The sequence below is a fragment of the Hyla sarda genome, chromosome 4, assembly GCF_029499605.1.
Source record: "Hyla sarda isolate aHylSar1 chromosome 4, aHylSar1.hap1, whole genome shotgun sequence".
NCBI lineage: Eukaryota > Metazoa > Chordata > Amphibia > Anura > Hylidae > Hyla > Hyla sarda.
This window is the reverse complement of record NC_079192.1, coordinates 84926757-84998845: the sequence shown is the minus strand read 5'-3', so window position 1 is coordinate 84998845 and position 72089 is coordinate 84926757.

Genomic DNA, 72089 nt, shown 5'->3' with positions numbered 1-72089 from the left:
CATCTTTACCAAACTGGACTTAAGAGCTGCTTATAATCTCATCCGCATCAGGGAGGGGGATGAATGGAAAACGGCATTTAACACTAGAGATGGACACTTTGAGTATCTGGTCATGCCCTTTGGCCTGTGCAACGCCCCTGCCGTCTTCCAAGACTTTGTTAATGAAATTTTTCGTGATCTCTTATATTCCTGTGTTGTTGTGTATCTGGACGATATTCTGATTTTTTCTGCCAACCTAGAAGAACACCGCCAACATGTCCGCATGGTTCTTCAGAGACTTCGTGATAATCAACTTTATGCCAAAATGGAGAAATGTCTGTTTGAATGTCAATCTCTTCCTTTCCTAGGATACTTGGTCTCTGGCCGGGGACTACAAATGGATCCAGACAAACTCTCTGCCGTCTTAGATTGGCCACGCCCCTCCGGACTCCGTGCTATCCAACGTTTTTTGGGGTTCGCCAATTATTACAGACAATTTATTCCTCATTTTTCCACCATTGTGGCCCCTATCGTGGCTTAAACCAAAAAGAATGCCAATCCTAAGTCATGGCCTCCTCAAGCGGAAGACGCCTTTAAACGGCTCAAGGCTGCCTTTTCTTCTGCTCCCGTGCTCTCCAGACCTGACCCATCTAAACCCTTCCTATTGGAGGTTGATGCCTCCTCAGTAGGAGCTGGAGCGGTTCTTCTACAAAAAAAATTCTTCCGGGCATGCTGTTACTTGTGGTTTTTTTTCTAGGACCTTTTCTCCGGCGGAGGGGAACTACTCCATTGGGGATCGAGAGCTACTGGCCATTAAATTAGCACTTGAGGAATGGAGGCATCTGCTGGAGGGATCAAAATTTCCAGTTATTATTTACACCGATCACAAGAATCTCTCCTATCTCCAGTCTGCCCAACGGCTGAATCCTCGCCAGGCCAGGTGGTCTCTGTTCTTTGCCCGGTTTAATTTTGAAATTCACTTTCGCCCTGCCGATAAGAACATTAGGGCCGATGCTCTCTCTCGTTCCTCGGACGCCTCGGAAGTAGAGCTCTCTCCGCAACACATCATTCCTCCTGACTGCCTGATCTCCACTTCTCCAGCCTCCATCAGGCAAACTCCTCCAGGGAAGACCTTCGTCTCTCCACGCCAACGCCTTGGAATCCTCAAATGGGGTCACTCCTCCCATCTCGCAGGCCATGCGGGCATCAAGAAATCCGTGCAACTCATCTCTCGTTTCTATTGGTGGCCGACTCTGGAGACGGATGTTGTTGATTTTGTGCGGGCCTGCACTGTCTGTGCCCGGGATAAGACTCCTCGCCAGAAGCCCGCTGGTCTTCTTCATCCTCTGCCTGTCCCCGAACAGCCTTGGTCTCTGATTGGTATGGACTTTATTACAGACTTACCCCCATCCCGTGGCAACACTGTTGTTTGGGTGGTCGTTGATCGATTTTCCAAGATGGCACATTTTATTCCTCTTCCTGGTCTTCCTTCAGCGCCTCAGTTGGCAAAACAATTTTTTGTACACATTTTTCGTCTTCACGGGTTGCCCACGCAGATCGTCTCGGATAGAGGCGTCCAATTCGTGTCAAAATTCTGGAGGGCTCTCTGTAAACAACTCAAGATTAAATTAAACTTTTCTTCTGCTTATCATCCTCAGTCCAATGGGCAAGTAGAAAGAGTTAACCAGGTCCTGGGTGATTATTTACGGCATTTTGTTTCCTCCCGCCAGGATAACTGGGCAGATCTTCTACCATGGGCCGAATTCTCGTATAACTTCAGAGTCTCTGAGTCTTCTTCCAAATCCCCATTCTTCGTGGTGTACGGCCGTCACCCTCTTCCCCCCCTCCCTACTCCCTTGCCCTCTGGTTTGCCCGCTGTGGATGAAATAACTCGTGATCTTTCCACCATATGGAAAGAGACCCAAAATTCTCTCTTACAGGCTTCATCACGCATGAAGAAGTTTGCTGATAAGAAAAGAAGAGCTCCCCCCATTTTTTCTCCCGGAGACAAGGTATGGCTCTCCGCTAAATATGTCCGCTTCCGTGTTCCCAGCTACAAATTGGGACCACGCTATCTTGGTCCTTTCAAAATTTTGTGCCAGATTAATCCTGTCTCTTACAAACTTCTTCTTCCTCCTTCTCTTCGTATTCCTAATGCCTTTCACGTTTCTCTTCTTAAACCACTCATCATCAACCGTTTCTCTCCCAAACTTGTTTCTCCCACTCCTGTTTCCGGCTCCTCGGACATCTTCTCCGTAAAGGAGATACTGGCCTCCAAGAAGGTCAGAGGGAAAACCTTTTTTTTGGTCGATTGGGAGGGCTGTGGTCCTGAAGAGAGATCCTGGGAACCTGAGGACAATATCCTAGACAAAAGTCTGGTCCTCAAGTTCTCAGGCTCCAAGAAGAGGGGGAGACCCAAGGGGGGGGGGTACTGTTACGCCGAGCGCTCCGGGTCCCCGCTCCTCCCCGGAGCACTCGCTACACTCTCGCTATTGCAGCGCTCCGGTCAGATCCACTGACCCGGTGCGCTGCGATCCTGCCTCCAGCCGGGATGCGATTCGCGATGCGGATGGCGCCCGATCGCGATGCGCACCCCGGCTCCCGTACCTGACTCGCTCTCCGTCGGTCCTTTCCCGGCGCGCGCGGCCCCGCTCCTTAGGGCGCGCGCGCGCCGGGTCTCTGCAATTTAAAGGGCCACTGCACCGCTGATTGGCGCAGTGGTTCTAATCAGTGTGTTCACCTGTGCACTCCCTATGTATACCTCACTTCCCCTGCACTCCCTCACCGGATCTTGTTGCCATTGTGCCAGTGAAAGCGTTTCCTTGTGTGTTCCTAGCCTGTGTTCCAGACCTCCTGCCGTTGCCCCTGACTACGATCCTTGCTGCCTGCCCCGACCTTCTGCTACGTCCGACCTTGCTTCTGTCTACTCCCTTGTACCGCGCCTATCTTCAGCAGTCAGAGAGGTTGAGCCGTTGCTAGTGGATACGACCTGGTCACTACCGCCGCAGCAAGACCATCCCGCTTTGCGGCGGGCTCTGGTGAACACCAGTAGTTACTTAGAACCGGTCCACTAGCACGGTCCACGCCAATCCCTCTCTGGCACAGAGGATCCACCTTCTGCCAGCCGGCATCGTGACAGCGGCGTTCAACTTCGAACGCTGCGTCCAAAGGGTTCATAGCGCGCGGCACCGCGATCAATGGCACGCGCTATTAGCCACGGGTCCCGGCCATTGTTAGAGGCCGGGCCCGACCCGCTATGACGCGGGGCCATGCCGTGGACGCGCGTTATAGATCGGGAGCGGACTCATGACGTACCGGTACGTCGGTACGTCATGGGTCCTTAAGAGGTTAAGGTCTGGGAGCTGTCCTGTCCCAAGACCAGGAAGGACAAGAGAGGGGGATTGCCTACGCCAGTCATAACCTGAGAGGAGCAGAGAAGAATGATGCCAATTTCAGCTCATTCAAATTGAAGCTTTTAGCCCTGGTATAGGCCATGACAGAAAAATTCAAAGATTATTTGGCTGTCACACCATTTTATGTCTACACGGATAATAACCTGTTCGCTCACTTGAACACTGCCAAGTTGGGTGCCATTGAACAGTGATGGGCTTCAAGATTAGCTAATTACAGCATTACCATCAAGTACAGAAGCTGCAAATCAAGCGTCAATGCCAATGTACTGTCTCGGATGACCCCTGCCAAAGAACCACCTGTCAAGGATGTATTGGAGGTCGTGGAGATGCCCCCATTTTATTAACGATTTGTGAACCAGTATGTTGTGACCGCCCTCATGGATGGTGAACCCAGGTCCAAAAAGGTTAAAGAAGACCTGTATATCTGGAACACTCTTCAAGATGAAAGTCGAGTTATGAGGGATCTGTTGGACTACCTTCTTGTGAAAAAAGTACCAATCCGTCTATGCCGGGCCCAGTGTGACTACGAGTTGAAACGCCTGTGGCGATAGAGGAAACGACTGTTTGTGCACAATGGACTGTTGTACCAAATTCTTTGGATCCGGTCTCTGTTGAGTGATTCTGGTTCCCTTAAGAGATGTGGCGATGGTCCTCAACGCATATCATGACCAGTCGGGACACTTTGGAGTCCACAAGACCAAAGTCACTGTCAGACGAAGATTCTATTGAATGGGAATGCAGAGCGACCTTGAAAAATGGTTCAGTGAATGTGCTGTCTTTAACGTCACCAAGAATGTGCGCAAGGAAGCAAGAGCACCCCTCCATTCCATCCAGAGTGACAGACCCAACAGTTGGTCGCACTGGACCATGTGAAATTGTCTCCTACCCGGTCCAGGTATACCTGTGCTCTCACCATGGTGGATCATTACTCCATTGTCGTGGTACCTGTCAAAGATCTCACAGCCAAGACAGCGGCCCAGATGTTCTACTCCAGATGTGTGCAAACCCTTGGGTGTCCGGAGTCTGTCTTAACTGACCGTGGAACAGCCTTAGAGGCAAAACTCTTCCTAGAACTATGTCATTTCCACTACTCCAAGAAGCTCGGGACCACTGCCTATCACCCTCAGGGGAATGGGCTCTGTGAACGTATCAACCAAATCTTCATCCATATGCTGTGAGCAGCTTCTGTGTCAAGGCAAGAAGGAAGGCTCCGATTACTACCTGAGTTGTTGGAAATTTACAATACTACAGTGCACTGCTCTACCGAATACACCCCCTTCTTCTTGATGGTGGGACGACATGGGCCACTGCTGAAAGACCGGACATTTGGGTTGCAGGCGCCGATCAACATTTCTCCACAAGCGTCCCTGGAGTGGGTTTCTGATAATCAAAGAAGGATTCAAGACGCCAAGGAGATTGTCAGTAAGAAAATGGACGAGGCCCAACAATGACAACAAGAAGACTACAACCGCCATGCCTCCGCCAAACCACTTCAGGTGGGTGATAAAGTTTGTCTACGGAAGTTTTTGAGGACTAACAAATTAGATTCCATCTGGGAGACAGAACCCTTACAGTGACGGCTATACCCTATCCTGAGTCTGATGTGTACAAAGTTCAGAAGTCTGGGTATGAGCTACAAGTCGTCCACCGAAATCACATTTAGATCTGTCTTCAAGAAGATTTACCAGTGCTTCCAGCACCGCCTCCTCCAGATGCCAGACCGGCGAGTGAGTATGTTCCTGACGAAGGGATCCACCCGTCAATGGATTTCCCTATGTTCTCCCCAAGTCAGCCACCATTCTTCTGACTGCCTCCAACCCAGGGACAAAACCAACCAACGTTACTCAATACGCCAGTCCCTGCTCTATCTCCATTGGCTCCAGTGTATGAGCCTGTCTCCAGAGTGCCAACAATGTCTCTGTTATCTTTAATGTCTCCAGTTTAAATGCAATTGATACGGAGTCCAACGAGTTTTGAACCAATTCCAGCTCCGGAGTTGGTTGAAGAAGAGCCGGCAGAAGCTCAAAGGGTTTCTGATTCTCCAGAGGTGGTGCTGCGCAGATGCCAAAGGTCAACACAGGGACAGTTACCAGTCAGGTACAGAAAGGGATAGTGCCTTAGTATAATAGTCAGTATAGCATAAATAATGCTTATGTCAGTTCATGCATAGCTAAGTCAGTGTTGTACATAGCATTGTGTGTATCTAAACTAGTCAAATGTCATGTCTAGTCAGGACTGTAGCTAACCAATTTATATTACCCAGTCCATAATAGTCAGTAATGTCTTATGTCTAACCATTTTCCTGTCCATCGTGTACGTGGTGCTCTACTCGCCAGAGAGTACTCCTGAAAGTCTTGATAAACACGTACAGTGACAGAGCTACCATGTATGTAGATAGTACCGTCATATATTATTGTATATTATCAGAGAGTGAATATCTGTTCATGTATTGGTTTGGGGAGAAGTAGCTATAGCCGAAGGATCCAAGCAGCTAAGGTATTTGGGTAGAAAGCCTTCGGCAGCCCGATCCAAATTAAATATATGTTTAAGTATGCAGTTGCAAGATTTAAAAATTTCCACATGTGTCATAATCCCAGTTTTCAAATACCCTTATCAAAAATTGAGCATGTAAGGGTATTACCATCAATGCCACATGGACTCTTTCCCAGTTATTTGTGTGTCAGCCCTGAGAAAGAACATTCGTAAATGCCCCAGGTACTGTTGTTTCTCCAGGCCCCAGTGACCACTTTCTTTTGTCCGCCCCCCAGGACTGAGCACCAAAGACGGCTGTTGTTAAGAGGGGGAGTTTGTGGTGGCCCAGTACAGGAGTTGCCCCCCTGTACCCTAGCTGCCCTGTCCGGCAGACTCCATCCAGTGACCCCTAGGCCCCCTGCACCTGTACCTTGTGTATTTACTTATATGCCTGTTATATAGTGTATTGTACATAAAATGTGTTAAGCCTTTGAAGGGGTGTTCCGCTCCTAGACATTTTATCCACTATCCAAAGGATAGGGGATAAGATGTCAGATCGCCTCGGTCCCGCTGCTGGGGACCCCCGGGATCCCCACTGCGGCACCGCGAGTTCACTCTGTGCGTAATGACGGGCGATACAGGGGACGGAGCCGTGTGACATCCTGGCGCCGCCCCTTGTGACATCACGGCCCGTCCCCTTAATGCAAGTCTATGGGAGGGGGCGTGATGACCGCCACGCCCCCTCCCATAGACTTGTATTGAAAGGGGCGGGCCGTGACATTACAAGGGGCGGAGCCGTGACGTAACGATGCTCCGGCCCCTGTACCACCCATCATTACATGCAGAGCAAACTCGCTCTGTGCTGTAATGATAGTGCGGTGCCGCAGCGGGGATCCCAGGGGTCCCCAGCAGTGGGACCTTGGCGATCTGACATCTTATCCCCTATCCTTTGGATAGGGGATAAAATGTCTAGGGGCGGAATACCCCTTTGAGTAATGTTGTCATGTTATTATGACCAGGGAAGGTACCAGTGATCATGTGACCTACAGGGTGACCTATGTGACCCCTCCTAGTCTCCCCCATATAAGCCCTGGGAGGGACTAGTTTGCTCGCCCTCTTGGAGCTCTGCTCTAGTTCCTGCTAAGCTGAGTGCAACAAGGTCAAGTCCTAGGTGTGTGTCTGGAGTCCAGAGGAGGCCAAAGTCTACTACGCATTCATTGGTTCTCAAGTCCATTGCCCCACAGGTCAAGTCAAAGCCCGGTAAGTTACAGAAAGGGGTGAGGTCAGTCATAGTCTGTCATAGTTGAGTCAGTCCAAGTCAATTATACCAAGTCAGCGTGGCTCTGCATCAAATTGCCCAAGTCCACCATAAGTCCCAGCAAGCCCTGTGGTCTCTGAAGTCACTGATCACCTCCATGGACCTAGCAAAGCCGTATAGACTGTTACATCTGTCTGACTCAGTAAAGCTGCCATTCCTCCGTAACTTGATGTCGGAGTCATTATTTGCCCCCGTGCCTAGCCCAGGATCCAGCGGCCTACCTTCGGGTGGTGAAGCGATTAAACCACACCCTGGCATCATGAACAAAAGGGGTTAATGCCATCTGCTCCTAGCTTAACTCCATCTGCCCTACATTACACTCTCACCACACATACAAACAGCATAAAGTATTTTGACCTAATAGAGATGACCTGTCTAAACTAACACTTACTGATAAAAGTACTGTAGTAGTCATTGGTAATGTACATGTCTATGCTGGTGGTCAAGCTCAGAGAGGGACAAATTGAGACAAATGATGGGCAGAATTTGTAGGGCAATTGCAGAAACAAGTGCCTGTCTTGTTGACTGGCACTTGTGTAATGACCCTGCAGTCTGGGCCACATAATTATTAGCTTGATCCTTTTTGTGTGCTGTTAATTTCTTCATTGACGGGCGCACATCACCCATTTCCAAAGGGCAATGTACAGTCGATAACAATGGTGTTAATGAATAAAATATTTTATTAACCAACTAACTAACATTTTTGTAGTATCTGACCTCTGGCCCTTTTGAAGGAGCAAATTTTTGGGCATGCACTTTTCAATGAGCATTCATTGGGCTGAGGAAGTGGCCTTAAGGATCTGGGACATACAGTGACATGTTAAGTTTGCACTTCGGTTGGTTAAGTTTTATCCCCACCTAATGATGGGCCATCAATATTTCATTATTGGCAAAACTTTGTAGGAGGTGGTAGATTTGCTGCACATTTGTTGCAGATTTTCCCAATTACATTCAATAGGAAAGTAAAAATCTGCAAGAAATCTGCCACATGTGAATATACCATACCCAACGGAGGTTTGCCAGGACTTAAATATTGATGGTCCATCTTTGGGTGGGAATAAAACTCCTCAATCTCCTCATTTTTTTTTTTTTTTTACCCGACACAGCGCCGTATATTTTGCAGTAGCTCTGCCTGGCATAGTGGCTCAGTCCTATTTACTTGAATAAGACTGAGCTGGGCCTGGTAAACAATGAAGAGGATCCAATGCTCATTGAAATGCCACTAGCTGAATGCCGAGGTTTTCAGGATTTGAACCCCCACCGATCTTATGCTAATGGAATAAGGATAGGCCATGAATTTTATGGTAATAGAAAGGCCTATCAATTGAATGAAAATATATTCTTTTTTTTTTTTTTTACCAGAACTTTATCTATAAAATAAGTTGTATCTGTTATAACAGAACTTGCCCAAGGTATCATACCGATGACTGTGGAAATATGAGAAGTTGTGTGCGGAGTTAATGAGGTTGTTTGTAGCAAACGTCTCATTTCATCCAGCTGATGCTGTAAATGATAATTCAAATGAATCATTGTTTGACACCTAGTTCAATCAAAATGATTCAGAAAAGAGAGAATTTTCCAACTAGGTTACAATTTGATCAAACTAACACAGTCCTTAGACACGTTATAACCCTTTCTTAATATTGCAAAATCATGTTTTACTGTGTATGCAAACATACAGTGTTATAGAATTAAGTGTCAAGAGTTTTGATTCTTTGAAGCTTTTAGAACTTAGGAGAATGTCTTCTACTTGTGAGTTAAGTACAAAATATGAAAATTTGATGGAGAAGAAATCATTTCTTAAGATAATTTTTTGTCCTATGAGGTTTGGCAGGTGTGAAATTGTGCTGTGAGTTGGAAAAGCTGAGATGGTGCCCTGTGACTAACAGTTATTCATGTGCCCAACTGGGCCCTGCTCAATCACTCAGTCTCCTACTCCTTCGCATCATTGTCATAGGCATTCTGTCTTGATTGCTGCATTTCACCCTAAATGTACCATATCTCATCTTCCTAGGAGGTGACTTTTGAGAACCGCGAGGTTGCATATTCACCGACCAAGACATATAATTAAACAGTTTGCAAATGTGGCAGGTCGGATGTTACAGCAGCGCAAGACTTTGCAATTAACTGAAAATTACAACGACAGTAATTACTCTAATTAAGAGTTAGTACCAGCTTTTATTCTCCGGCTGGTTTCCAGCAAAGTTGGTCTCTGTTTACCACGGCCGTTAATGTTTTTCAGGAAATGGAAAAAGTCAATGGTTGGGAAAAGCCAAAAACAGTATGTCCTCCTATCCTGCGTTGAGAGGTTTAACCCTTCATGTGTTACAGATTTACTGCAAAATAAACAATAATTCTAAAAACAACACTTGTCCTGTAAGTACTTAATGAAATTACTTTTTGGTGGTTAAATAAACAACATTCTTTGTATTAGGGTATATTGTATGTATACTTTAAAGAAAAATTTGTCCTCTGTAAATCCTCTTGTGTCCATATGAACTGTTGATGTTTCTTCATCATATCTCTATTAAAAAAATGCATTTTTACACTGGCCATTAAGCCTCACATGACATTTCCAGTCAAGGAAACTTCAATCATTATTTTGTAAAAAAGCGGTCATTCCAAAAAAGACTAGACTCCCAAACTTTAAATTGTCAACAGTTACACCTGTTGTGTTGAACAAGCGCTTTTATCTGACAGCATCATGTTAAAAAGCAAAAGAAGCTGAGCAGATTAACATATAGGGATGTAGAAAAAGAATCAGTTGAACTGAGTACCCAGCATTACCTACCAAAAGAAAAATCAACAATGGCGTTCTCGTCCTCATATGCCATACTTATATCCTGTCCTCATATCCCGACCTCATGTCTTGTCCTTAAGTCTTTTCCTCATATCTCCTCCTCATATCCAGACCTCATATAGTGTCCTCATATCCCATGCTCATATCCTGTCCTCATATTCCACCCACATATCTCGTCCTCAATACCTGTCCTTATATCCTGTCCTCATATTCTGCCCTCATATCCCATCCTCATATCCAATCCTCATATTGTACCAAAACCAAAGACCTCCAAAGTAGGTGTAATTCCTTCGGGTGCTAAAAGACCACAGGTACCAGGTAAAAGTAACGGACGTTTCTTCCCAATATGCAACGCATTTCGCGCCTAAGCGCTTCATCAGGCATACAGACAAGGAAACAGGAAGCACATTTATAGCAGCAAAAATTAACCCCTTCCTAGTATAAAGAACTATTAACCCTAAATATGACAAATAATTCACATATTCATACAAATGCCAAATGCAATAACTAGAGATGAGCAAATCGAAGTTGACGAACCCAAATTCATTACGAATTTCAGGAAAAATTAGATTTGCAACTAATACAAATATCGCCGCGATTCTATCGCGCAAATCGCTTCATTAAACTCCCTTTTACAGCATTCCAGGCTATTGGAGACCTAAGATGGTGGATCCACATGTGAGTAAATGGGACAGGGGATTATGGGAGGGCGGGAAACAGCGGCGGGAATGAAGGTAGGTGGGCTGACCCTGAGATGCAGCCTATCAGTGTTCACTGACCCCTGTGATGTAACAGCCCTATATAATCGGCGGCCATCTTGCCTCTCTTCATTTCTACTATGCACGAGATAGGGAAAGGAAGTGACTGCACGTCTGTGTGCTGATTGCATACAACGGCGTTATACAGCATATATGCAGCGGTGACATCAGCATTAGGGAAAGACACAGGGCACAGTGTTGCTGGAGTTCTGACCGAGAACGATTCTAGCAAAACCTCGTATTCTCCTTACTCCATATAGCAGGCATAGAGGTGCTGCATAGCAGGCACCTGCGTCATAGATCTCACAGCTGTTTTATTTGTATGGAGCATCTAATCTCCTCTTTTTTCAGCCCAATTGAGTTTTTTCTGTTGCTCCACAAATCTGGTTCTCACAATTGTGTGACAGAGTGCAATTTAGGGTTTAATCCCTGTAAAAAAAAAAATTCTGTGGTGCTGCCCAGTTGGGTCCTGCTGCTGTTCAGAAATAAGTCATATTAGTGTGGATGTTAGTGCCTTTTTACCATTTTCACCTGTTACTCTGTCTCTGTGCTAAATTCAGTGTTATACCACACGTTATACACCTGCCGGTGTATGAAAGAAAAAAAAAAAGGTTTTCCTCCATACAAATACACTTTTTCAGTGTCCTTATCATTGCAAAGGGCCTACATACAAGCAAATAGCATGCCATATACTACCTTTTTTTCAGTCTCTGTGCTAAATTCAATGTTATACCACACCTTATACACCTGCCGGTGTATTAAAGAAAAAAAAAAGGTTTTCCTGCGTACAAATACGCTTTTTCAGTGGCCTTATCATTGCAAAGGGCCTACATACAAGCAAATAGCGTACCATACATTACCTTTTTTTCTGTCTCTGTGCTATATTCAGTGTTACACCACATGTTATACACCTGCCGGTGTATGAAAGAAAAAAAAAGTTTTTCCTGCGTACAAATACACTTAACAGTGCGCTCATCATTGCAAAGGGCATACATAGAACCAAGTAGTGTACTATTTACTACCTGTTATTCTGTCTCTGTGCTAAATTCAGTGCTATTCCACACATTAGTATACACCTGCTGGTGTATTTAAAAAAACAAAAGTGTTTTTTCTGCGTAGAAATATGCATACCAGTGCGCTCATCATTGCAAAGGGCATACATAAAACAAAGGAGCGTACTATTTAGTGACTGTTATTCTGTCTAGGGCCGATATACTTTGAAAGGACAGCCATAAGTAATCGCCTGCTGCTGTTCTATACCCTCATAAACGCACTAAGTATGTCAGGCAGGGAAGTGCCAGGATGTGTACAGAGAAGGGGCAGAGGCCTACATACGTCAGGCAGAGTTGGCAGCAGACTTGGGGCGAGTGGCAGCAGGAGTCGCAGCAATAGGCCTGAGCTCCCTTAACACTCAGCCGTCGTGTCGTCGACCCATCTCTCCTCGTCATTTGGTTTGCACACTCATCCCCATCATCACAAGCGACATCTGACAAGCACAGTCAAGAGTCGGTGGATTCCTCAGACACAACCCTCAGTTGGCATAGCCCGGGAGCAGTCCCCGTAATCCCATTGCCTTTGTCCTATGCTGTTCCCTCTCCCAAAGTAGTATCTCATGCTTTGGGTTCAGCGCCACTTTTTTAGTGAGGACGGTGTAATAGAGGACAGTCAGCAGCTAATGGGCAGCCAAGAATGTGAGGAGACATGCGTCGCTTGCTCCGCAAGGCGGCCAAGTAGTGATGCGGAGAGTGACGTGGGAGGCGGTGCTTCAATTGTTCAGGGTCCTGAGGCAGACACTGTTGTGGAACACGAGGAGGACATCAGTGACGTGCACACATCTTTTGATGATGATAAAGCCGGTCGCAATTGGGAGCTGGGTGCAGAAGCCGGGGCTTCATCATCATCAGGAGAAGAGATTTGCTCTTTGTCTATGAGGCAGCAAGGCGGTAGCACGGTTGGCAATCAGCGTGGTGGTGGCAGTAGTGGAAATTCAGGAGCCAAACTTGCCAGGGGGAAATCACCTGCTTCGCGGCAAGCTACCATTCAGGGAGGTAGTGGAACAGGGGTTCCTGGAGATAGCGCCAATAGCAGTGAAATAGTGCGGACTGCGGGTGGGAAAATCAGCTACTCTGCGGTGTGGTTGCTCTTCATAAAGAATCCGGAGGACCTTAGCGTAGTCACATGCAAAATCTGTGGGCAGAAAGTGAAGCGTGGCCAGGGTCCCAGTCTCGGCACCACGGCCCTGCGTCAACACATGATTCGCCACCATAAAGCGGCCTGGGATAACCGTGGCTCCGATGTAGTGGTCCAGCCTGCCGCATCACCCAGTGGCCATCCGCTCCCTCCGTCATCCAGCCAAGGCTCCACCACCTCAGCCGAAGGGAGCAATGTGTCCAACCCTCCTTCTTGCGCTTCTGCTTCGTCCGCTCGTAGTCAGCCATTCCGCCAACAATCGATCGGCGAAGCCAGGTCCAAGAGACAACTGTATGCACCCACTCATGCAACAGAGCAGACATTGAATGTGCTCCTGTCCAAGTTGCTGGTGTTGCAGTCCCTCCCTTTCCAACTGGTGGACTCTGCAGCTTTCAGGGAATTGATGGCTTGTGCCGAGCCAAGGTGGAGAGTCCCAAGCCGTCATTTCTTTGTGAAGAAGGCAGTACCAGCTCTGAATAAGTTTGTACAAGAGAAGGTGGGCCAGTGCTTGAGCCTGTTGGTGTGTTCAAAGGTGCAAGGCAGCACTGTCGTGTGGAGCTGTAACTACTGGCAGGGACAATACATGTCTTTTACGGCCCACTGGGTAAATGTTGTTCCCGCACAGCCACAACAGCAACTTGGACAGGTCACACCGCTTCCTCCTCCTACACGTGTGTGCCTCCTCCTCCTCCCCCGTGTCCTCGGCCTCCACTGCATGTCCAAATCTCGGTGGCCCTTCATCGTATCACATGTGTAGGGCACAGCGGTGTCAAGCTGTCCTTCACATTTTTTGCCTTGGCGAACGGAGTCACACAGGGGAGGAACTGCTAAAGTTCATTAGGGAAGAAATCCGAGTATGGCTTACTCCACGAAATCTGGAAATGGGAACCATAGTGACCGACAATGGGAAGAACATTGTGGCCGCGCTGCGACAAGGAAGTGTGAACCATTCGCCCTGCATGGCACATGTGTTGAATCTGATTGTCAAGAAGTTTATCAAGTCTTCACCCCATTTGCAAGACGTCCTGACAATGGCAAGGAAACTGTGCATGCACTTCAGCCACACGTACACCGCCAAGCACACTTTGCTTGAGCTGCAGCCTCAAAACGCTATCCCACAACATAGTCTCATTTGTGACGTTGGAATTCCACCCTCCTTATGTTGGACAAACTATACGAACAAAGAAAAGCCATCACAGATTTTTTGATGATACAAGCAGATAAGAATATTCCCCTGTGTAACTTCAATGTGAACAAGTGGCAGCTCATACGTGACACCTGCCGTTTGCTGAGGCCCTTTGAGGAAGCCAAATTTTTTGTTAGTCGCTCGAATTACTCCATGAACGACGTAATTCCGCTTCTACATTTACTCCAAAAAATGATTGAAAACATGGCTGGTCACGGCAATGGAGACATTGCGCCTACATCAGAAGGCTACATGAGTCATGTGGGGGATGAACTGGAGGAGGATGATGAGGGGCAGAACGGAGCACAGTTTACGATGGATGAGATGGCCGGTGTTTCTGGTCATTGGACAGTAGAGGAGGAGCAGGAGCAGCCAGCGGAGCTGGAAGGTTATTACGAGGGAGGCGAGACAGAGGACCCAGGCACACCGTGGCAGTATGCAGTGGAGATGGAGGCAGGGAGTCCCAGCGAGTCACTGTCACAAATGGCACGATGCATGCTGACTTGCTTGCGTAGTGACCCCCGAATTGTCAAAATTCGTCAGCGCGATGACTTCTGGATCTCCACCTTATTAGACCCTCGCTACCGGCCCAGAATGGGGGCCTTTATTACACCCACTGAGAGGGAGGACAAACTGACCTACTTCAGGGAGCTTCTACGTAGTCAGTTGGCCAATGTCTATCGGCCACATGATCCATCCACTCGCAGGTCTGACTCGGGGGGCCCTCTGCTCTCACCTTCCACTGCCACTGCTACTGGGGAGGGTTGGCAGGAGCAGTACCGGCTCAATCAGCAGCAGCCTGAGTTTACAGTAGCTGATGAGTAGCTTCCTTCAGCCGCATAGTGAAGCTACTCATCAGCAGCAGGTGGACATGGAGCAGGACCTGAACCAGCAGGTGATGGCTTACCTCGACATGACCCTGCCAACAACCGTTGAAGATCCACTGGACTTCTGGGCAGCCAAACTCGATTTATGGCCGCAACTAGCGGAGTTTGCCCTGGAAAAGCTGTCCTGCCCGGCCAGTAGTGTGCCATCAGAGCGGGTGTTTAGTGTGGCCGGGGCCATAGTCACCCCAAGGCGAACTCGTCTGTCCACTAAAAATGTGGAGAGACTGACGTTTGTCAAGATGAATCAGGGATGGATCAGCCAGGATTTCCAGCCACCAATGACAGATGGGTCTGAGTAGATTGACCATGCTCCTACAACAAAATTTTCTCTATTGTGATTGTTTATTAAACCCTCTGGGGCAGACCTGGGCATTGTACAGCCCGCTTGCCACATACGGCCCTTTGATTGGCTCTGACCGGTCTGCGCTGATTGGGGGATAACTATGCTGCCTAATCTGAGGGACAACTATGCTTCTAATCTGGGTGACATCTATACTGCCTAATCTGGGGGACAACTATGCTGCCTAATCTGGGGGACAACTATGCTCCTTATCTGGGGGACAACTATGCTCCTAATCTGGGGGACAACTAAACTCCTAATCTGGTGGACATCTATGCTGCCTAATCTGGGGACAAGTATGCTCCTAATCTGGGGGACATCTATGCTGCCTATTCTGGGGGACAAGTATGCTCCTAATCTGGGGGACATCTATGATGCCTAATCCGCGTGACATCTATGCTACCTAAACTGGGGGACAAATATGCTTCTAATCTGGGGGACATCTATGCAGCCTAATCTGGGGGACATCTATGCTGCCTAATCTGGGTGACATCTATGCTGCCTAATCTGGTGGACATCTATGCTGCCTAATCTGGGGGACAAGTATGCTCCTAATCTGGGGGACATCTATGCTGCCTAATCTGGGTGACATCTATGCTGCCTAATCTGGGGGACAATTATGCTCCTAATATGGGGAAAACTAATGCTTCTGGTCTTGGGCCTATACATTTTTGAAGTTTAGCAGTAGCTAAATACATGCTTAACCCCCTAAGGACAATGGACGTACTCCTACGCCCCCGTTTCCGAGTCCTTAAGGACCAAGGACGTAGGAGTACATCCTGTCCATTCCCGGCCCCCCGCCACTAGCTGGAGGGGAGCCGGTGCCCGATGCCTGCTGAAATCGTTCAGCAGGCATCGCTGCATATTCCCCAAGGGGGGCATGATGACCCCCCATGTCGGCGATGGCCGCAGATCGCTGTACAATTCAGCCCAGTGATCTGCGGTGGATTCCGGGTCAATCGGGTCTCCAGTGACCCGGTGACCCGGAATTACTGGCTGATCGGGGCTGTCTGTGACGGCCCCGAACAGCCATAGCCAGCAGGGGTGTGGTGGCACTGGTGCCACCTCACGGTCGCCCTGATTCGTCGGCCGGGTTACCAGCCGACCAATCAGGGCACCTGCTGCGGGTGTCATTCCCGCAACCCGCTCCGCCCCTCTTCCGGAGGACGTGAGCGGCTGCGGGAAGAAGACCCTGGGAGCTGGGGACCCTGATCCCCGACATTAATGTTGGGATTGGGGCCCCAGGAGCGGCGGCGGCGAGGGACTGACCTGCAGCGAAGCAGCAGTTGGAGGTGATTGACAGCCTCCTGCTGTTGCTTAGCAACAGCTCCCAGCATGCAAAAAGGGCATGCTGGGAGCTGTAGTTTTGCAACAGCTGGAGGCACATTTTTTCTATGGAAAAGTGTACCTTCAGCTGTTGTATAACTACAACTCCAAGCCTGCACAATCAGCTAAAGTGCATGCTGGGAGTTGTAGTGGTGCATCTGCTGGTTGCATAACTACAACTCCCAGAATGCCCGTTGGCTGTCGGTGACTGCTGAAAGTTGTAGTTTTGCAACAGCTGAAGGCACACTGGTTGTGAAACTCTGAGTTAAGTAGCAAACCAGTGTGTCTCCAGCTGTTGCATAACTACAATCCCCAGCCAAAGTGGTATGCCTCCAGCTGTTGCATAACTACATGTCCCAGCATGCCCTTCCGCTGTCCATACATGCTGGGGGTCGTAGCTTTTGCAGCAGCTGAAGGCACACTGGTTGCAAAACACTGAGTTTGTTACCAAACTCGGTGTTTCACAACCAGTGTGCCTCCAGCTGTTGCAAAACTACAACTCCCAGCATGCACTGATAGACCGTACATGCTGGGAGTTGTAGTTTTGCAACAGCTGGATGTTCCCTCCTCCCCAATGTGAACGTACAGGGTACACTCACATGGGCGGAGGTTTACAGTAAGTATCCGGCTGCAAGTTTGAGCTGCGGCAAATTTTCTGCCGCAGCTCAAACTGCCAGCGAGAAACTACTGTGAACCCCTGCCCGTGCGACTGTACCCTAAAAACACTACACTACACTAACACAAAATAAAATAAAAAGTAAAAAACACTACATATACACATACCTCCACACAGCCCCCCTCCCCTCCCCAATAAAAATGAAAAACGTCTGGTACGCCACTGTTTCCAAAACGGAGCCTCCAGCTGTTGCAAAACAACTAATCCCAGTATTGCCAGATAGCCACTGACTGTCCAGGCATGCTGGGAGTTTTACAACAGCTGGAGGCCCCCTGTTTGGGAATCACTGGCACAGAATACCCTTATGTCCACCCCTATGCAAATCCCTAATTTAGGCCTCAAATGCGCATGGCACTCTCTCACTTTGGAGCCCTGTTGTATTTCAGGGCAACAGTTTAGGGTCAAATATTAGGTATAGCCGTACTCGGGAGAAATTGTGTTACAAATTTTGGGGGGTATTTTCTGCTATGATACAATACAGAAATGTAGGTGCACTACTGTGGTAGATGTATACAATGACATTGGCTAATCCCTCAACACTGATGTTAAAATTGAGACAATCGCCAGTGTATCCTTATATGAAGGACACACCAGAGCCCGCACACCAACGCCAAGGTTTCTCAGATGGCACGGGACCTAACGTTAACCTACCTGTGCGTAATAAGCAAAAACCAGGGGCCAGTGGGCAATTACAGCAGCACTAGGTCGACATGTAGCCTGCTCCCAGTTCCCTCCAGCGTGACTAAGCACACATACAATGGAAGGGGGGAGAGAGGCTACAAGCCCCACCCAAGTTGGCTGATATAGGTGCATGGCCTCACAGGTGCAACCCTAATGCTGCCTGGAAAATGTTCAAGGCGCATTAACATATGGAGTTTACACACCTCCACGTATAAATTTACAAACAACAACAAAAAACGTGGTCTAAAATGGCTAGAGGTGCTCAACCCCAAATGCAGTTGTGCATATATACTGGGGGAGCAGATCCTGCCCTTGTAGTCCGTTGCTAGGGGCGATCCCCAGCATAAAAATGCATACAATGGAGGATGCCTGCAGCGGACTACAAGTGCCACAATAGAATCCTACACCAGATAAACGGTGTGGATGTGTAACAATTAGAATAATACAATACAGAAATGTAGGTGCACTACTGTGGTAGATGTATACAATGACATTGGCTAATCCCTCAACACTGATGTTAAAATTGAGACATTCGCCAGTGTATCCTTATATGAAGGACACACCAGAGCCCGCACACCAACGCCAAGGTTTCTCAGATGGCACGGGACCTAACGCTAACCTACCTGTGCGTAATAAGCAAAAACCAGGGGCCAGTGGGCAATTACAGCAGCACTAGGTATTTTCTGCTATGACCCTTTTAAAAAATGTAAAATTTATGGGAAACCAAGCATTGTAGGTAAAATTATTATTTTTTTCTTACATATGCAAAAGTCGTGAAACACCTGTGGGGTATAAAGGTTCACATTACCCCTTGTTACATTCCCCGAGGGTTCTAGTTTCCAAAATGGTATGCCATGTGTTTTTTTTTTTGCTGTCCTTGCACCATAGGGGCTCCTAAATGCGGCATGCCCCCAGAGCAAAATTTGCTTTCAAAAAGCCTTCTCTTCTGAGACCTGTAGTGCGCCAGCAGAGCACTTTTCACCCCCATATGGCGTGTTTTCTGAATTGGGAGAAATTGGGCTTCAAATTTTGGGGGGTATTTACTGCTGTTACCCTTTTTAAAAATGTAAAAAATTTTGGAAACCAAGCATTTTAGGTAAAAAAAATAAAAATAATTTTTGCTGTCCTGGCACCATAGGGGCTTCCTAAAGGTGACATGCCCCCAATAACCATTTGTCGCTCCTTCTCTTCTGAGCCCTCTACTGCACCCAACGAACAATTAACATAGACATATGAGGTATGTACTTACTCGAAAAAAATTGGGTTTCAAATGCAAGTAAAAATTTTCTCCTTTTTACTCCTTGCAAAAATTCAAAAATTGGGTCTACAAGAACATGCGAGTGTAAAAAATGAAGATTTTGAATTTTCTCCTTCACTTTGCTGCTATTCCTGTGAAACACCTAAAGGGTTAAAACACTTACTGAATGTCATTTTGAATACTTTGGGGAGTGCAGTTTTTATAATGGGGTCATTTGTGGGGTATTTCTAAGATGAAGACCACTTCAAAACTGAACTGGTCCCTGAAAAATAGTGAGTTTGAAAATTTTGTGAAAAATGTCAAAATTGCTGCTGAACGTTGAAGCCCTCTGGTGTTTTCTAAAAGTAAAAACACGTCAATTTTATGATGCAAACATAAAGTAGACATATTGCATATGTGAACCAAAACAAATATATTTTGAATATCCATTTTCCTTACAAGCAAAGAAAAGTTAGAAAAATTTTCATTTTTTCATCAAATTGGGGGATTTTTCACCAAAAAAGGATGCAAGTTACCATAAAATTTTACCACTATGTTAAAGTAGAATATGTCACGGTAAAACATTCTCGGAATCAGAATGATAAGTAAAATCATTCCAGAGTTATTAATGTTTAAAGTGACAGTGGTCAGATGTTCAAAAAACGCTCTGGTCCTTAAGGTGTAAAATGGCCTGGTCCTTAAGGGGTTAATGCAAATGTCAACATTGATCTTTAAACGTAAGGGGTTATGAAACCCTCTTGGGTACTGCGAATGACTGCTCCAGACTCATTCTGTGTCTTTCACTAACTACTTGCCTCCCTGGTGCCTCAGGCCTTGGGCCTATAATTTTTTGAAGTTTAGCAATAGCTAAATACATGCTTAAAGGGGTACTCCGGTGAAAACCTTTTTTTATTTTAAATCAACTGGTGCCAGAAAGTTAAACATATTTGTATATTACTTCTATTAAAAAATCTTAATCCTTCCAGTACTTATTAGCTGCTGAATGCTACAGAGGAAATTCCTTTCTTTTTGGAACACTGATGACATCACGAGCACAGTGCTCTCTGCTGGCATCTGTCCATTTTAGCTACCGTGCATAGCAGATGTATGCTAAGGGAAGCATGGTGGCGCAGTGGTTAACACTGCTGCCTTGCAGTGCTGGGGCCTTGGGTTCAAATCCCGCTAAGGACAACAATAAAGAAAGCGTTATTATAATTATAATAACGTCAGCAGAGAGAACTGTGCTCGTGATGTCATCAAAGAGAATTCAAAAAAGAAAAGAATTTCCTCTGTAGTATTCAGCAGCTAATAAGTGCAGGAAGGATTAAGATTTTTTAATAGAAGTAATTTACAAATATGTTTAACTTTCTGCCACCAGTTGATTTAAAAGAAAAAAGGTTTTCACCGGAGTACCCCTTTAATGCAAATGTCAACATTGATCTTTAAATGTAAGGGGTTATGAAAACCTTTTGGGTACAGCGAATGACTGCTCCAGACACATTCTGTGTCTTTCACAAACTACTTGCCTCCCTGGTGCCTCAGGCCTTGGGCTTATAATTTTTTGAAGTTTAGCAGTAGCTAAATACATGCTTAATGCAAATGTAAACATTGATCTTTAAATGTAAGGGGTTATGAAAACCTCTTGGGTACTGCAAATGCATGATCCAGACTCATTCTGTGTCTTTCAGGAACTACTTGCCTCCCTGGTGCCTCTGGCTTGGGCCTTGAAATTTTGGATCTTTAGCAGTAGCTAAATACATGCTTAATGCAAATTTCAACAATGATCGTTAAATTCTCGGCGCTCTGCCAGGGCCTTCTCCTACCCTGCCTTGGCCGATCCGAGGACCTCACTAACCAACTCACTAACTAATCCAATCGCTTATAGCGACGGGTGGTGTGTACAAAGGGCAGGGACTTAATCATCACCAGCTTATGACCCTCACTTACTGGTAATTCCTCGTTTTAAGGTTAAATAATTGCAATTCCAGTTCCCTATCACGAACTGGTTTCAGCGTGCAACACGCACCTGTCCTTGAAAGATAGAGACACGCTAATCCGTTCAGTGGAGCGCTAGTGCGGCCCAGGACATCTGAGGCCATAACACACCTGTTATTGCTCGATCTTGCAATTGATCGGGCAAGGTAGGGGGCTATTAAAGCCTCTTGGGTACTGCTGAGGCCTAATCCTGACTGCTCCTGGTGCAATGTATGGGGTAATTAAACACTCTCGGGTAGTGTTATTGTTGAATTTACTGATAATTTTATCAGTAATAAAATTGAATTTTGCAGAATGCTAATCGTTACACAACGGAACGCTTGTTGCGTGTGATTTTTTAATGGAAAAAAATAATATATATATATATATATATATATATATATATATATATATATATATACATATATATGGAGAGGGATTAACTCTGCTTAATCATTTTTGGCGATTAGAATCCTTTTGTGATCTGATCTTTTGGAGACAGATGCGCTTACACACATGTAATAATTTTTTTAACCAAATTTCAAACATTGTGTGGTTTATTATTTTTGAGAAGAATGTCATTTGATGGTCCACCATCCTGCATTATAGAGTCTTCTGAACTGCTGTATATGCACTTGTTTTTAAAAAACAGGTATTTTGTCAGACACTTTCAATAAAAATTTGCGCTTTTTTGGGGTGGATTGTGAAGCCCGGGTGTGTACTGGTGCATCAGCCAACTCCAGGCTGTGTCCTTCAGGCAATATATGGGTTCCTGATGCCGCAGAGGTGGGCCCTGGGTCTGGAAATTTCTAATTTTTGGATAGCGGGTGCTACCTATGAGAAATCTTTGTCAAAAATGTCATATATTGTGTTGTTTTTTGGGGGGGATTGTGAAGCCCTGGTGTGTAGCGTACTAGTGCATCAGCCAACTCCACGCTATGCCATTCAGCCACTAAATGGTCTCCTCTTGCTGCCAACATGTCCACGTTGTGTCATTCAGCCACTATATGGTGTCCTCATACTGCCAACACCTCCACGCTGTGCCATTCATCCCCTATATGGTGTCCTCATGCTGCCAACACCTCCACGCTGTGCCATTCAGCCACTATATGGTGTCCTCATGCTGCCAACACCTCCACACTGTGCCTTTCAGCCACTATATGGTGTCCTCATGCTCCCAACACCTCCGCGCTGTGCCATTCAGCCTCTATATGGTGTCCTCATGCTGCCAACACCTCCACACTGTGCCATTCAGCCACTATATGGTGTCCTCTTGCTGCCAACACCTCCACGCTGTGCCATTCAGCCACTATATGGTGTCCTCATGCTGCCAACACCTCCACGCTGTGCCATTCAGCCACTGTATGGTGTCCTCATGCTGCCAACACCTCCACGCTGTGCCATTCAGCCACTATATGGTGTCCTCATGCTGCCAACACCTCCACGCTGTGCCATTCAGCCACTATATGGTCTCCTCATGCTGCCAACACCTCCACGCTGTGCCATTCAGCCACTATATGGTGTCCTCATGCTGCCAACACCTCCATGCTGTGCCATTCAGCCACTATATGGTGTCCTCATGCTGCCAACACCTCCACGCTATATCATTCAGTCACCCTATGGTCTCCTGACACTGATGCCACCACCAGGCTCTGTCATTGTGCTGCTGTGCGGCAGTGATTCTAAGAGCGATGCCGGTAATCTGCATGCTATTCTGAATAACAGTATTATTTCACTACCCCAGCACACTCCATATGCATTTTAGGACACAGCAAAGTGTTCTATGCCCCTTTAGAGGCTGTATGTAGGCTAGAAATAGCCTTTTTTAATATTGATTCGGCGCAACCAAATTCGGATCGAAACAAACTTTTCGGGAAAATTCGGCGAATCGGCCGAATCAAATTTTTGAAAAGTTCGCTCATCTCTAGCAATAACAATTAAAACATGTATACAGAAAATTTATAAAAATATGTGTAAAAAATGATGATGGGGAAAAAAAATTAAAAGTAAAAAAATAAAATAAGTTTTATAAGAAAAATGTGCAAATAAAAAAAATGAAATAAAAAATCATAATAAAAAAAAGAATAAACATTATAAGAAAAAATAAATAAATATATATATTTGATAGAGAAGAATTTTATCCCGACCATGGTTCCTTCAGCATGTGCTCTCTATTGTCTCATTCAGCCCATTCGAGAAAAGCATGCCTAAATTAAAAATCCAGTATGACTCGGAATTTACAAAAATTGAAAACAACAACAAAAAAAAACCTTTCAGCTCATCACATGCTTGTATTCAAATGGAGAAGGTGCCTTGCAGCAGGGAGCACAGGAACTGAAGGCCAAGCCATATCCTTGGTTAGTAAAGCAATCCAAAAGGGAAAAAGAGGGGCTCCAGCTCCACAAAAAATCTATTTAAAAAATATACGACTTTAATTCATATTGTCTTAAGACAATATGAATTAAAGTCGTATATTTTTTATGTACATTTTTGCAGAGCTGGAGCCCCTCTTTTTCCCTTTTGGAAATATGCCGGAATTGTTTCTAAGATCAGCAGCTTCAAACTTTCAGTTATTTTTTTTTATGTGTAGTGGTAAAGTGTCGCGACACACTGTGCAACATAAAATCGTTCTTAGTATTAGACTGATGCTTGTTCATGAGGGACACACTGTCTGAACAGTAACCTGCACTCACAAAATAACAAGTAAGGCATACATATATAGAAAGGGAACAGAAAAAGGAAGAGGTGCTCTCTAAATGTAACAGTTTTCCAAATGAATCTGCAAAAATGGCAGATTTGTGCTGTCAGATGCAGATTGCACACTCACCTTTCAGTATTGCGCTGTAGGCACAACACTGTGAAGTGCATAGATGAGTATATATACTCAAGTTATATACTTGTGGCAGCCTTGCGTCCTGGTCCCGGTCATCGAGGATGGCGGTCTGGCGAATCAAAGGTATGAAGAGGTATGCACCCCTCACTATTCTGGATCGCAGTTCGGCGCTGCAAGGTGGCTGCCTGTCACAAATGCATGGATCCCGTTGCTTTGTCAGGTCTCATATGTGATTTTGAAAAGTGCAGAGTAAATTGTAAACCCCAACTGTTTTGGCTGAGGCTCTGCCCAAATTAATCGGCCTGCATTCCTAACCAAATTAAAAATAAATCATCAATGAATCGCCTATAATAGGCTATATATTGTATATAAATATTGTTGTTCAGAGCCTCAACCAAAACAGTTGGGGTTTACAATTTACTCTGCACTTTTCAAAATCACATATTGAATTCCTGGACCTTTTGGTTAAACGTAATGATTTGGGTAATATTTGCACTGAAACTTTTTAAAAAGTGTAGATGCTAATAGTTTTTTAGAACATACCAGTATTTGCGTATTCGCAAGAATTGCACTTTGGACAGTGATTTTATCAGTCTCAGATAAAAAAAAACAAAAAAACATTTTATTAGTAAAGGATGTCCGGCCCCCTTGTTGTCAAACACATTTAATAGGGTAAAAAAAACAAAAACAATGTGATATTGTGGTAACACATTGTGGTACAAATAGGAAGAAAGGTATAACATCCAATGAGACTGTCCGTTTCCAATATAATTTTATCACAAATTGTAATTGTGCTGCCAACGATATAACACATATACTTACCAAATATTGTCCCATAGTGCGTGATGATCCTATTCTGAAGAAGATCCCCCCCCCCCCCCCCGAACAGCCTGGGGTAGCCTCCAAATGGGGGAGGGATGACAAAATGTGAAAAACCCTGTTTTATGTGCTGTAATAGGAATAGTACATATTAATATATTATACTACAGGAGAAACATTTTCGATTAATGGTTCCTCCAGTTGTGACAGCCCATTTGTGGTTTACTTGTTATTTTGTGAGTGACAGTTACAGTATGTGGGCCGCACTGTTCAAACAGTGCGGTCACGCATGAACAAGCATCGCTCTAATATTAAGAATGGTCTTATGTTGCACAGTGTGTCTCAACACTTTACCACTACACATGAAAAAAAAACCTGAATGTTTGAAGCTGCTGATCTTAGAAACAATTCCAGAAGATGCTATTAAAAGATTCCAGAAATTAATAAATCACGAGTCATACCTGATTTTTAAGTTATGCACGCTTTTCCCGAAGGAACCATGGTCGGGATAAAATTCTTCTCTATTTAGATATATATGAACAAAGACGAGGTCCGGCCCCAGGATGGTTGCAGATAAAAGCTTGCGTTACTTTATTGAAGATATGGCACTACAAGGCAGGACATCTGACGCGTTTCGCACATGAATGTGCTTAATCGTAGACTGACAAACAATCACAAAGACCAACTTAACCCGTTCAGGACCCATGACGTAACGGTACGTCCCGACACCCTGGGTCTTAAGGCAGTTCCGGTCCCCGCCGTGCGCCGGGCGGGGATCGGAGCGGGATGCCTGCTGAAATCATTCAGCAGGCATCCCGTGCAAATGCCCAGGGGGGTCATCAGAAACCCCCATGTCGGCGATCGCGGCAAATCGCAAGTGAATTCACACTTGCGATTTGCGCGATTCCGGGTCATTACGGGTCTATAATGACCCGGTGACCCGGAATGTAAGGGGGATCGAGGGTGTCTAAGACACCCAGGATCCCCCTGAAGCGATAGGAATGAGGTGGCACGGGTGCCACCCCTCCAATCCCTGCTATTGGTGGTCTAGACGCGACCACCAATAGCAGATCGGGAGCGGGGGGGTTTACTTTCGTTTTCCCCCGTCCTGCCCTCCCACTATAGGCGGGGCAGGACGGGGAAACAACGGGGACCGGCGCCAAAGATCCACTTACCGATCCGGGCGGGCGACGGAGGCTGCAGGCGACGGAGATCGGCGGGCGGCGATGATGTGCGGCTGAATCCGACGGAAGCCGGTGAGTTGCTTAGCAACATCTGGAGGGTGCGGTTTGAGACCATTATACAGTGGTCTCTAACTTTAGCCCTCCAGATATTGCAAAACTACAACTCCCAGCATGCCCAGACAGCTGTTTGGGCATGCTGGAATATGTAGTTTTGCAACTGCAGGAGGGCTACAGTTTGAGACCACTATATAGTGGCCCTAAACTGTAGCCCTCCAGATCTTGCAAAACTACAACTCCTAGCATTCCCAAACAACTGTTTGCTGTCAGGGCATGCTGGGAATTGTAGTTTTGCAACAGCTGGAGGAGCACAGTTTGGAGATCACTTTGCAGTGTTCTCTAAAACTGTAGCCCTCCAGATGTTGCAAAACTGCAAATCCCAGCATGTCCAAACAGCAATCAGCTGTCTCGGCATGCTGGGAGTTGTAGTTGCGTACCTCCAGCTATTGCATAACTACTTCTCCCAGCATGCCCGTCGGCGATCAGTACATGCTGGGAGTTGTAGTTTTGCAACAGCTGGAGGCACACTGGTTAGAAAATGCTGAGTTAGGTAACAGAACCTAACTGAAGGTTTTCCAACCAGTGTGCCGCCAGCTGTTGCAACAGTACAACTCCCAGCATGCACGGTCTGTCAGTACATGCTGGGAGTTGTAGTTTTGAAACAGCTGGAGGTTTGCCCCCCCCATGTGAACGTACAGGGTACATTCACACGGGCAGGCTTACAGTAAGTTTCCTGCTTCAAGTTTGGGCTGCAGCAAATTTTTCGCGGCAGCTCAAACTCCTAATGGGAAACTCACCATAACCCGCCAGTGTGAATGTACCCTAAAAACACTACACTACACTAACACATAATAAAGAGTAAAACACTACATATACATCCCCTTATACTGCCCCCCCCCCCCCCAATAAAAATGAAAACCGTATTGTATGGCAGTGTTTCCAAAACGGAGTCTCCAGCTGTTGCAAAACAACAACTCCCAGCATTTCCGGACAGCCACTGACTGTCCAGGCATGCTGGGAATTTAGAAACAGCTGGAGGCACCCTGTTTGGGAATCACTGGCGTAGAATACCCCTATGTCCACCCCTATGCGATCCCTAATTTAGTCCTCAAATGCGCATGGCGCTCTCTCACTTCAGAGCCCTGTCGTATTTCAAGGAAACAGTTTAGGGCCACATATGGGGTACTTCCGTACTTGGGAGAAATTGCACTACAAATTTTGGGGTGCTTTTTCTCCTTTTACCCCTTATGAAAAGGAAAAGTTGCGGCTACACCAGCTTGTTAGTGTAAAAAAAAAAAAAAATTACACTAACATGCTTTTTATTTTCACAAGCGTTAAAAGGAAAAAAAGACCCCCAAAATTTGTAACGCAATTTCTCCTGAGTACAGAAATACCCCATATGTAGGCGTAAAATGCTCAGGAGTAGGCGTAAAAGGCTCAGGAGTGAGAGCACACTATGTACATTTGAGGCCTAAATTGGTGATTTGCACAGGGGTGGATGATTTTACAGTGGTTCTGACATAAACGCAAAAATAGAAATACCCACATGTGACCCCATTTTGGAAACTACACCCCTCATGTAATGTAATAAGGGGTACAATGAGCATTTACGCCCCACAGGTGTCTGACAGATTTTTGGAACAGTGGTCCGGGAAAATGAAAAATTTTATTTTTCATTTGCACAGCCCACTGTTCCAAAGATCTGTCAAACGCCAGTGGGGTGTAAATACTCACTGCACCCCTTATTAAATTCTGTGAGGGGTGTAGTTTCCAAAATAGGGTCACATGTGGGGGGGGGGGGTCCACTGTTCTGGCACCACGGGGGGCTTTGTAAACGCACATGGCCCCTGACTTCCATTCCAAAAAAAATTTTCCCAAAATTTCAATGGCGCTCCTTCTCTTCTGAGCATTGTAGTGCGCCAGCAGAGCACTTGACGTCCACACATGGGGTATTTCCATACTTAGAAGAGATGGGGTTACAAATTTTGGGGGGTCTTTTCTGCTATTAACCCTTGCAAAAATGTGAAATTTGGGGGGAAGCGCACATTTTAGTAAAAACATTTTTATTTATTTTTTTACATATGCAAAAGTCGTGAAACCCCTGTGGGGTATTAAGGCTCACTTTATTCCTTTTTACGTTCTTCAAGGGGTCTAGTTTCCAAAATGGTATGCCATGTGTTTTTTTTTGCGGTTCTGGTACCATAGGGGCTTCCTAAATGCGACATGCCCCCCGAGCAAAATTTGCTCTCAAAAAGCCAAATATGACTCCTTCTCTTCTGAGTATTGTAGTTCACCCGTAGTGCACTTAAGGTCAACTTATGGGGTACCTCCATACTCAGAAGAGATGGGGTTAAAAAATTTGGGAGGTCTTTTCTGCTATTAACCCTTGCAAAAAAGTGAAATTTGGGGTTGCAGTTTTTATAATGGGGTCATTTGTGGGGTATTTCTAATATGAAGACCCTTCAAATCCACTTCAAACCTGAACTGGTCCCTGAAAAATTGTGAGTTTGAAAATTTTGTGAAAAATTGGAAAATTGCTGCTGAACTTTGAAGCCCTCTGGTTTCTTCCAAAAGTAAAAACTTGTCAATTTTATGATGCAAGCATAAAGTAGATATATTGTATATGTGAATCAATTTTTTTTTTATTTGGAATATCCATTTTCCTTACAAGCAGAGAGCTTCAAAGTTAGAAAAATGCTACATTTTCAAATTTTTCATCAAATTTGGGGATTTTTCACCAAGAAATGATGCAAGTTACCACAAAATTTTACCACTATGTTAAAGTAGAATATGACACAAAAAAACAATCTCGGAATCAGAATGATAACTAAAAGCATTCCAGAGTTATTAATGTTTAAAGTGACAGTGGTCAGATGTTCAAAAAATGGCCGGGTCCTACAGTGAAAATTGGCTGGGTCCTTAAAGGGTTAAAATACACAGTGCTAGTCACATGACTAACCACGTAGCAATTACCTCTAGAGATGAGCAAACTTACAGTAAATTCGATTCGTCACGAACTTCTCGGCTCGGCAGTTGATGAATTTTCCTGCGTAAATTAGTTCAGCCTTCAGGTGCTCTGGTGGGCTGGAAAAGGTGGATACATTCCTAGGAAAGAGTCTCCTAGGACTGTATCCACCTTTTCCAGCTCACCGGAGCACCTGAAAGCTGAACTAATTTATGCAGGAAAAGTCATCAACTGCCGAGCCGAGAAGTTCGTGACGAATCGAATTTACTGTAAGTTTGCTCATCTCTAATTACCATCATACATAAAACCTGGAGCTAGGACTTCCTTAAATGATCATTATCCACCAGTCCGTACACATTAGGGAAATGTCATGCACTGCATTAAAATTATAAATCCTTAAAACGGCGCAGTTGTGTGCCCCAATACAAATTAGGACACAACCATATCATTACCAAAATGTATAACAGTTATATCCCACCTAGAAAAATTCAAAACATATTTTTGGAAAGGGAAAAAAAAAACGCAGTGCATGAATTCCCTGTGTTAATTGGACATACAAATTCATATTTGCTATACACATTTAGAACATAAACCCTGGAACTAGGACTTCCTTAAATAATCATTATCCACCAGTACGTACACATTAGGGAAATGTCATGCACTGCGTTACACTTAGAAATCCTTAAGACAGCGCGGTCATGTTCCCCAATACAAATTAAGACATGACTATACCATTACCAAAATGTATAACAGTCATATCCCATTAAAAAAAAAAAAAAATATATATATATATATATATATATATATATATATATATATATATATATATATTTATGGGAAGGGAGGAAAAACCGCATTGCATGAAATCCCTGTGTGAACTGGACATGCAAATTTATATATACTATACAAATTTGAAACATGAGCAGAAAAAAGCAAGAACATTTTGAATTGTACCGATATGCAGGCGTTGACAGGAAACAACGTTATCATTAGAGATGAGCAAACTTACAGTAAATTTGATTCGTCACGAACTTCTCGGCTCGTAAGTTGATGACTTATCCTGCATAAATTAGTTCAGCTTTCAGGTGCTCCGGTGGGCTGGAAAAGGTGGATACAGTCTTAGGAGACTCTTTCCTAGGAATGTATCCACCTTTTCCAGCCCACCGGAGCACCTGAAAGCTGAACTAATTGACGGAGGAAAAGTCATCAACTACAGAGCCGAGAAGTTCGTGACGAATCAAATTTACTGTAAGTTCGCTCATCTCTAATGATAACGTTGTTTCCTGTCAACGCCTGCATATCGGTACAATTCAAAATTGTCTTCCTTTTTTCTGCTTACATTTTTTCTGTTTAAATTTGTATAGTATATATAAATTTGTATGTCCAATTCACACAGGGATTTCATGCACTGCGGTTTTTCCTCCCTTCCCATAAATATATATATATATATATATATATATATATATATATATATATATATATACAAAATCAAGTAGAAGCAGCACACCAGTATTCCAATGAAAGCGTGGGTTTATTCACACATCTGTGCAGAAAAAGCTATGTTTCGGTTCGACAATAGAGCCTTTCTCAAGCATTTTGCATACTATTTGGGAATTGGTTGGTTCCCGAAGCTTGGCACCCGGGTGGATCTAGAATCCTTGTGCATGGTGCTCCCCCTGATCTACTATTGCTATATATATATATATATATATATATATATATATATATATATATATATAAAATTATTATTATTTTTTTTTATATATATATATTTTTTAAATGGGATATGACTGTTATACATTTTGGTAATGGTATAGTCATGTCTTAATTTGTATTGGGGAACATGACCGCGCTGTCTTAAGGATTTATAAGTGTAAAGCAGTGCATGACATTTCCATAATGTGTACGTCCTGGTGGATAATAATATAAGTAATAATATAATAATATGTAATATAATATAATAATATAAGTAATATGTGAACCTATTAAATGTAATAATGTTAAATATAGTCTAATACAATTCTCCATCCATTTGGAAGTTATGCTGGAACATACATACAGTACACACATTCATTCAGTACACATACAGTATAAATGTATATAGATGATCATTGTGTGCTTAGGAGACAAGTAGGAGGTCTGATCAGTGACTGACTGATGACAGTCTGCGTATGCATGCTCATAGGGAAAGCTGACAATTAGAGATGAGCGAACTTGCAGTAAATTTGATTCGTCACGAACTTCTTGGCTCGGCAGTTGATGACTTTTCAAGTCAGCCTTCAAGTGCTCCGGTGGGCTGGAAAAGGTGGATACATTCCTAGGAAAGAGTCTCCTAGAACTGTATCCACCTTTTCCAGCCCACGGGAGCACTTGTAAGCTGAGCTAATTTATGCAGGAAAAGCCATCAACTGCCGAGCCAAGAAGTTCGTGACGAATCGAATTTACTGTAAGTTCGCTGATCTCTACTGACAATCTTTGAGCTATACTAAATCGTTTTGCACAAAAGTATACATCAGTCTGCTCAGCTTCTCCTGCTCCACAACATGAGACTGGTGGATTGGATGGCATTTTCTTGATGACAGGTTCTCTTTAAGGCGCCTGTAAACTTTAATATCTGAGGAGTCTGCACGCTGTACTGCAGATGAGAGCTGGAACATGCCGGTTTACAGTATCTGCTGGTGTTACGGTACAGGCTGCTCCCAGAAGACAGTGACATGCACTTTTTAGTTAACTTCCAAACAAACGTCTTCTTGTTGACAAACCCAATCTTGTTATGTAGAAAGACGGGGGCTGGAAGCAAAGCAACATTTGCCTGTCAGAAACATAATGGAAGCCTTGCGTGCTTGTTATGAGTCCGATACAATAATCATAGCTTTCCGTCTCTCTCCGAAGCAATTAAACAGGTGACTTTGGTTTTCATTTCACCAGAAGAACAGATGAGTTCTGATGCCGATGACAGGGCCTCAGCGAGGTAAAACGTGTGATAGCGGAGAGTGTTTATCTCACCGGCGGTGACATGGGTGCAATTAGAGGAACACAAGTCTTATAATCTAGCAGAGAAGGTGGAAAGCGAGCAACCAAAGTGTGACATTCCCCTGCAAGCTGTGATATCGTTGCTGCCATGTGCATAATTCTTTCACTATTAAACCATCTGCTGTCTCAGAAACTTTTATACTAAAAACATTCATCTTATAGGATGTGTCCAAACTATATGTAAACAGCTATTTACAAGATTATTAACATCACTTTATAGTCTTTTCTTTACCTTATCTGTCAATAAATCAATGAGATGGTCACATGAAGTAATCCTCTACCCATATACTGTAATAGTCAGTGTCATTTCCTGCATCTGATGTATTCCCCTTTATAAGCCAGAACAAAGGGGTGTTCCTTGGGGGACTCAATCTGTCCCTGAATTATATGGATGACCATCCACGCCATGTTCTTGGTGTAGGTTTGACACACGCAAAATCTTACAGCATATGGCAAAATCTTCTATAGATATTTAGATTTTAGTTTGGGGCATAAAGATGTATTGGCCCTAATGTATCAAACTGATACTGACAGGAGGCTTTAAAAATCACTTAAAAAAGCTGTGTGAAATATTAATTTTACTAGTCAAAAGTGGTCACTTATGATGACTGCCTACAGTATACATGTGATAATTGTGTATACAGTATGATTGTGTATTCAATATGATTGTGTATACAGTATGATTTTGATAAGTGTGTATTCTGTATGATTGTGTATAAACTGGTCCCTCAACATACGATGGTAATCCGTTCCAAATGGACCATCGTTTGTTGAAACAATCGTATGTTGAGGGATCCGTGCAATGTAAAGTATAGGACAGTGGTCTATAACCTACTGACCTCCTGATGTTGCAAAACTAAGACCACTGGTATGGGAGGTCATACTCACGTGTCCCCGCAGCTCCGGACCGTCACCGATGCCCTGGATGTCGCCTTTCATCACTGTCGCCGCTTTCCTGGGGTGTCCCCGACGCTCCGGCAAGGCCTCTGCTGCCCCGGCATTGTCGCTCACCGTCGCCGCCATCACGTCGCTACGCACGCCACTCCTATTAGATGGCGGGACGGCGTGCGTAGCGACGTTATGACGACGATGGAGAGTGCCGACGATGCAGGGGATCCCAAAGAGGACGCGCCGGAGCCCCGAGGACAGGTAAGTGATCGTCAGCGGACCACACAGGGCACCATAAACGGCTATCCAGTGGCAGCTGAAGCAGTCTGCTCTGCCGGATAGCCGTTTATGCGATTGCCCCGACATACAAAAGCATTGTATGTTGATGCTGCCTTCAACATGCGATGGCCTCTGAGAGGCCATCGAATGTTGAAATGATCGTATGTTGGGGCCATCGTAGGTCGGGGGTTACTGTACAGTGTGATTTTGATGATTGTGCTTACAGTATGATGGTTTGGACAGTGTAATTGTGATTATTTTGTATACAGTGGGATTCTGATGATTGTGGATACAGTATGATTGTGATGATTATGTATACACTATGATTGTGTATTCTGTATGATTTTAATGATTATGCACACAGTATAATTGTGTATACAGAATGATGGTAATGATTGTGTATACAGTATAGTGTTTATGGGGGGAATTTATCATTGTATATATAGAGCTGTTATGTGTCAAGTGTTTTTTTGCGTAAATTTTGATAGCATTCTTCCTCGCCTTGTCTACGGTTAAGTTTACCGTAGAGGATTTTCTACTGTAGAATCAAATCTACTAACTGCGTTTTTTTTTTTGCGCAAAGAAAATGTGCAAACGGCACTTTCTTGCGCAAATATACACCACCTCGGAGGACACGTACCAAAGTGTCTATTTTGGCACAGTAAGGACTGCTACTCCCATCATGGGCAGACTCTGCCCATGATGGGAGTTGTAGTCCAAGGGCTGAGGTGCAGATCGCACCGGGTCATTATCCGGAGACCCGCTGCAATCCGCATTTATTAACTGTAAAAGCCGGCGGTACATGCGGCTCCACTGCGTTGCCACCGGCTACTATAAACACTGTCATAATTCATAATCCCCGCCGCCGCGACATGGGAGCTCTGATTGGTCAATAGCTATTCATCAATCAGAATGATGCTTCTCCACTGAGAATGATGCTTCTCCACTGCGCTGGCCGTCGGCTTCTATATACATTGTCATAATTCATAATCGCCGCCACCGGAACACAGGAGCTCTGATTGGTGAATAGCTATTGACCAATCAGAGCTCCCCTCTCCCGGCGGTGGGGATTATGAATTATGACAGCTGAATATAGAAGCCGGCGGGTTGCGCAGTGTATCTGCATGTACTGCCGGCTTTTACAGTTAATAAATGCGGATCGCAGCGGGTCTCTGTAGAATGACCCAGTGCAATCTGCACCTCAGCCCCCGGACTACAACTCCCATCATAGCAGAGTCTGTCCATGCTGGGAGTAGTAGTTCTAAAAGTCCTGCAGCCGGGGGATGTGCAAGTGCCATCCCTCAGCAGCGCCGCGGTCCTACAACTACTCCCATCATAGGACAGACTCTGTCCCATGATAGGAGTAGTAGTCCAAGCGCAGAGGGACAGATCTCTGTTCACATTATGCATTTTTCATAATGGGAACAGAGCCTTTCTGGCAGTGTGTTCCCAAACAGGGAGACTCCAGCTGTTGCTTAACTACATCCCACCATGATGGGATCTGTAGTTTAGCAACAATTGGAGGCTCACTGTTTAGGAACATGCTGCATTATGTGCGCTCTTCCCCGGGGAGAGGGCAAGAAAAGTACTAACCCATATTTCTTGTTTTTCTCTTCTTCTCATTTCAGATACCTGAATGCGGATGACTACGTCAGATTCGGTGGACTGCGACGATGACCAGCGTTTTTTTATTTCAATAAAATGGTTAACGAGGGCTTTGGGGGAGTGTTGTTTTTAAATAAAAAAATGTTTTCAATGTGTCGTGTTTTTTATTATTGAATTTTCAGGGTTAGTAGTGGAAGCTGTCATATAGACGGAATCCATTACTAAGCTGGGGCTTAGCGTTAGCCCCAAAATCAGCTAACGCTAACCTCTAATTATTACCCCGATTGTAATGCACGCCAACTGTTTTCCCCTCAAAGTGCCAGCGCAGCAATTAAATCAGAATACTGAAATTTGTGTTTAGAAAAAACAACTCATACAGTTGCCATTAATTAACATATTTTGTTTTAAAAGAACACAACAACAGAGTTCAATGATCCAAACTTTTTTTTATAGAAAAAACATCAATTCTAGTAAAGAAAACACACTGGTAGTTGGTGGTGCATCACCTAAATAAGCTGTTGTTTTCGTTAATGTTATATTTTAAAGGAAAACTTTCCGCTTTCTCCCCCTGCACTAATCAGTGGTACTGGCTGGTAGTGTGGGGGACGCTGATCAGTTTGAGCCTTACCGTGCCCAGATCCGCCATGCCGTTCTGTTGTAATCTTCAATTTTCAATATATGCTTCTATTTTCAATATATGCAAATGAGGTGCTAACTGGCACCGACCGGGCTAAATGGCACTCTGACGTCAGCGTTTCTGGCCGCAGCACCACCCAGCTCATAAATGCTCATTGCTCCTCTCTCTCTCTTCATTACAGAGCGGGGAGAAGAGGGAGAGGCGGAGGGAGGGGAGGAATATTGCTTAGCTGGGCGGCGCTGTGGCCAGAAAAGCTGACGTCACAGTGCCAGTTAGCCCGGTCGGTGCCAGTTAGCACCTCATTTGCATATATTGAAAATAGAAGCTTATGACAGAACAGCGCAGCGGATCTGGGCACGGTAAGGCTCAAATTGATCAGCGTCCCCCACACTACCAGCCAGTACCGCTGATTAGTGCAGGGGGAGAAAGCGGACAGTTTTCCTTTAATAGTTAGGACATTTATTTATGCGGTGATTCCAAATATGTTTGTTTATTTTTGGTAACATTATTTTATATAAAAATGAGGAAAAAGAGGGTCAATTCAACCTTTTATTGGGGGTGGGGGGCTTTAAACATTACTTTACATTTTCTTTAACATTTTTTTGTAACAAATTTTTTTAGTCCCCATAGGGCAGAGTTTTCCAAACGGTGTGTCTCCAGTTGTTGCAATACTACAACTCCCAGCATGCCAGGACAGACACTTGAATATACAGTTTATATATATGTATATATATATATATATATATATATATATATATATATTTATTTATTTATATATATACATACATACCATATATATTTACAGTGATCCCCCGACCTCCGTTGGCCCCGACATATGACAATTTAAACATACCTGTCAGAGGCCATCGCATGTTGAAAGCAGCATCAACATACGATGCTTTTGTATGTCGGGACCATCGCATAAACGGCTATCCGGCAGGGCAGACTGCTTCAGCTGCTGCCGGATAGCCATTGAATGTGCGCTTTGTGGTCCGGTGAGAGTCACTCACCTGTCCCCGAAATTCCGGACAGTCCTCTTCGGGCTCCTCTTCATGGTTGTCGCTCTCTGTTGTCATCACGCTGTCCCGTCATCCAATAGTAGCGGTGTGTGTAGCGACGTGATGACTGCGATGGAGAGCGACAATTCAGGGCAGCGGTGATGGTCCGGAGTGGCTGGGACACCCCGGGGACGTGATGGCGGCGATGGAGAGCGAAAATCCAGGGCAGCGGTGACAGTCCGGAGCGGCAGGGACAAGGGAGTATAACTTTCTATATTAATATTGCACGGATCAATCAACATACGATGGATTCAACTAACGATGGTTCATTTGGAACAAATTACCATTGTATGTTGAGGGATCACTGTATATATATATATATATATATATATATATATATATATATATATATATGTTGCAGCAGCAGCCTTGGTCAAAAAAATTAGTCTCTTTGCGCACTTTTTGATCAAAACGTGTCCCCCATCCACACCGTGGAGGTGGCCTCACTTTGAATGGGACCCTAACATGCTTACTCCACTTACCTCTGCTGGGCATATGGCCTCTGACTGGGTGACATGCTGGATCCACTATCAATTTAAAAAAAACTATGATTTTTTTTATTTAGCAAAAATCTGTTTAAAATTCATGTTTCTTGCAGTATGTCATGGTTTTCAGATCCTTTTAATTGACTACATAAAGTGCAATGTGAAACCTAGGCTGACAATTCTCTGTTCTCGTGCTCTATCTGCATGCTTCTGATATTAATGACATTAATGCCCAGCTGATTGCTTATGCTCTTGATGGTTTCTCCACAGGAGCCAAGAGTGGCCTCCAATGTCTGTTGCGCATTTTAGAAATACATGAACTCTCTCCAAAAAGGCACAGTTTGATAATAAATTATAAATGCTGAATGGAACAGGCAGCTTTCGCTGTAGACAAATTGTGCATTAATACTGTCACCTTAATTTGATACACTTCATGTGTTATGAACTTTTCAAATGAACAGTAACTAAAAAAGTTATACATTCTCGCATCTATTTCTGACAGACTAATGCGGTCACAAGAGGAGACACAGGCAGAAAATCAGTTAAGTAAACGTGTCTTCAAGACGACTCAGAATGAGAATTCTTCAAACCTTATATAATTTGAGATCTGAATCCCTACAAGACCACTTGAAAACACAGCTAATAGTTGAGCACAAAGACCTATCAGGCAGAACCAGTAAAGGGGTACTCCGCCCCTAGACATCATATCACCTATCCAAGGGATGGTGGATAGGATGTCTGATAGCGGGGGTCCCCAATCTCCCTGCTGCACAAGGCGTTGGTTTACAGTGTTGGGTGCACTGCAGGCTCGTGAAGTCATGGCCGCCCGCCACTTGTGACGTCACGGCCACGCTCCCTCAATGCAAGTCTATGGGAGGGGGCGTGATGGCCCTCACGCCATGCTCCCATAGACTTGCATTGAGGGAGCATGGCCGTGTCGTCTCAAACGGGCATGACCGTGACGTCATGAGCCTCCACCCCGCATCGCCAGTCATATGGCATGCTCCTTTGGATAGGGGATAAGATGTCTAGGGGTGGAGTACTCCTTTAATATGGATGTTTTGGCATCTTGGGGTCATGTTTTCTGTCTTATGCTTATATTGTATTTTATTTTAGGGAAGGTCCTAGAAGGTGTGTGTGTGTGTTTGGGGGTGGAGGGGGTGGGTTTCAAGATGAGGAAAAACAGGGAGGATTTAGTGAACTACAGTACTGGATAGTGTAGTGTACAATATAGAGAATAGAAATGTAGAGTAGAGGAAATGGAGAGAGAAAGCCTCGATTGCAATGGACAAAAGCCCAGTGGAGATTATAGTCAATTAAGGAGCACCACATTCCTCATCAGAGTGCCAGTGACAGAGAGGGTCACATCTGCCTACAAGCCAGCAAGAATTGGTTGCACATGTGCTCCACTGCATTCTAGGCCCTGTTGAGCTTCAGTCCAGGCCTAGTCATTAGTGTATCCGAAAAGGTGTGACCCCACATACTCTACTGAATAGAGGAACTGCATCGGAAGCAGATGAGACGTTGGAGAATGAGCCCAAGAATCATGCATCTGGCACCATAAAAAAATTATCAACCTTTTTTAACATATTGACAGTTTCTCTGACATAATCCCAGTGGAAATATACTCTCATGGATGTCCCATTTAATAAACATTCAGTGAAGAAAGGGGTCCATGTATAGACATGCAGCAGTGCTCAGGAGAGTGTGCACCACAGAGAAGGAAGGAGGGGATCATTTATAAAACACATAATGTGAAGGCCCGACTATTCTTCATGAATTATCGTATTTATCGGCGTATAACACGCACTTTTTAGGAAAACATTTTTTGCCTAAAGTCTGTGTGCGTGTTATACGCCGATACCCCCCCCCCCCCCAGGAAAGGCAGGGGGAGAGAGGCCGTCGCTGCCCACTTCTCTCCCCCTGCCTTTCCTGGGGTCTAGAGCGCTGCTGTCGGCCCTTCTCACCCCCTGGTTATCAGCGCCGCTGCCCGTTCTGTCCCCCTGACTATCGGTGCCGGCGCCGATAGCCAGGGGGAGAGAAGCGGCGCCGACAGCCAGGGGGAGAGAAGGGGCAGCGGCACCCATTGCCGGCGCCGCTGCCCCGTTGCCTCCCCCCATCCCCGGTGGCATAATTACCTGAGTCGGGTCCACGCTGCTCCAGGCCTCCGTCGTGCGTCCCCAGCGTCGTTGCTATGCACGGCGCGGCGCTCTGACGTCATGCGCCGCGCCGTTCAGCGCATAGCAACGACGGAGGCCTGGAGCAGCGGAGCAGAGCGGACCCGACTCAGGTAATTATGCCACCGGGGATGGGGGGAGGCAACGGGGCAGCGGCGCCGGCAATGGGTGCTGCTGCCCCTTCTCTCCCCCTGGCTGTCGGCGCCGCTTCTCTCCCCCTGGCTATCGGCGCCGGAACCGATAGTCAGGGGGACAGAACGGGCAGCGGCGCCGATAACCAGGGGGTGAAAAGGGCCGACAGCAGCGCTATAGACCCCAGGAAAGGCAGGGGGAGAGAAGCGGGCAGTGACGGCCTCTCTCCCCCTGCCTTTCCTGGGGGTATATCGGGGTATACACGTGCACACACGCACCCTCATTTTATCATGGATATTTGGGTAAAAAACTTTTTTTACCCAAATATCCTTGGTAAAATGAGGGTGCGTGTTATAGGTCGGTGCGTGGTATACCCCGATAAATACGGTAATAGACTAAATAAAAAAATAAAAAAATAAATAGCCTAAATACACCCTTGAAAAAATAATATGATAATAAATCTGCCAAACAAACATTAACACTTGGCTGCAGAATAAAAAAAAGAATATATTAACCAACCAAGCTAAAACATCATCCAGACTTTGGTTCTTGAAATGTAACATTGAGATTAAAAATCTGAAGCTCTCCCACTATAAAAGATCTCCATGGAGAACTAATTTTAAATGGAAAGCTAATTTTAACTGACATTAGTTAAATAGCCAATGAAAGTAAAATCCAACATCTTTGCAAAATATCTAAATTTACTTCATGTTGTAAGTAATATTTTTTTTTACCAAAGATATAAATAAATTATATATTTATATAAAATATAGCGGAGGGCAGCACACCTTGTGGAAAATTTCTGGTGCAAGCAGCCAAAATGGACCCCGGTCACTGGTCCCCAATGTAGAAGGCAAAAAGCGGTTGCAGCACACAAGATAAGTGAAAAAAATAGTGGTAGCTTTAATCCATTATAAATACAGATGCAACATTTCAGCTGCCAATGCAGCCTTTATCAAGCATACTTGATAAAGGCTGCATTGGCAGCTGAAACGTTGCATCTGTATTTATAATGGATTAAAGCTACCACTATTTTTTTCACTTATCTTGTGTGCTACAACCGCTTTTTGCCTTCTATATATATATATATATATATATATATATATATATATATATATATATATATATATTAGCTGAGTACCCGGCGTTGCCCGGTTTTTCCATCCTAATCCTTGTTGGGGAAGAAAATAAACAAAGGAGGAAGCTTTTGACTTCATATCCCGACCTCCTATCCCGTCCTCCTATCCCATCTTCCTATCTCAACCTCCTATCCCGACCTCCTATCCCGACCTCCTATCCCGACCTCCTATACCTACCTCCTATCCCGACCTCCTATCCCAACCTCCTATCCCGACCTCCTATCCCGACCTCCTATCCCGACCTCCTATCCCGACCTCCTATACCGTCCTCCTATCTCGACCTACTATCTTGACCTCCTATCCCGTCTCCCTATCCAGTCCATCTATCTCGACCTCTTATCCCGACCTCCTATCTTGTCCTCCTATCCCGTCCTCCTATCCCATCCTCCTATTTTGACCTCCTATCCTGACCTCCTATCTCGACCTCCTATCCCGTCCTCCTATACCATCCTCTATTTCGACCTCCTATCCCATTCTCCTATCCCATCCTCCTATCCAGTCCTCCTATCTCGATCTCCTATCCAGACCTCCTATCCCGACCTCCTATCCCGACCTCCTATCCCATCTTCCTTTCCTGTCCTCTTATCTCGACCTCCTATCTCGACCTCCTATCCCATCCTCCTGTGTCTTGTAATTTAAATTTAAGGGGGTTGTCCAGGAATAGAAAAACAGAGCTAATTTCTTTCAAAAAACACTCTGTCTCCAGGTTGGGTGTGGTATTACTTCAATAGAACTTAGCTGCAGAACCACAACCAACCTGGTGACAGACAGAGAGCATCTTTTTAAAGAAATTAGCTGTGTTGTTCTATTCCTGGATAACTCCTATGAAGGGGTATTCCAGGATTTTATTTATTTGACTATGCTACAGGGGCTGTAAAGTTAGTGTTAGAGATGAGCGAACTTTTGAAAAATTCGATTTGGCCCATTCCCTGAATTTCCGAAAAAATTTGGTTTGATCCAAATTTATTCTAGGCAAATATATATTAAAAATGGCTATATCTGGCCTACAGAGAGCCTCAATAGGGGTGTAGAACACTTTGCTTTGTTCTAACACGCATATGGAGTGTGCTGGGGTAGTGAAATAATACTGTTATTCAGTATGACAGGCAGATTACAGGCATCGCTTTTAGAATCACTGCTGCAGGGCTGGCCTTTCACAGTATCTAGGCAGGTTAACAGGTACAAAATAGTACACTACTTAGATGTAGGTATGTGATGTGCACTTATGAGGGCAGAAAAATGTGCTACAGTACACTTAATAAACGTATTGGAGCAAAACACCAGCTGGTGATTACTTTTGGCTGTCCTTTCACAGTATGTAAACCCTTGACAGATTTACAGGTACAAAATAGGACACTACTTAGATGTAGGTATGTGGTATGCACTTATGAAGGCAGAAAAATGTGCTACAGTATTTTCAAAAAAAATAATATTTCCCACAGCACCAGCAGTATACAACAATGCTGGAGCACACAGTCACTGTGTACTAATCCCAAAATTGCAAAAATACTCTCTCTCAAATACTATTAGGAATGGACTACTGAGTATGGATTATACCATCTACAGACTAGTATAACCAGCAGACCAGTTGTTGTGAAACAAAGACACAGATTTGCCCTAAAAAAAAATTTCTCCCTTCTGTGAAAATGTCTCTGCAGCTGAGGCAACACACAGGTGTCAGGAAGCGACCAGGGGACAGGACAAGTGAGCCCTAAACTGACCCTAAAACCACTCTCCTGCCTACTTGCCCATCCACCCTAAACGGTGGATCGACAACTGGGTGCCGGTTCCTCCCTGAACTAATAAAAACACTTACTAATAAATAGTCGGCCACAAACCAGAAACAAAACAAGAACATAAAACATTCTACTATAAAGTTTAGAGGACACAGATCAGAGAGGTAGTACAGAGGACACTATACCAGCGCATATAAACAGAGATCTGAATAAAGAACTAATAAACATATAGAGTTCAAAACACCAGACAGGAAAACAGATAAGTCTGAACATACTCCAAACCAAAACAGGAATAAGCTTAATCCCCTAGAAAAACCTCCGGTAGACACAGGAATAACAATACCCTCTGAGTCCCCATGGACAGGTAAACAGGATCTATCGCTAAACAGGAATTATCGCAATCCCTCCGAACACTTCCAATAGACACGGAGTCCCCATGGACAGATAACAGGGATGCCAAGTTACAACTCAGTAAAACGGATACAACAGGATAGAATTATAGAACACTGTTCATACTGAACACAAGACAGGAATAGCAATCCCTCCGAACACCTCCAGTAAACACAGAGTCCTCATGGAGCAATAACAGGGATCTAACATAGGACACTGTTCACACTGGACACACAAACTGGACACTCCACTCCACTAAAGGAGTAGCCATAATAATAAATCCAAATAGACTACCGCCAGCAGCACACTCACCAGTGTGGACAGGATGCTGGTCCAGTAGGAAAACAGAAATATAAAACACAGATCTTCATGAGAACGGATACAAGAGAAAACCCAGTGTGAACAGACACCTAGAATAAAAGACATACAAATCCTAAAACCGACTATACAAACACAGATTTAAATCTACTATAAGCATGCCACCTAACCATGGCTGAAACCAGAGCTCCATGCAGCATGTATAGCATCTTAGCAAGTCAGGATATAATGAATGGCTAGAATGGGCTGACTTTAAATAGACACACCCTAGGAGCAATTGGCTAGCAAGCAAAATGCTATTAACTATTCCCTGACCAGGAAACATAAAACTGTTCACACACAACCAAACCAATAGCTGTGTGTGAACACAGGCCAATACAGACATGACAACAGGTCTCTGCCCCTCTCTGTAATGCAATGCTGTTCACACTGAGGGGTTAATCGTTGCAGTAAGAATTCATTTCTGTGCAAATATGCTGTGCTCTGTGTCCTACAGAAGGCTGAGGTGACTAAGAGGTGAAACGCTGCTGCAACAAGCTTTTCTGTGTAACACACACACAGCGATGTCTGTCCTATCTGTATGCAGTGTAATGAATGATATGATGAGCCGCAAAATTGCTGCCGATGATATAGGGCTGTAGCATCAAAGTGGTGACTGGCTGCTGATAGGCTGCATCATGCATGTGATTCAGGGTCATCCCGCTACTTCCCATCCTGGATTGCCTTCCCGCCTTCTCAGCATTCGGGTTTATCATCTTTGATTCGCTCATCTCTAGTAAGTGTGATTCATAATATAGTATCTATACCCGTGTTTGATGGTGGTCTCACAATTCTCATGTGATCTTTGCCCTGATGTTTATTTGTATCAGTATACAAAATGAGCGATGTCTCAGGTTTTCCCAGGTTGCAGTGCGGCCCGAGACATTATAGAACTAGTCAGGTGTTCAAAAAAGCTTGTCTTCTTCAATGGATGGAGCGACCACTTGGTGGGGGTAGGGAGATCCTTTTGCATTTAATTGTAGTTTTGCAAAAGCTGGAGGCACCCTAGTTATAAAACACTGTTCTACTGTTTACAGCATAGCATGGGAGCTCAGGTTTGCTTCAATGAGTGGGGTCGCTGATGTGCAGGAGGAAAAAAGGTCACCTCACATTTGCAAACAGGGAATCATGGGACTTGGAGGGAAGGAACTCCAACAGAAAATAAGCCATTTCAGAAATAAGAAAATATCAGTGTCTGGCAGGTAAATACTTAAGTCACCTTATGATGTTGCTACTGCATTTACAATTTTACTGTTCATAGATCTTAAGCTAGGTGCACACTAGAGACTTTCCAAATGGGATTTTGTTTCAAAATTCACCTTGAAAATGTTGGTGCAGCAGAATCCTATTGGTGTCAATGGGATTCTGCTGTACAGTGCACACAACTGAATTTCAGCAAGAGAACCTTCCACCGCTGAAATGTATTCACCTAAGAATGAAGTAAGTTTTTTAGCGGCGGTGGCCATCCTCTCTATTTGCGGCTGGTGATTTACTAAAGTGAACCCAACCTTTCTGTGGCTTTATTTTATTCTATACAGTGTATAGAATGAATAAAAAGAAAAAAAATTCCAGCGCTCAAAGGTCATCGGTTATTAGCATATGAGGGGGAGATTTATGTCTATTATGTGTCCATTGTAGAAACAGATCTACCCCTTTACACTGCTTGTCTAATTTACACTCTTGCTCAAGATTTACAAAAGTTGTGCACTCCTTTGATAAAGTTTTGTGCAAATATAGAAATATAGAAAGGCCTACTGTGTACTCCTTCTCTACCTCACACTTCACAGAGCTATGGCTCACATAGCAGTGTGTGCCGAACAAAACTCTGCACAATAGTAAAATAATAAATCTTTATAACCTGGGTTCTCAACCCACTGCTGCGGCCGCGGCTACTGTGAGTGAGCTGCGTGGTTGCCGGGGAGATGTGTGACCTCCCCTGACATTACACAGAGTTGTCGCACAGCGCAGGAGGATGTCACACGTCAGTGCGGCCCGGCCGAACGGGATTGCTGCGTGAAGTAGCAGCAAACTGGGTCCCGCAGGAGGCCAGGTAGAATGAAAAAAAAATTAATAACATCTATGTGGGCCAGAGGGGGGATGTATTGGACGGAGAGGGGATGTATCAATAGACTTGCATTGAGGGGACGGGCATGACGTCACACGGGGGTGGAGTCCTGACATCACAGACTTCCGTTCCCGGTCTCGTTACTCAGACCCTCCAGCACTTCCGGACAAAAAACAGGTGGGTGCTGCATGCAATACTGCGGGGGTCCCCAGTGGTGGGACCCCCGAGATCAGACATCTTAGGGGATAAGATGTCTAGGGTGGGAGTACCCCTTTAAGATGGAGGGGAGAGGGATAATGGTGGAGGGGGGATGGGGAGTAAATGTTAAAGCCTTGTGCTTTATTACTCCCCATCCCCAATCCTCCATTATCCCTTTCCCCTTCCATCTTTATCTCTTGCGCTATTTCCCCCCCTCCATCTTAATCCCATTGTGCCATTATTCTCCCTCTGATACTCTTTTGTTATATCAGATAATAATGGCACAAGGGGATTAAGATGGAGGGGGGGGATGGCAAAAGGGGATCAGAGAGAGGGGAGAATAATAGCACAAGGGTATTAAGATGGAGGGGGAGGGGTTGGCGCAAGAGATTAAGATGGAAGGGGAGAGGGATAATGGCGGAGGGGGTGATGAGGAGTAATAAAGCACAAGGCATTACATTTTAATGCCTTATGCTTTATTTCTCCACATCCCCCCCCCCGCCATTATCCCTCTTCCCCTCCATTTTAGTCCCCTTGTGGTATTACTCCCCCTCCATCTTAACCCCTTAAGGATGCAGGACGTAAATGTACGTCCTGGTGCGGTGGTACTTAACGCGCCAGGACGTACATTGCCCATGTCATGCACGGCTGATCCTGGCTGCTGATCGCAGCCAGGGACCCGCCGGCAATGGCCGACGCCCGCAATCTCGCGGGCGTCCGCCATTAACCCCTCAGGTGCCGGGATCAATACAGATCCCGGCATCTGCGGCAGTGCGCGATTTCAATGAACGATCTGATCGCCCGCAGCGCTGCTGCGGGGATCCGATTATTCAGAACGCCGCACGGAGGTCCCCTCACCTTCCTCCTTCCGGCTCCCGGCGTCTCCTGCTCTGGTCTGAGATCGAGCAGACCAGAGCAGAAGATGACCGATAACACTGATCTGTTCTATGTCCTATACATAGAACAGATCAGTATTAGCAATCATGGTATTGCTATGAATAGTCCCTTATGGGGACTATTCAAGTGTAAAAAAAAAATTAAAAAAAATGTAAAAGTAAAAGTAAAAAAAATGTGAAAAATCCCCTCCCCCAATAAAAAAGTAAAACATCAGTTTTTTCCTATTTTACCCCCAAAAAGCGTAAAAAATTCATTTAATAGACATATTTGGTATCGCCGCGTGCGTAAATGTCCGAACTATTAAAATAAAATGTTAATGATCCCTTTCGGTGAACGGCGTGAACATAAAAAATAAAAAAAAAGTCCAAAATTTCTACTTTTTTAATACATTTTATTAAAAAAAAATATAAAAAATGTATTAAAAGTTTTTTATATGCAAATGTAGTATCAAAAAAAATGTACAGATCATGGCGCAAAAAATGAGCCCTCATACCGCCGCTTATACGGAAAAATAAAAAAGTTAGAGGTCATCAAAATAAAGGGATTATAAACGTACTAATTTGGTTAAAAAGTTTGTGATTTTTTTTAAGCACAACAATAATATAAAAGTGTGTAATAATGGGTATCATTTTAATCATATTGACCCTCAGAATAAAGAACATGCATCATTTTTACCGTAAATTGTACGGCGTGAAAACGAAACCTTCCAAAAATAGCAAAATTGCGGTTTTCTTTTTAATTTCCCCACAAAAATAGTGTTTTTTAGTTGTGCCATACATTTTATTATATAATGAGTTATGTAATTACAAAGGACAACTGGTCTTGCAAAAAACAAGCCCTCATACTAGTCTGTGGAGGAAAATATAAAAGAGTTATGAATTTTAGAAGGCGAGGAGGAAAAAATGAAAACGTAAAAATTAAATTGTCTGAGTCCTTAAGTCCTTAATGGCACAAGGGTATTAAAATAGAGGGGGGGGGGGAATGGCGCAAGAGGATCAGAGGGAGGGAGGAATAATGGCACAAGAGATTAAGATGGAGGGGGGGTTGATTATTCCCCCCTCCATTTTAATCCCCTTGTGCTATTATTCCACCTCCCTCTTAATCCCCTTGTGCTATTATTCCCCCTCTATCTAAATCCCCTTGTGCTATTATTCCCCCTCCATAATAATTCCCTTGTTCCATTATTCCTCCCTCTCTCTGATTCCCTTTTGCCATATTGGATAATAATGGCTCAAGGGGATTAAGAGGGAGGAGGGAATAGAAGCACAAGGGGATTAAGATGGAGGGGGAATAATAGCACAAGGGGATTAAAATGGAGGGGGAATAATGGCACAAGGGGATTAAGATGGAGGGGGAATAATAGCACAAAGTGATTAAAGGAGTAGTCCAGTGGTGATTCAGTGGTTTACAACTTATCCCCTATCTTAAGGATAGGGGATAAGTTTGAGATCGCGGGGGGTCCGACCGCTGGGGCCCCCCGCGATCTCCTGTACGGAGCCCCGACAGCCCGCGGGAAGGGGGCGTGTCGACCTCCGCACGAAGCGGCGGCCGACACGCCCCCTCAATACAACTCTATGGCAGAGCCGAAGCGCTGCCTTCGGCAATCTCCGGCTCTGCCATTGAGATGTATTGAGGGGGCGTGTCGGACGCCGCCTCGTGCGGGGGTCGACACCCGCTATCTCGGCGGAGAGCCGGGGCCCCGTACAGAGAGATCGCAGGGGGCCCCAGCGGTCGGACCCCCCGCGATCTCAAACTTATCCCCTATCCTTAGGATAGGGGATAAGTTTTTCACCACTGGACTACCCCTTTAAGATGGAGGGGGAATGCATTAGTATAAAGGTAAGAACACGCCTTTTGTCTGCGGGTACCCCTCGCATGCAAGATCCGCGCGAAGGGGTACCCGCGGACATACTTTCAGCCTTTGGTGGTACAGTCGCCAAAAAGGTTGAGAACCACAGTACACAGAGGGGAAAATTCTCAAAGAATTTTGAGAGCAAAGTATCAACCACATTTTCAAAGAGCTTTGTGCCACTGTTTACACTGTTCATGTCAGTTTTGTAAAAGTGGGTGTGGTGTCCATGTATATTGTCTGCTTTACATGATATTTTCAAAGGGGTGAGAGTCCAGTTTACATAAAATTTTTTATTTTTTTTATTCAAATAATTTTTTATTTTAAAATTATATAGAAAAGAACAGGTATCATAACAATGTACATTGAGGAGGGCGTGGTTTGGCACGCTGGCTGACGGTCGCACTCTGTGAGAGCTCCTGCCTGGGCCCTGCTTAAGGAGACGATTTAGCCTTAATGGGGAAGAGAAACAAGAATAAAAAGAAGGCAGAAGCCACTACTAACATCGCTGCAGCCTCCAGCAGATCACCTCCTTCTTCTGCCCGCAGTCCGGTCCCGCCGCTCCTCCGGCGCCGCTGCGGCCTGTGCCTGCTCGCTCCCGGACGCCATTACCAGCCTACTCTTCACTAGCAGCTCTGGGGGAGCTGCGCGAAGTGAGTGAACCGGGACCCGTGCGAACCATGAGGAAGGTGTCCCTGTCTGCCGCGGACACCCCTGACCATCACACAGTGAGTGAAATTGCAGCGGACTTACCCCAGCCTCATACCCCCGACCAGTCTGCCTCTGCTACCGCCATTTCGCCTGGGAGGGTGGACGATTCTTCCACTCACGCCATGTCAGCCTCCCACAGACCTCAAAGCCCCCACTCACCTGCCTACTCTGCCCTAGCTGCCTCTGGAACACAGCCAGCCTCGCAACAGCTGCAGTCCCCTGCCTCAGAGCCCACTACTGCTGCAGCTTCTACCACCATTACAGGGACAGTAACTCCCATAGGGCTTGGGCAACCTTTACAGTCTCAGAGACACTCTCCACCTCCTCCTCAGCAGCATGTCTCTGATGCACCCAGCAATGGCGACCTTTAGTTGTGCCCTATGGGCCGCCACTTTATCAACCTATCCAAGCTCCCTCCACAGAGTGCCAGCCTATGGACTCCGATGGATCCCTCTCTGATGAGGACTCCTCTCCCTGACTACTGGGGGGAAAGCCCCCCAGCAAAGAAAAAGCTGTTTAAAACAGAAATCTCGCCTGCCTACAATGGAACGTACAGACTACTCCTCTTCTGAAGAATCCTGTATCTCTCCCAGAGACCGTGACCCTAACTCTAGCCTTTCTGCCTCTCATTTCCAACCCTCTGCCTGTCGGGTCACATCCCAACCATCTCTTGCTGCTGCAGCTTCGATGCTCCCTAATCCGGCGGATGCTGCCCGCACCCTGAAAAATCATCCAGAGTTGCAAGCTCTCTTAGCTCTTCTTCCTACCAAGATGGACTTATTGTCCCTGGCAGAGGACATGAAAAAGGCGTGGAAACAGGACCTCGCCCCTGTTCAGGCTGAAGTATCTCACCTAGTGACACGAGTCACTGACCTGGAGTCATTCCGTTCCTCTATTGCTTCTGAAGTCCACACATTACGGACTGCAACTGCGTCCCTCCTGGCTCAGCAGGCCTTGATAGTTGACCATATGGATGACTTAGACAACAGAAACAGGAGGAACAATATCCGAATAAAAGGCCTTCCCGAATCTGTTGCCCCACAAGATCTCTCTCCTGCTCTGCAAAAAGTGTTCAACGACATCTTACAGAGACCAGCTGACACCCCTGTTGAGTTGGTTCGAGCCCATCGGGCTCTTAAAGCCAAGAGCCCTGACCCTTCCAAACCGAGGGACGTAATATGCAGAGTCCACCACTACCTCCTGAAAGAAGATATCATGAGACGCTCCAGACAGTTGAAATCCGTGCATTTTCAAGGGACTTAGATCCGCCTTTTCCCAGACTTGTCGCTTCGTACCCTACGCCTGAGAGCCACCCTGAAACCTCTCCTTACCACACTCCAAAAGGCTCCACTGTTGCTACCCTGAGAAGACCCGAAGATCTCCCAGAGTTCTTGGCTGCTTTTAAGCTGCCGAAAATACAGTTGCCGGACTGGGAACTACTCTATTCCCCGGCTACCTTGTCGGCTGGACACTCCATGGAGGTCCGCTCAGCCTTGCGAAGATCAGGTGGGGAGATGACCCCTACTCCCAAGCCACAGATAACAGGACGCACAACTTGACTTCTTACATGACTGTGATGTATTTGCCTTTATTCTAGCCTTTATGTGGCATTGTTTTCTCCCTGTCCTGTCTTCTATGGACTACATTTGGTCCTAGATGAAAATTGTCTGTTTTTCTCATTGCTCTTCTTAACTTCATAATATTGCTCTGCCTGATGACATGTGTTAACAACCCCTTTCTTTCCTGTGCCACTGGTGGTTAATCACCACTCCTGTTGTCAGTAGTCTCCTTAATTTTTCAGCGTTCCCCCTGCTCTGCAGTGGGGAAACTCTATTAATTTACACCCGGCCCTAGGCCGTAGTTACTTCTTTTTTGTTGCTTACCTCCTTCCACAGCAGTGTTACCTGCTGCTGATTTGCCTTCTGTGCTACCTCACTAGTCTAGCACTCAGACCGGTTCTGTTTGTGCTTCACTGTGGCCCTTATGGCCTTCCTTTATAGTCCCTAAGTACCCGTGCTCTTACGGATGCTTTTTCTCTCTTCTCTCCAGCCCTCGCTTTCTTCTCCATCTCACTCTTTCCCCTTCTTTCCCCTTAGACGGAGACATCCTCCCTTCGAACGACCTCGGTGGATGATGACGCGGATGTGGCCCGAGTGGGGCGGTGAGTACTATCCACATTTATACCATTGCTATGGCAGCTGACATTAATGTTGCTACTCTTAACGTCAAAGGTTTCAACACACCTGAAAAACGCGCACAGATCACATACTCCTTTCACAAACAACGCATACACATCCTAGCCCTACAAGAGACACATTTTAAAGAGGGCCACATCCCCCCTCTTCCCTCTAGGTACTACCCGACATGGCTCCACAGTCCCAATCCTGAATCCCGAACCAAAGGGGTCTCCCTGGCGTTCCATAAATCCCTACCCATCTCTGTATTAGACACGGCCACTGACCCGAATGCCCGCTACCTCTTTGCCAATTGTGACGTCTCGGGCCACCGCCTTACCATAGCCACCATCTATGCTCCTAACCACAACCAAATAGCTTTCCTTGTCAAGACCCTAGATGCCCTGTCTTCCTTTGCGACTGGACACATACTACTATGCGGTGACTTCAACGTCCCCTTCTCTCCACTGTTAGACACCTCCTCAAGTCGCTCCCTTATCTCCTACCGCAAACTGAGAGTCCTCCGGACCCGCTTGCATGCCCTACAACTTTGTGACGTGTGGCGGACCTTACATCCTCAAACGCGTGACTACACTTTCTACTCCCACCCCCGTAACTCTTATAGTAGAATCGATTATGTCTTCTGTTCGCACTACCTCCTACCGTCAGTGACACACTCCTCTATAGGATCGATCACCTTCTCTGACCATGCGCCCGTCCAGTTGGCCTTCTCCCTTCCCTCGTTCTCCAAACCCCACTCCACTTGGAAATTGAACGAATCCCTCCTCCTTGACGCCCTCTGCATCCAGGAACTACAGACCACGAATCAGATCCTTCCCCACCCCTTATTAAATGGGAGGTGCTGAAATGCGTGCTCCGTGGGGTCCTTGTGAAACATGGGGCGAGGCTGAAGAGGGAGGCGAAGGCCAAACTTACATCCCTGCAACGCGAATTGCACACCTTAGAGTCCCTTCATAAACAATCTCAACAGGAACAGGTCCTCCGGGATATTATTAAAGTCCGCCACGAACTCCTGGCCCTGTTGAACGTAAAACACAAATATTATAGACAGCTAACTGGAAAGCTCTTTTACGAATGGGGCAACAAATCTGGCAAGCTGCTTGCGAAAGCCCTCAGGGAGAAGAGATTCTCTCTCTATATCCCTGCAATTCGGGATCCAACGGGATCCCTCTCCCATCTCACACTTGATATCCTTGAGGCTTTCCGCTCATACTACTCAGCTCTCTATAACCTACCGCACCCAGGCACATGTTCTCCTACCACCCCCCTTCCTTCGCTACAATCCTACATCGACTCTACCCCCCTCCCCAAACTATCTGACGAGACTATCTCCTACCTGGAGACACGGTTCACATTGGACGAGCTATACTCGACCATATCGTCCTTGCCTGCGGGCAAAAGCCCGGGACCAGACGGCTACACCGACAAGTTCTATAAGCTCCTCAGATATGAACTGTCCTCTCCTCTCCTCTCTGCCCTCAATGACATCTCCACCACCTCCCCCCCTCCACCATCCTTTCTGCGTGCCATCATTACGGTGATCCCGAAAGAGGGTAAAGACCCTTCATTGTGCCTACCACCCCATTTCTCTGCTCAATACTTATGCCAAGCTCTTTGCTAAACTCATAGCTAATAGACTGGCGGCCCATATGCCAGCCCTAGTCCACGTTGATCAGGTTGATTTTATCCGAGGCAGAGAGGCTAGGGATAATACGCTTAGGACCTTCTCTGTTATTCACCATGCTCGTAAACTTAAAATTCCTCTATGCCTTCTCTCACTGGATGCTGAGAAGGCCTTTGATCGCGTGGACTGGGGCTTCCTTGCGGCCACTTTGTCTCAGGTAGGACTTGGTTCACAGATGATGGCACGCATAATGGCTCTTTACTCACGCCCTCAAGCCCAAATTAGAGTTAACGGCCAGCTATCCTCTCCCCTCGACATTTGTAATGGTACGAGGCAGGGGTGCCCTTTATCCCCGTTGCTATTTGTCCTCTGTATGGAACACCTTCTAGTAGCGATTCGGCAGAATCCCGACATTAGAGGTCTCCAAGTACCCTCGCACCATCACAAATGCTCCGCTTTTGCGGATGACCTTTTATTGTTCCTTTCTTCACCCCTCACCTCTCTCCCTTCAGTGCTCTCCACCATCCGCACCTATGCACACTACTCGAACTATAAGATTAACTCTACCAAAAGTGAGGCCCTTAATGTCTCCCTTCCTCCTGAGGTAGTTCATCACATCCAGGCCAATTTCCCCTTCAAATGGTGTTCCATGTCCCTACAATACCTTGGTATCCAGGTTCCAAGTGACCCTAAGGACGCCTTTCGTCTTAACTTCCCCCCATTGCTACACACCATTAAGACTGACTTGGCCAGATGGGAGCGAAAGGACTTCTCCTGGTTGGGTAGGGTTAATATTGTGAAGATGAACATTCTCCCTAGACTTCTCTATATCTTCTCTTGTGTTCCCTCCAACCTCCCTAAATCCTTCTTTGGGGGACTCATTTCACTCTTATCTGGTTTTATCTGGGCACACGCAAGACCGAGGGTGGCCCGGCGCATTTTGACTAGACGTAAATCCGATGGAGGGCTGGGTCTCCCCGACTGCCTTTCCTACTTCCTAGCAGTGATCCTGACCAGAGTGATGGATTGTAGTGCAGCCCCGACTATTAAACAGTGGGTAACGCTGGAGAGCCACACCTCCCCCCTGGACCCTAAAACTCTGTTGTGGCTTCCTACGCCATCCCTGGCAACCGCTTTCACCCAAGAGGTACCTCCTGTAACCTCTTCATTTGTATTTGCCCGACGATGCTATTTGACGGCCACCTCCCTATTCACCCCAGATGGTCCCCTAACACCAGTTTTCGGAAACCCAGCCTTCCCTCCAGCTCTCTCCTCCACCTCCTTCCTTGGCCGATCTAGATTGGAAGGTGTATCATTCTGCACCTTCCTGGACCACTGTGGCCTGAAGCCACTTGACGACCTCGTCCCTGATTCCCCCGCCATGCCTGGCCAACGCTTCCAATATATACAACTCCAACACATTTACTCCTCTCGAAGGGCCGACCTGCACTTACATCGCCCCCTTTCCTCGTTTGAGAAGCTATATGTCTCTACGTCAGGGCCTGGTCGCCCAGTTAGCACTATCTACTCACTCCTCCTTGACTCCCTCGGAATGGAATCCCTTCCCTTCAGAGCAAGCTGGGAGAGGGAGCTGTCGCGTGGGTTCTCGGACGAGGAATGGAATAAGGCTGTTCGTATGTGTCATAAATCCACCATCTCTAGTAAAGCGCAGGAGACAAACTATAAAGTTCTGACGAGGTGGTATAGAGTTCCGACACTACTGTCTCTTATGTATCCCGGGGTGCAGGACGTTTGCTGGCGTTGTGGCGGTGGAGGAGACACGATGTCACACATTTGGTTACACTGCCCCATCCTAGCCCCGTTCTGGTCGACTGTTTGAGAGGTCATACGCAAACTAACTTCTGTATCACTTGACTGAGATCCAGCTGCTCTCCTTCTTTCCATTCTCCCTCACTCTGTCCCAAAATGACACTCTCGCCTGATCAGTTTTATGCTTCTAGCGGCCAGGTCAGTTATCCTGAGGCTCTGGAAATCCACTACACCCCCGTCTTTCTCCCTTGGACTACGTTTTTGTCGTCCAGTGACTACAGAACCTCTTACACGACACCCTACCCGCCTCCTTGATTCTCTTGTGCCTTTCCCGAGTGTGTTGCCCTGCTCAGCATAGTCAGCAAGCCTGCCCCGCGAGGGCCCTGCCCGCGCCTGTCGCCTCCCGAGATACGTACACCATCTAACCTGCCCAGTCTCCCTCTATCTAACCCTCCCTCACACTCCCTATTACTCATATTCTGCCTATCTCTGGCCCTTCCTCCCTTTTTCTCTGTCTCTCCTCTCCTCTCCTTTTCTTACATCCCCTGTTTCTCATGGGAACTATCAGCCTATTCCCACTTTGTTGCCGTCAATTGCTTCCTCAAGTTCTGACTGGTAGTTATGGCTCCTCAGAGTATGACCTAGTATACATGCACTGCTGATAGTGTTCACCCAAACTTGTCTTCCTCAGATATTGAAATGGGTTCTCCTGTCCTCTCATGAGGAGATTTGCTTAGGCCACCTACCAGTGCTCTACTGTTCTTCCTTTTTTTGGTCTTTCTGTTTTGGCGACCTAAGCTGACTAAATATGATAGTCTCTCATTTACTTCGAGTTTGATTTCCATATGTCCAGTGCTCTACCATGCATATTACTGTTACATGACTCCACTGACATGTTGGATATGTTGCTGTTACCCCAACTATGTATGACTTTAAAATTTAATAAAAATTTACTGTTTAAAAAAAAAAAAAGAACAATGTACATTGAGGTTCAAGCATATCAAACAACAGAAAACACAACAGAAATAAATGTTTAGTCAGGAGGGAAGCAAAGCGCCTCCATCTCCCCTTAAGACACTCAAAGAGCTAGGACTAGAAATCAAAAGAAACAGTGTCATGAAAACCCGTAAGGGGAACCGTGACCGGCAGCTTCAGCCCATCGGGCATGGAAAGAACATATAGTAGAATAGATCACTCTAGTGTGTTAGCATGATACTGTACACCACAGGCATATATAACACTTCAGGTGTGACCCATAGAAGAGCAGTATGGGCTTTAGAGACAACTTCCCCAACGCTTGTGAAAAGAGGTGTAATGGGAATGGACGAATGCGTAGGACCTCTCATAACTAGTTAGGTTATGTTAAGGTTAAGTAAGGTTCACCATATTAATCAGTTCTAGCAAGCCGGGAATTTCCGGTGTCCACCATCTTCTACTGATAAGGAGCTTAGCAGACATTAGAATATGCGCATCTGTTCTCCCTTGGGCAGGCGGTCAATATTAAGGAGTAGAAGTGCTAGACTAGGTTGCAGAGTGAAATCATTACCTATGAGCCTGCGAAAGATCATTTGCGTCCTATTCCATAGCGGGTAGAGTTTGGGGCAGCTTCATAGGGTATGTAAGAGGGTTCCCTGTTGACCACAATTCCTCCATCAGAGGTCAGGACAATCCGGGTTCATGAGATGAAGCCTAGAAGGCGTGAAATACCATCTAAATATAGATTTAACAGTAGCCTCTCTATGCTTGGTAGACCGCAGTAGTGTACAGGAGTTTCTCAATGCCTGAAGCCATTGTTCGATAGTAAAGGATTCACCTAAATCTCTCTCCCATTTTTCCATATAGGAGAGCCTGGTAGAGTCTGTACGGTCACTCAACATGTTGTAGAACTGTTTGATCCCCTTTTTGCTGGGCGAGGGCCTCTTGAAAAAGGCCAAGATGCGGGGTGGCATAAGGATACTACAGACAAATTCAGGTGTTAAGAGACTCCTTATCTGTTAGCCTTTATAGAAATCAGAGTGAGGAAGCCCATACAAGTTGCAGAAAATGTATGGTATTCCGGTCATCTAGCAGGCCCCCAATTCCAGCAACCCCTTTCTGTTGCCAGGAACGTAAAGTCAGTTTGGGGATATAGTGGGAAAGTCCAGTGGAACTTATCTCAGTGGGACTATCCTCTTCTGTATTGGCTGCCGCAAAAATTGTGCCCATATTCTATCTGAGATGTTAACAGACACTAGATGTAAGAGAGCAGGGAGAGAATGATTGCACGCAGCTACTAGTAGGCAGGATTTTAGGGTGATCCGGTAGAAGGAGGATTCCTCAATTCCTATCCAAAGCTTATCAATATTGCCAGACCAGCAGTACTGGAGCTGATCTAGTATTCAAACTCAATAGTAGTCCTCTCTGAGAGTTAGTCCAAGACCGCCAGTGTCAATATGTGTTGTCATAAGTCTCCTGGCTACTCTAGGCTTTTTGCCCGCCCAGACAAAGTCAAAGATAATCTTGTTCAGGGAGATAAAAAAAAGGCTTAGGTATGGCTATAGGGAGCGTTCTGAACAGATAAAGGTGCTTTGGCAGTAAGAGCATTTTAAAATTTGCCAGACGACAATGCAGCCAAGAAGGCACTTGTTTGGAGTATGCCATTAAAGATGTAGAGATAGAAGCCGATAGGGGGGGAAAGTTAGTATGAAAGGTGTGAGAGGGAGGAAATGTCAACCGTATGCCAAGGTAGGTAACTGATATTCTTTTATTCTGGGTGGTTTGAGATGTTTGGCTAGCAAGGCAGTAGGCTTATTATCCTGAGTGTAGAAGCAGAATCTAGATTTCCGCATGTCTGTTTCATATTGATAAAGTAGAAGTTGTCTCAGGTGAGTACGGGCATGGAGAAGTTGGGCATAGAGGTCAGTCGAAGGGGCAGTCTTATGCAATGATTCCAACACAGTGACTTTGTCAATGGCCTCCTGAATGTTCATCATACGTTGCTTTTTAAGGAAGGACCCTAAGAATATAAATTCACCTCTAATCACCGCCTTATGGGCGAGCAACAAGGAGGTGATTGTTACTTCAGGAGTAGAATTTAGATGGAAATATTCCTCAAGAGAACTCTCAATAGATTTGCTATGCTCCAAGTGAGCAATGATATGTGTTTTGGCCCTCCACACAAAGTCGCTGTGTTTGGGACCGGAGTCAGAAAGGGATAAAGACATTGGGGCATGATCCGTCCATGGTAATTCTCCAATCCCGGAATTTGTGACCCGTTCTAACAATTCCCTTGAAACTAAAATGAGATCAATTTTAGAATAGTTATGGAACCGGGGTGAAAAGTAGGCAAAGTCACGTTCTGAGGTGTGGTAAATTTGCCAGGCATCAAATAGATCAGACTTTGAAATCAGGATACCTGGGTAATAATTAAGGGTTAGCAGTAGCTGATTTTGGGGCCAACGCTAAGCCCCGGCTTAGTAAGGGATTCCGTCTATAAGACAGCTTCCACTACTAAGCCGGAAAATGTAATTATAAAAAACACGACACATTGAAAAAAAAAATATAAAAAAAAACACTCCCCCACAGCCCTTGTTAACCATTTTATTGAAATTAAAAAAAAAACACTGGCCATCGTCGCAGTCCACCGAATCTGATGTAGTCCTCCGCATTCACGTATCTGAAATGAGAAGAAAAGAAAAGTAAGAAATATGGGTTAGTACATTTTTTGTGCTCTCCCATGGGGAGAGTGCACATAATGCAGCGTGTTCGTAAACAGGGATCCTCCAATTGTTGCTGAACTACAACTCCCATCATGGAGCTGGAGTCTCCCTGTTTGGGAACACACTGCCAGAAAGGCTCTGTTCCCATTATGCAAAATGCATAATGAGAAAAGAGTCAAGACTGGATAGTGTAGCTCCGCCCCTAATAATGTCATCTCTAGGGGCAGAGCAGTAAAGGTCGCAGGGGGTCTCAGGAGTGAGACCCCCTTTCGATCTGTTCCTCTGCACTTGGACTACTACTACCAACATGGGACTGCAGCACTGAGGGATGGCACTTGCACTTGCTGCGGGACTTTTAGGACTACTAATCCAATGATGCGACTCCACTGCGCTCCCCATCAGCTCCAGACAGGGAATACTGTATGCACTGTCATAATTCATAATCACCGCTGAGAGACCAGAGCTCTGATTGGTGAATAGATTTTCAACAATCAGAGCTCCCGTCTCCCGAGCGGGCATAATGAATTATGACAGTGTATACAGGAGCCGGCGAGGAGCGCAATGTAGCCACATTTGCCGCCGGCTTTTACAGTTAATAAATGCGGATCGCAGTGGGTCTCCGGAGAATGATCTGCTGCGATCTGAACCTCAGCCCCATGGACTATAACTCCCATCATGGATGGAGTCTGTCCATGATGGGAGTAGTAGTCCTAAAAGTCCTGCAGCCGTGAGATGTGCAAGTGCCATCCGTCTGTGTTGTGGTACTACAACTACTCCCAATATGGGAAAGACTCTGCCCATGATGGGAGTTATAGTACAGGGGCTGAGGGATAGATCGCAGCAGGTCATTCTCTAGAATCCTGCTGCGATCTGCATTTATTAACCCCTTAAGGACAATGGACGTACTCCTACGCCCCCATTTCCGAGTCCTTAAGGACCGAGGACGTAGGAGTACGTCCTGTCCTTTCCCGGCCCCCCGCCGCTAGCCGGAGGGGAGCCGGTGCCCGATGCCTGCTGAAATCGTTCAGCAGGCATCGCGGCATATCGCCCAGGGGGGTCATTATGCCCCCCCATGTCGGCGATGGCCGCAGATCGCTGGACAATTCAGTCCGGCGATCTGCGGCGATTCCGGGTCAATCGGGTCTCCAGTGACCCGGTGACCCGGAATTACTGGCTGATCGGGGCCGTCAGAGACGGCTTTCAAAAAGCCAAATGTGACTCCTTCTCTTCTGAGACCTGTAGTGCGCCAGCAGAGCACTTTTCACCCCCATATGGGGTGTTTTCTGAATCGGTCTACAAGAACATGCGAGTGTAAAAAATGAAGATTGTGAATTTTCGCCTTCACTTTTCTGCTATTCCTGTGAAACACCTAAAGGGTTAATACACTTATTGAATGTCATTTTGAATACTTTGGGGGATGTAGTTTTTATAATGGGGTCATTTATGGGGTATTTCTAATATGAAGACCCTTCAAATCCACTTCAAACCTGAACTGGTCCATGAAAAATAGCGAGTTTGAAAATTTTGTGAAAAATTTCCAAATTGCTGCTGAACTTTGAAGCCCTCTGATGTCTTCCAAAAGTAAAAACTCATAAATTTTATGATGCAAACATAAAGTAGACATATTGTATATGTGAACCTAAAAATGTTTTATTTTGAATATCCATTTTCCTTACAAGCAGAGAGCTTCAAAGTTAGAAAAATTCAAAATTTTCAATTTTTTCATCAAATTTTGGGATTTTTCACCAAGAAAGGATGCAAGTTACCATAAAATGTTACCACTAAGTTAAAGTAGAATATGTCACGAAAAAACAATCTCGGAATCAGAATGATAACTAAAAGCATTCCAGAGTTATTAATGTTTAAAGTGACAGTGGTCAGAATTGCAAAAAACGCTCCGGTCCTTAAGGTATAAAATGGCCTGGTCCTTAAGGGGTTAACTGTACAAGCCGGCAGCTCCACTGCACTCCCCAGCTCATGTATACAGCTCTCATAATTCATAATCCCCACTGCCGGAGACGGGAGCTCTGATTGGGGAATAGCTTTTCACCAATCAAAGTTCCCGTCTCCTGGCGGCGGGGATTATGAATGATGACAGCGTATGCAATATTCTCCGCTGAGAGCACAGTATAGCCGCATGTGCTGCCGGCTTTTACAGTTAATAAATGTGGATCGCAGCAGGTCTCTGGAGAATGACCCGGTGCAATCTGCCCATCAGCCCCTGGACTATAACTCCCATCTTGGGCAGAGTCTGTCCATGATGGGAGTAGTAGTCCTAACTGTCCCAAAATAGTTAATATATTATTTTTCCAAAATGCAAAGGGAAACACAATTTTCACATTCTCAGATGCTTTCTTACACTTTGGTATGTGTCCTCCGAGGTGGTGTATATTTGCTCAACAAAAGTGTGTTTGCACATTGTGTGTGTTTGCACAGTGTGTTTTTGCATAAAAAAAATGCAGTTAATAAATTTGATTCTACAGTAGAAAGTGCTCTATGGTAAACTTAACCGTAGACATGGTTATGAAGAATTTGCGCAAAAAAACAAACAAAAACACAAACAAATGTTTCTGTTAAAAAATAGACAAAAAAAAAGCTCTAAATCTATCTTTATATATGAAACACAATGGGGGAGATTTATCAAAGCTGTCTATGTCCCGCATCAATATAGACCAAACTACGGAGGGTTAGGCCAGTTTATTGTGCGCCTAATTTATCAAAAGGCGCACGGCTCTTGATAAATTCTGTGCACAGACTTCGGGATCTATGCTTTATACTGTATTTAAACCTGCTCTAGCATGGTCTGAAATTTAGGTGTACTTTCAGCCAATGCGACTTGTCTCTGAAAGTCGCTTTTGATAAATTCAGCACCAATGCATTTTTCCATCTGAAATAGACTAGAATGCATCATGTTCTAAAAATCCTCTAAAGCAAAAGTTGCAGAAAAGTTGCACATATTTAGACTGTGACTTACTGTGCCACAAATTTAGACAGGAAAAAACAGTCTAAATCCTTTGATAAACATCCCCCATTGTGTGTATGTATGTATGTATGTTTGTGTGTCTGTTCCAGCATCATGTCCAAACGGCTAAAGATATTAACATGAAACTTGGCACACATGTTACTTATATGTCAATAACAAACATAGGATAAGTTATTTAACCCTTACTAACCCCTATTTGCCAGGGTTGGGGTTTTTGTTTAAAGTCCCATACAAGTCAATGGGAAATATATGTTTCTGCATAACTTCCAAACGGCTGGAGATATTTCGATAATACTTGGTCACATGTAACTTATAGGACCACTTAAAATATAGGATAGTTAATTTAACCCTTAACTACCCCTATTTTTGAGGGTCAGGGTTTTGTTTAAAGTCCCATGCAAATCAATGGGAAATGTATGTTCCCACATAACTTCCGTACGGCTGGAGATATTTCAATAATACCTGGTACACATATTACTTATACATCTACTAAAAAGATATGATAGTTAAATTAACCCTTACATAAAAGATGGGTTTTTGTTTCAAGTCTCATGCGAGTATATGGAACTTCCAGTACCTTACTCCACAAGATCTGCTCTGCATCTCCTGGTGAATTTGTCAATCCGGCTTGCAAGCCACACCCCATCTCACAAAGAGAGGAGGTGGGGATAGGAATTCGGGATAGGAGGTCGAGATTTGAGCATGGGGTATGAGGTCGGGATATGAGGATGAGATATGAGGACGGGATATTTGGTTGAGATACGAGGACAGGATATGAGGTTGATATATGAGGAGGGAATAGGAGGACAGGATAGGAGGATGGGATAGGAGGATGGGATAGAAGGTCAGAATATGAGGTTGAGATATGAGGACGGGATATGAGGACGAGATAGGAGGTTGAGATATGAGGTTGAGATAAGATGTCGGGATATTAGGATGGGATATGAAGATGGGAAATGAGGATGGGATATGAGGTCAGGATATGAGATTGAGATATGAGGTTGGGAAATGGGGATGGGATATGGGGTTGGGATAAGACAACAATATATGGGGATGGGAAATGAAGTCAAAAGCTTCCTCCTTTGTTGATTTTTCCTCCCTTACAAGGATGAGGAAGGAAAAACTGGGCAAAGCCGGATACTTAGCTTTTATAATGATAAATTCTCCTCATGGTCTGTATAGGGCAAGGTACACATAGAGATTACCACTTATGTGTTATTCAGCCTATATGGACAATATGTTAATAACCTTTTAAGTACTGGGATTCTCTGTTTGTTTTTTATTATGCTTTAATTTAAACAATATATATGAGATCTGGGACTGTCCTAGCGCTCTCCTCAGATGTGAATATTTATTACAATAAATGAGGAGGTTAGGTTAAGGTGTAAGTGATGGTATATATAGTTTATAATTTCTAATCTGTTTTGGCTGTATTGAAATGCAATGAATTGTACATACGAAATGGCAGAAGATTTCTAATAAAGGCTATTTGCAGAGTTGTTATGTATTTATTTATTTTCATTTTTATATATGGTACATTTAAAAAAATTATAGCAAAGGTGGACATTGGTAGCAAAGGTGGACATACTTTGAAACAAATTGAATTAAGTTCTATAGATAAAAGTTTGGGTAGAAACTTTACTACTAAGGGATACAATTATCTTTGAAGTTAATGTCTATAAAGGTACAATTTCCAGCTACAGTTTTAGTGCACTAGAAGCACATTTTTCATCCGTCTCCCACACAAACTATTACACAAGTCACATTTTAAAAAAGTCGCTATTTGACTTCTCAATCTAAAAATTATCATTTAAAGAGACGTAATGGTACAGTTTGAGAATGTACTCTTATCGTGCCCAGAAAACTACCACAAAGTCTCCAAGTAAAAACTGACTTTGATGGATGCAAAATGCAGTTATCATCCTGTCAATCTAAGGGACTTTGAGGAGCACAGGAGGCCGGGGAGTCGCAGAGGGCACATGAATACTGTGTGATTGCCATAGCAGGCTCCTTGTTCCTTCCTCAATTAAATAAAGCATACTCTGTGTGTAACCTAATCATGCCAGTCCATAACTGATTGGAGTTATACTCTTAAACATCCAAGAGACTGAAATTTTACTACAGGCCTTTGGAAGTATAATAACACTAATAAGGTATAAAAATCTTACACTGGGCCAGCATTAAAGTCTGTGACTTAAAGAGAAAATCTGCCTTTTCAACATTTATAGATGGAATACTTGTATTCTGGTACAGAAACTGGGTCCATTATGCTCTCTGGGCAGGTCCGGAAATGTTTCTTAGCAGATTAGCCATGACAACTAAAAAAGGCTTAAAGGGTTCTTTTTGGTGTTTTTTTTGTTTTTTTTTGTTTTTTGTTTTGTTTAATCAACTGGTGGCAAAAAGTTAAATAGATTTGAAAATTACATATATTTAAAAATGTTAGTCCTTTTATTTTAAAAATCTTAATCCTTATTAGCTGTTGTATGCTCCAGAGGAAGTTATGTTGTTCTTTTCTGCTTTACCACAGCTCTCTGCTGACACCTCTGTCTCTGTCAGAAACTGTCCAGAGAAGGAGCAAATCCCCATAGTAAACCTATCCTGCTCTGGACAGTTTCTGGCACGGACAGAGGTATCAGAAGAGAACACTGTAGTCAGACAAAAAAAGACCTATACAACTTCCTCTGGAGCATATAGCAGCTGATAAGTACTAAAAGGATTAAGATTGTTTATAGAAGTAATTTACAAATCTGTTTAACTGGCACCAGTTTATATGATTTTTTTTTTTTTTTTTTACAACTAGAGTTCCCAAAGTTAACTTTGTGCTTGGTTAAAATTATGCGAGTGAGTGCTTCTGTAAGGCTGTCTTCTTTTTATCCAATCCTTGTTGTTAGAAGGGTCAGTAAAGAGATCACCAGCAATCTGTAATCTATGATGAAACCTACACTAGATGATCAATTTAGTGTTGAGCGCGTATATTCGAATATTTAATTTTTTGCAAATATCGGCACTTAGTAAATATTTAGAATATTACAAATTATATATATGACGAATACTTGTTGTTGTTTTTTCTCTCACAGTACACATCACAATGATGTGTACTGTGTAAATAAAAAGTGATCATCCCTCCCTGCTTTCAACTTGTGGTCCAAAGAAGGCAAATATGCAAATTAAATTTTATGCAAAAAATATGCGACTATCGGCACTTCCAGAGAACACTGATCCCTCTCTTCTTTAAAGAAGATATCCCATGCAGCAAAGAAAAAAAAATTACCTAGCCATTCCATAGTAAATTCACCTACCACCTCTCTGACATGTTTGCGATTTTTTTTCTGGACCCCATTCACCGGCTATTCAGCTCACAAATTCCAGTTACTTCCTGGTTATGGTGGCTATCCCTGTGATCTCAAAGACTCACATTTCCTGCTCTCAGCTGCCTGAGCAGAGAGCTTGTTACCACCCCTAACTTATGTTAGTCACTCCCACAGCTCTGCTAGCTCACTCCCACATAACACTGAGCTCCAATCATAGCCCTATACAGCAGGGTGGCCACGAGGAAACAGACTAATCTCAGTGCTCAGAGAGAGGGACCCTGGAGATGAAGCTGCAGTTTTACAGTGAAACAGCTTTACAGTGGCAAAATCACCTCCCCCCTTCTCTGCCCTGCTCTCCTCTCTCCTCAGTGCTCAGTGTGACAGCTCTACTCTCCCTCTCTCCCCAGTGCTCAGTGTGACAGCTCTACGCTGGCAGCTCCCTCCCCTGCATTCTCAGTGTGACAGCTCTCTCCCCTCCCCTTCTCCTCCGTTCTCAGTGTGACAGCTCTACGCTGGCAGCTCCCTCCCCTCCATTCTCAGTGTGACAGCTCCCTCCCCCTCTCCTCCGTTCTCAGTGTGACAGCTCTACGCTGGCAGCTCCCTCCCCTCCCCCCTCTCCTCCGTTCTCAGTGTAAAAATATTAGCAAGGAGAGGGGAGAGAATCAGCTTGTTTGCTGGGGCTGCTATGATCTGAATCAGGCGGCATATAGGCAGTGCTGCTCAGCCAATCACTGCAGAACAGAGGTCATGAAAACCTGGAACAGCTGAATTTCCTGTCAGACAGAAGAATGCAGAAAAAGCTTGTTTCTAAGCAGCATTGGTAATGGAAGTGATTTACAAACCTATATAACTTTACCTTCTACACTAAAAGTTGAACAATTTTTTACTGTGAGACTTGTCCTTTAAGCTTGTGGGCCAATGAGAAGGATGCAAATACAGTTGTCAGAGGTTAGCAACATCCCTGGCAACCAATAGGAAAGTAGTTAGTTGAAGCATATAACCGCACATGCACATGTTGCAAATTTTATTACGAATTTTCCATGGAGAAAAAAAAAGTGAACGAATACTACTTACTATTGTAAGCCAAAATGTGGTGCAGTGCCCCAGAATTTGGCGCACTGCACCACACAAATTGTGTCTGCATCAGAATTTGCAACCAAAAAAATTCAACAAACTCGATCAACTATCCAATTTTCATAGAAGACCCCTCAAAAAGGGTGTGCCCACCAAAAAGGGACATGTCACCAACATTTTTCAAAAATCCCAACATGTTAACTAAGGTTTCCACAAAAATAGGGTTGGATTTGAGCTCTGGAAAACCCCACAGCTCAGAGCAGTTATAAGAAAACAAAAACAAAACAAAAAAAACGGGAAACATAGTAAACATTGTGGAAAAATACCTTTCAGGAATCTAGACCCACAAAGAAAACTCTACTCCACTCTTAGTAAATCTGGGCCAATGTCCTGTAATACAGAGATAAATAAAGATAAGGATTGTGAACAAAAGACTCCTCCATTAATTTTTCATACCAAAATTGTCTGAGTTAGGCACCAATTTGTAAATAGACAAGGAAAAATGTATACAGAGTCAGCTTACCATTTGGAATATTCGGCTTCTCACCCGTTAGAGAGTAGAGCTTGGAAGCGCGGTTGATAGCTAGGCCGGATCCCTGGTGAATATAGGAGAAAAACGTTGTTTCAAGCTCCCATAAAAAAGCAGTAAATCTTTATTCAATCCATTAAAACGATTCCAAAAAACTGAAAAAGTAAAAGCCAAATTACACACTGATGCATTTTGGCTTATCAATAAACCTTAGTCATAGAGGTCATTGATAAACCGAAACGTGTCAGAGTTTCATTGGGCTTTTACTTTTTCAGTTTTTTTTTTAACTCATTTTAATGGATTGAATAAACATGTACTACTTTTTTATAGTAGCTGGAAACAATGTTTTTTTTTTTTTACCAAATTGTAAGTCTCTGAAAATTCTGGTGGAAACAAGCTAATCTCACGTAATATTCCATCAATACACTATTGGTGCCCATACAAGCGACAAATGTGTGAATGACACATGTCTGAGCGCAAAATCAAGGGAAAAATAGCTAAATATATCAGTATTGATCACAGAGTATCTACCATGCTCCTCCACCAATGAAATTATACTGGGAATTCTCAAAGCTGTGTCTTGCAGAAATAAGAATAAATAATCTGCATACATCATAATTTTATCACTCTCACCCTTCATTCCAAAGCCTTTATCTTTTTTGCATGGCCACAGCCAGAGGTTCTATATACAATGTAAAGACAAGTGAAGTGAAGAGAGTAAATCACCTAGATTCACTGCTGACAGCTCCCTTTGCTATTGCCGACCAATGACATCCCAGGTTTTGCTCAAGGAGAGACAAGTCTGGGGAAGCGGCAATCCATGGTAGCATGATTAGGCCATGAAGGCTGTTGACATTTGTGATCAGATCAATCTGATGGCAAGCGGTTAGTATAAGTAGAGTGAAGACTATAGGGGTCTGGCTACCATTTATTATGCCACCACACCCCATAATCCCAGGGGTTAGACTGGCATGGTGTTGCCCTTCATGGCACTGATCACATGGTCTCCAAAACAACATCCATTGCATTGAAGACAAAAGCAGGAGTCATTGCTGAAGTGGATAGGCCTCCCAGCTTCCATTCACATCATGATCATGGGCATCATTCATCATGATAGCCTTTAAAAGTGGTTACATGAGGTCAACGGAACACTTGTAGCTGAACATCTGGTTCCTAGCCCAATGTCTGCAAGCACCATTGCATGGTTTGCGTAGACACTGCCTGATGCCCTGATGGAACCCCGAAGAAAAGTAAAGATGCTAGTCTGTAGAAGATATGCAATATGATTTGTTTTGTGTTGAAGCTTTTTATTTTTAAAAACACACATCTCCTTCCAGCCTAGCCTGTATAAACAGTCTGACAGGGCCTTATGGCTAGTGTTGCTCGCGAATATTCGCAATTCGAATATTATTCGCGAATATCGCATATTGGCGAATTCGCGAATTTCGCGAATATAGCGCTATATATTCGTAATTACGAATATTCGTTTTTTTTTTTTTTTTTTTCTTCACAGTACACATCACAGTGATCATCCCTCTCTGCTTCCAGCTTATGTGGTGTAAAGAAGGCTGTAATACTACTGTGTGAGACTGACGTGCGGAAATTCGCATATGCGAAAATTAGCATATGCTAATTTTCGCATATGCTAATTTTCGCATACGTTAATTTTGGATATGCAAATTTTCACATATGTCAATTTTCGCATACGCGAATATTCGCATATGCGAAAATAAAACGAGGGTATAACGAATATGCAAATATTCGCGAATATATGACGAATATTCGTCCATATATTCGCGAATATTCGCGAATTCGAATATGGCCTATGCCGCTCAACACTACTTATGGCATATAAATGCAAGTTATCAGATTATATAGTGTCCACATGTGTGAATTATGGCTTCTGCAATGAGTGGGAAATGACGCATTTAGTTTTCATAATATAAAAAAATGATCCAGCTACTGATCATTTCAAAGGAACCAGAGAGCAGCAGTGAAATGTTGTTCATGTAGAGCCTTATCTAAGCGTTTGACATGGAATATTGATATCCTGCCTTATGTACATCTTCAGCAATACAAGAGATTTCATCTAAAATTTAATCCTCCAGACTTTAATGATAAGGAGATGATTCTGCTGATTCTGTCCCAGTCTATACAACAAAGTTGAAAAGTAAACTGCAAATAACAGCAATTTCAAGCCTATTGTTTGTACAGTAAAAACTAGACAATTTCAGGATTTTTCATGTAGATACCATTGATATCATAACAGTCCCTATGAAAACAGTAAACCATTTGTTTCTATGCCAAATGATACGCATGGCCTGGTAAAGCAGCTAAGCATTTTCCAGTTACACCACAGAACTAGGCCATAAACATTGCTAGTACCCCATGCTTTAGTTGACTTTTTATTTTAATCAAGATCTGTATTAATTTTACTGGGCGTTATCAGCTTTTTTTGCTAACTTTAAATGGCTTCTACAGCACATTGTCAACATGGTTCCAAAAATCTGAAAGTGGGTCAAAATGTATCTATGGCAACATATTCTGTTAAGACATTACTTCAAGGGAAAAAAAATCAACATTTACTGAGCTATTTAATAGTAAAATGAGAAATAGAAAAGCATTAACTTTATGGCGGAAAAAAAGATTTTTGTTGTTACAAATCCTTTGCATGAAATTGCAAGTCTGCAGAAAAGGAAAAGTTTCCTGCAAATGTAATTTTACATGTATTTTCTCAGCAATAACGGTATTATAATTACTTACGTCCCTGTCAGCCTTTTGAGTCTTCAGTGCCTGTAATAAGCTCAGTTCTCTCTCTGGATTACATAACACCTCCTCAGGGGTTTTCCACCAATTCAATCAGCTAAAAATAAAAAATAAATAAATAAAAAGATTTGATTGTATTTTTATGTCTGGTTTTATTTTATTTTTACAGAAAATATCCAGAGTGTCACAAAATAATAATACATTTACACTTTGTTCGGAAGGGCATTTGTGCCACAATTTTTGTGAAAAGATGTATTGCCACTTTTATGTATGCGTGAATAGAGACCACAGGCAGAATTCTGGTATGGATGAGTAGAAAGAATTATTTATGTTACCTCTTGTGTTAAAATAGTTTTAAACTTTGTAAAATAATAAATCTGCATGTCTTGCCCATTTAGTTTAAACTCATTTCCAACTCTTTTGCTGTGTTTTTTTTTTTATTTTATTTTTTTAAGGATATGCCTTAAAGGAGTAGTCCAGTGGTGATTCAGTGGTGAGCAACTTATCCCTTATCCTAAGGATAGGGGATAAGTTGCAGATCGCGGGGGGTCCGACCGCTGGGGCCCCCTGCGATCTCCTGTACGGAGCCCCGACAGCCCGCGGGAAGGGGGCGTGTCGACCTCCGCACGAGGCGGCGGCCGACACGCCCCCTCAATACAACTCTATGGCAGAGCCGAAGCGCTGCCTTCGGCAATCTCCGGCTCTGCCATAGAGATGTATTGAGGGGGCGTGTCGGCCGCCGCCTCGTGCGGGGGTCGACACCCGCTATCTCGGCGGAGAGCCGGGGCCCCGTACAGAGAGATCGCAGGGGGCCCCAGCGGTCGGACCCCCCGCGATCTCAAACTTATCCCCTATCCTTAGGATAGGGGATACGTTTTTCACCACTGGACTACCCCTTTAAAGGGGTTATCCAGAATAGAAAAACAGAGCTAATTTCTTAAATAAATAAATAAATAAAAAACAGCTCTACTTCTGTCCCCAGGTTGTGTGTGGTAATACAACTTGGCTCCATTCACTTCTATGGAACTGAGCTGCAGAACCACACCCAACCTGGAGATAGACGGTCCGGGAGCGGTTTTTGAAAGAAATCAACTCTGTTTTTCTATTCCTGAATAACCCCTTTAATCATTTAAACCTCTAGACTGCTTATGCAAGCTTTTGAGCAGATAGAAAGAGGAATTCCTGGTGTTTCTGGTCAACATCATCATCTGAGTGGGTTCACATATTGATCTCAACTCTTTTTTGTTCTAATCTTAACACAAATGTATAAGTAGTGCATTAAAGATTTTGTCAAAGATGCTGATTTGTCTGAACTATTAAGATATAACTTAATTGATCCTGTACAGTGAATGACGTTAAAGTGGTACTCCGGTACCAAAGTTTTATGGTTATCTAGCGTGCTTGTAGTGAGTTTAGCACTTTTGTAATTCACATGTTAAACATCTGTCCACAGCATATATGTTTTTTACTGACCTCTTTTCTGTGAAGCAAGTTCAGTCGTTTTTCTGGTTGTTTTGCCTGTTGTCCACACCTACGGCCATGTTTGTTCACTGTTGTGGACAAGACATCAGAGCTGCAGGTGTTTCCGTATTTTTTTTCTCTTGCAATGTTTTTGCCCCTTTTCCATACCTCTGTATTGAATTGTTGAGGGAGGATGGATGTCTCCTCCCGCTGTCAGCCTGCATTGCTTGAATACCCTGTATCAGCGCTGTGGTTGACATGTAACCCCTACCCCGCCATGGGGACCATGCACCCACAGGGGGAATCCGCCATCATGATTCCCCCCATGGGCGCACGATCCCCATGGTGGGGGAATTAGTAACATGTCAGCCGCAGTGCTATCATGATTCCCCCCGCGGCAGTCCCCACATCAGGGAATTAATGAATTGCCAGCAGCATCAGGGAACTAGTCATGTGACCTGCGGGCGCTTCTCTACATCCTGATAACCCCCCCCCCTTAAGCAAGGTCCCCGCAAGGGTTAACTGTGAGCCACAGCAGCCCTGTACATTCTCCCCACGTCGGGGAATGAATTGTGAGCGCGGGCGCAGGGCTTCTGATCTGTAATAATGAATGTGACATATTCCTGTGCCCGGGGCTGCAAAAGTAAACAAAATAAACTTCGACTTACCTTCCTACGTTCCTCCATTGCTACAAGTAACGGCTTTGCGGTCCTCTGCTGAGAGCCGTCAGCGAATCACCGGCCGCAGCAATGTCCCACCTCTGCTGGTGATAGGCGGAGCGCACTGCCATGTAAGGAGCCGGCGGTGTTACCTGTAGCAACAGGGGAAGGTAGGAAGGTAAGTCATAGTTTATTTTGTTTACTTTTGTAGCCCCGGGCACAGGAATATGTCACATTCAATATTACAGATCAGAAGCCCTGCACCCGCGCTCACAATTCATTCCCCGGCGTGGGGAGAATGTACAGGGCTGCTGCGGCTCACAGTTCACCCTTGCGGGGACATTGATTGGGGGGAGGGGGGGCTGGTTACATTATCAGGAAGCAGAGGAGCGCCCGCGGGTAACATATGACTAGCTCCCTGATGTGGGGACAGCGCTGCGGCTGGCAATTCATTCATTCCCTGATGTGGGGACTGTGGGGTGAGAACCTGACAGTGAGGGTGTGAGGACTATACTAATGAGCAGGGCGGGGAAAGGAAGTGCTAAAGGAGAAAGAAAAAAATGCCCACAAACAGGACTGGGCAGCAACGCAAAACAAGTTGGGCAGGGCACTGAAAGAGGAGACAGGCTATATGGCATGCTGGGAGCTGTAGTTTCTGAAGCAAAGGCAAAAAGGAATCAGATGCTACACTACATGGACACACTTGTGCAAGGAAAGGAAAAGAAAGACAAACAAAGAGGAAGCACGAGACCAGAGATAAGAAGAAAACTCACCTGCAAGGCTAAGTAGAAACTGAAAAAACACATTGGCCACCCGAAGTACCCCTTTAATGCAAAACAAAATTGATGATTTTTGATCACGTCACAGAAAAATAGGGACTGACAAGTAACATTTATGCAATAGTGGTACCAACAAAAACTAAAGACCATGCCGCAAAAAATTACCTTTCAAACTGTCCCATAGACAGAAAAATAAAAAATTTATAGGGCTCAGAATAGGGCAATTTTAAGCAAACTTAAAACTGGTACTGTAGTCCAAAAACAATATAAAGATGGGTATCATTGTAATTGTATTGACCTATAGAATAAAGATAGCATGTCAATTTTACCATAAAGTGCACTGCATAAAAACCCCCTTCCAATTTTTTTTTCCCAATTGCTTTTTGCTTTGCATACATTTTATGGTGAAATCAAAGGTGTCATTACAAAGTACAATTGGTAACACAATAAACAACCTCTAACATGACACTGTGGATAAAAGAGTTATGGCTCTTAGATGGCAAGGTGGA